The following is a 72,089-nucleotide window of genomic DNA, read 5'->3' as shown; positions in this document are numbered from 1 at the left end:
CATCACGAACCTCATAATGTTACTAGGGGTTAAAAGTGCATCCGAGAGGCACAATTTGGGGTGAGCTTGAGCCCAGGACTCCATTAGCCTAACATGGGCCTCCTCACGAGGGGAAAGAACCACTTTGTAGTCATCCCCATCGGGGATAGGAGACGAACATGCCTTTTTAGAAAATTCCCGATTAGGAACTTCATCGACGGGAAATTTCCAGCCAGAGCCAGCAATAAGGAAAATTTTGTTGGTCCATTCCTTCACATAAGAGTACTTATAATCTAAATCAACCAAGGCCCGATGTGCTCTAAAACTGCAGAGATTCCCTTCCAGATGCCTAAACCCATGAAGGGACAAAAACTCGCGGACTATTAGGTCTAGGTATTCATCACCCACGGGTTCCAGCACCAGTCGCCACAAGCCACAAAACGCAGCTGGCCATCAAGATTCTCCAAGCATTGGGCACCAACTGAGCCGAAGCAAGCCCTAAGACGTCTAACATGTCGCAAAACGAGGCGCACAAACGGCAATCAAAGCCCCATGGTAAACATAGCAAGATAAAGGGCAACAGAGACAACCATACATTTGGCGTCGATAGGTTTCTAGTTAGGAGCTAGAGCTTTCAACTCAATAGAATCAGGGATGTTGAAGTTATTCCGGGCATTCCCCAACTCACGCGAAGTGACAACGGAGGACCAGCGAAAACCCGCAAAAATGGAAGCCAGTGGAGCAACAACAATCCAGGGGGAATGGGAGTCGCGGGGTGGAGAAGAGTCTGGAGCAGCAACCACTGCCTTACCCTTGAAAGAAGAGGAACCCATGGAAGGTTGAAGGAAATAACAAGAAACCCAAGAGGCAAGAACCCAAAGAAGAGAAATGCAAGAACTCAAGAAAAGAAGAGGAATGCAAGAAACGTGACAGAAGACCAAAAGAAAAGGGAAAATGGGCAATATATAGGGGCTAAAATGAAGTGATGGTTGATGTGCCCGAGTAGAGGAAACAAAGCGGCGTACTGACACACCTCGAAGAAAGAAACGAAACCTAGTAATCAAGTCTCATCACGCCATGCGCAATAAGATCTCGCGGGGTAACTGGAGAGGACATCCCGACCTGTTAACCCCTAAGATGGACATGGGCCCTTATCAAATGACTAAAGCCCATATCATTACCGAGAGGTCCAGCCCAGCCCATGGCCAATAACGACTGGATAAATCAATACCGACGGGATAGCTATCCAGTCGACGGCAAAAGATAAAGCATGTTATTATTCAAATTTGCTAAGAAATGAATCCTCATCTCTAAATTTGAATTCAAATAAAGGATAACCACAATCCAATGAGGGAACAAAGATAACTCATGGAACTCTATATAAAGGAAAAACCCAGGTAAGTAAAGGGATCGAATTATTATTATTATTATTGTTATCCTCAAATTAATGACTTAGGCATCGGAGGCATTCCCTCGGACCCCTGTGCTCTCTACACTTTAGTTGCAGGTGATTGTGAGGTGGTGGCAATGAAACACATCCATAACAGTTCCCTTAAATTTGAAAGTTTCAAGTGAGAGAGATAGATATATATAGTGAGTCTTACACAATTTAATGATGCTCAAATAAATATTTTGGATAATGGTAAATGAGCAACTAATGTTGGAGGGTTCACTTTATATGTTTATTTCTCTCCTATTTGAAACCTTCAATCTAAACAAAAGCTTTGAGTGAATTTTTTCCAAATTGAAGAATATTTGGTTAGTTCAAAGGAATTATGTTTTAGTACTACTCAATAGTCATTTATAAAGAAGAAGCATGTCCTTGAAATTTGGCTTCGTAATCTCTATGAACTATACAACTTTTAAATGAGCACTTTCCACTTCTTTCTCTTTATTTTTTTTTTCTAGGAAAAGTTATATTCTCAAGCCAGTATGTAAAACACACTTAGTAAAATACTTATATGGTATAATTTAATTTGAAAGATAAATTTTAAATTTTATAAATCAAATCTTATCATTTAAGATGGTGTGCTTTACATATCGACTTAAGAATAAAACAACTATTTTTCCAAAAAATATTGTAAACTTGTTTCTACTTAAAAGAATAGATGGCATTTAATCTAGATAGCCAAAGTTATAAGCTTTCAAATTCAAGCAACGCCTTAATCACACAATATAGGGTAGGGGTGGCAATTCGTGTTTGCGGGTCACGTCAAGTCATGGGCATTCAACTATATAGATCAACCCGAACCCGACTTGTTAAGCTAAACATATCAAATATTCAAACGCTAATCCGACCTATTTAAATAATAGGTCGTATCATGTCACCCGTTTCATATAAATGGGTTGAACTAACACGCATAACTCATTTGACTTGATTAACATAATTTTATATAAAAGTTGAAATCTATAATTATTAGTAGCTACAATATCTAAAAAAACAATAAGACTACGTACTAACAAAAAATATAAATATTTTTCAAATATTAACCAATAATAAAGGCAATATTAAAAACCCTACAATAACAAATATGAGTATAAGTTCAGAATTACAATATAAACAATAAAAACATAAGCATATTGAGAAATACCAATATTATAACTCAACAATAAAAAGAAAAATTTTAATTTTGAAATGAAATTTAAATGGGTTGATTTTGGATTAAGTAGGTTGACCCGTTAAGACACCCGTTTATTAATTGTGTCTTAACGGTTCAATCCGTTTTGACTAAAACTCATTTATATCAAATTTAAACCCTCTAGTTTCATGTTGTGTTCATATTAAGTTTACGAGTCATGTCACATATTACCACCCCTAGTAAAGGAGATGACTCATTCTCTCTTGTAAAACTAGCAGCACTATAATTCTTAATTAGATTCATTCACCATTCTCACTATAAAAGGGACAATGGTTCTTGTGAGATTTAAAAAAGAAACCTATTAATTTTTATAAAACGGCTTTTTAATATTGTTGGTGCAATTTTTCATCATGGCCAAAAGCCAGCAATATGATTGAATGGCTGGCGATGATGTTTTGACGTTGATCTTGTGCTTGGATACTCATCTATGAATTAAATAATAAATAAAGTACATAAAATGTTAATTAAGCAAGAGACACAGAGATTTACGTTGTTTGGCATAAAAGCCTATCTACACGAGTCGTACGAAGGATAAATCCACTATGTTTTGGTGATTTTACATTTCTCACAGCCTTACATTGTTCTCAATACAATAGAGAAAATAGGATTAAAAAGATTTCATCCTAGAAATCTAGAGAGAGAAAGTCACACAAGAGTGTAGAACAGTCCCCAAAAGAGTTTTGAAATGATTTCCATGTTTGTAATGGTCCCCTCTTTTTATAGAGGTTTTCTTTCTTCTTTGGAATAATTTAGCCCTATTTGCTTTATGTCACTTTCACAATCTTGTATGTAGTCAACTACTTTTGACTTTATCTCTTACTTGTCTAAACTCTTCCTTCTATTCCTAGCAATGGGCTTCCAATAAGGTAGACCATAGTTCATTTTATATCTACTGGAACCCTTCAATTCTTAAAGTCGATTTGTCTAACAAAAGAGTTGAGAATTTTCAACAGAAAAGTCAACTATGATAAAAGAAAGTCTAAGACAAATGTAGAAAAATAAATTATGGGAACTTATCCTTAATTTTCCGTTTGTTTATCATGTATAAAAAATATGCAAGGGTGGGACTCGAGAAAACTTTGTAGATTCCTTGTAAGGGCCTCTGAGGATGGACCTTTAGAAAGTTTATTTGTGCAAGTGTATGACTGATAATTGCGTATGGTTGTTTATTGTTAGTGAAGAGCGTGAAAAGCACGTATCTCGTATTTGGTGATCATTTTTGGTTTCGTTGGCATTAGTGATTTTCTTGCACTTTGAGGTAATTTCAAGATAGCGTTGTTGGTTTGACGTTAACGTTAGAGTTTGCTTATTGTAAACTTGCGCTAGGTGGGTAGGGAGCATGTCGCCCTTGAAATCGAGTGTTAACCTCAATCGCATGTCCGAGCGCTAACCTCAATTGCTTGTTGTGCGTGCTTTAACCTCGATTGCTTGTTTTGTTTGGGGAGAGGGGGCTACTTTGTGTAAGTGGCGGGGGCACGAATATTTGGCACTAGGACAACTCGACATTTTTGCTCGACTGGTAGCCTCAATCACATGCATGAGTGCTAACCTCGGTTGTTTGTTGGGGGAGTGTTAACCTTGATCGCATGTTCGTGCATTAACTTTGATTGCTTGTTTTGCGAGAGGGCTCGAGTGTTTGACTCTAGGGCAGCCCCATGGGAGGCTCGAGTATTTGACTCTAGGACTGCCCGTCTTTTATGACAAGTTTTCACCAAAAATTAGACTAGTAAGTGTAAATAATCCAAACCGCTAGCATGAAACATGTAAACCTGAGTTAAGTGGCCTGATATTCAAGGTTGTGTTTGGTGAGTGTTCAATTTATGGAGTGCTTGAGTGTGGCTTAGACACGACCCCACTCTTGGATTTTTTCTTTTTTCTCTTTCTTTTTTTGCTGGAGTGTGGTGAGGGCTCAAGGTTCTAGGGTGGTGCTTGAAGGCGATCATACCTCGATGATAATCAAGATCTAGTGTGTCACACCTAGTACCCGGGGTGAACCCTTTAAACAGAAGCCCACAATAATAAGAACTTGAATACAAAAATCCTCCAAAATCAAATGTCTAAAAAATTCTTCCAAACATAATAAACTAAACACTGGTAAAAATTTCTCTTAAATCAGACAAATCCACTTATGTCACCTGGCACATATCTCACCTTTCTCATCTAATCTTGACACGTGCTATCTATTCCAATTGTGACAACAGTCAAAGCCATTTGAAAAAAGATGGTGGTGATAAACGGGTGAGTCTACTAACTCAGTACGCAACGAACCTATACTAGTGTGTAAATACAAACCAATTACAAAATACAAAATCTCAAAAATAAGAAAGCTATATTTAAGAAACATTAGGGTCGGATGATGTGGATGATGGTAGTGGTAGAGGAGCTAGAAGGTAACAATGCAGCAAGAGAGGGCAATGGGAGAGGAACTAGAGAGAGAGAGAGAGAGAGAGAGAGAGAAGGTGATAGGAACCAAGGCGGGCCTACTCTTAAAGATCATTTGCAAGTTCCAGATGGGCCAATTACAAGATCAAGGGCCAAGAAGATCAAGGAAGCAATGCAAGGATTGGTGCAATTCACTTGGGATGAAGCTAGCAAGAGCCCAACACTCAAGATGGGTTTGAAAGAAGAAGAACCAGTTTTGATTCACTTGATTCAAGCTGTGAAGGACATGATTTAGAGATACGGCCTATTGTTATTGGAGGCTTCCAATTTGGTTAAATGATTTATTTTATTAGTTTAGAATAAGTGGGCTTGAAGATGCTTGGCTCACATGTCTTATTTCTTATGAACTATGTTTTTGGGAAGGTCTTGTATTTTGGCCAAGGGCTTATTTGGAAAGTTACTTTTAGGAACTAGGGTTTCATCAATTTATTGGAGGGCTTACTGTAGCCGTGCGTACTGTAGCAGGTACTGTTCATCAAGGGTAATTTTGGGTAAAAGGGGCTTTATTTTGGTTAGGGTTTTGATTAGGTTTGGGTTTAAAAACTCTTTGTAGCCTCATTTGAGGGGTTAGACAATATTGAATTTTATTTGTGAGTTGAGTTTTCTCCTCTTGTTCTTGATTGAACTCTTGAACTTGACAAAGGTGTTCCTCCTTTATAATCTGGGTTCTTGAGACGGGTTCTTCAACGGGTCTAGATTTTAATATAATCTAGATTCTTGAAATGAGTTCTCATTGGGTCTAGATTCTCCATCCTTGACTTGATTTTAGGCTTTCTTGGAGAGTTTTCAAATTGATTGTGGGTTCAAGGGAATTCATTCCCACGGGTTCATATTATTTGGTATTCAGAGCAAGGTTTCCAATCAGGTCTGATTCTATCTTTTATTTCTTGCATATTTAATTATAGGGCTTCATTGTTCTAGGATTGATTACAAAAAAAAAAAAAAATAGTGGTGGTTAGCAGATTTCTTCACTATTGATAGGGTTGCTGAAATTCATTGTTCTAGGGTTTGTGTTGGCTAAAATCTCTTGTTCTAGGGGCTGCCGTATATCACTTGCCCAAGGGTTTTTGAGTTATTGTTAGGGTTTTCTCAACTGCTTATTCTTGATTGTGATCAAATCAGTTGGTGAAAGGAAAAGAAAAGAAAAGAAAGAAAGGAAAAGAAAAAAAAAATCGTGAAAAGAAAAAAAAATTCGAGATTTTTTTTTTCTTGAGCCTTATCATCAAAGGGGGAGATTCTAGTTGGTATCTTGTCTTATTGTTACTGTTTCATTCGTATAATTTTCTTGATTCACGTGCTATTTTTTTTTCATTCCTTCCGTGTTTCTCTTATTCTTGTTTCTTGGACCTAATTACTAGTTGGGATAAAACAAGGTTGCTTTGTCTTGATTGAGTCAATTAGTTCTTAAAGAACTTGAGTGGGAAAACTCTTGAGGTAAAAGGCAAGAGAGTGTGAGACTATTATCGGAAGAAGCCAATTAAGAGTGAAACATGAGTGGAGTGTCATTATTCGAGTGTAAACACGTAAGGGAGTGTGTGAGGTTTACTTTTTTTTGGCCACTAACATTCTTTTGTGTAGCGCCTGATAATGTTTCATCGGAGTAGCGCATCACCAAGGGGGAGAGCAGATAACTCATCCTTTGTGTTGCAAGCCATGCAACAAGAGTTTGAACGGTTGAACTTGGTGTTGGGTGAAGTGAGGGATAGGATGGATCATCAAGAAGCATCGATTAGAAATCTACAAGGTGGGAGGGACAGGAGGCGACATGAGCATAGAGTTGAAAATCAGTATGAGAATGAAGGAGATGGTGAGGATGAGGAAGACTTAGCATCTGACGTTGGGTCGGGTAGAAATAGAAGAGTTAGGCATGAAAGAGGATTTGATGGGAATCTAAGGGGTCGAGATGGTGTAGATAGAGACCTTGGTAGCATCAAAATGAAAATACCACATTTCCAAGGTAGAACTGACCCTGGGGTTTATCTAGAGTGGGAGAAAAAAATAGAGTTGGTGTTTGATTGCCATAATTACTCTGAGGAGAAGAAAGTGAAGTTGGCGGTAATTGAATTCACTGATTATGCTATTATTTGGTGGGATCAATTAGTGACCAATAGGAGGAGGAATTATGAGAGGCCTATAGAGACATGGGGAGAGTTGAAAGCTCTCATGAGGCGGAGATTTGTTCCTAGCCATTACTATAGAGACCTTTGCCAGAAATTACAAAATCTTACACAGGGGTCTAGGAGTGTGGAGGATTAACATAAGGAGATGGAGGTGGCGATGATTCGGGCTAATGTAGAGGAGGACCGAGAGGCCACCATGGCTAGATTTTTGAGTGGTTTGAATAGGTACATAGCCAATGTAATTGAATTGCAGCATTATGTGGAGATAGAGGACATGGTGCACATGGCTATGAAGGTGGAGAGGCAATTAAAGAGAAAAGGGACAGCAAGGTACACTTCGGTTTCTAACACTACTTGGAAATCAAAATGAGATAGGAATGATCCAGCTGAAGCAAAGAGAAAGACCGAACCACCTAAGGGAAAAGATGAGGGAACTAGCAACAAACCCAAGGTAGAATCTCAACCTTCACGGAATAGAGATATCAAATGTTTTAAGTGTTTGGGTTCAGGGCACATTGCTTCTCAATGTCCAAATAGGAGGGTGATGATTATGCGTGACAATGAGGAGGTGATGACTGAGGGTGAGGATGATAGTAATGAGATGCCCGAGTTGGATGATGCTAGTGATGATGATGGAGTGGTATACCCTATGACAGATGAGTCTCTTGTTGCCAGGCGTGCTCTTAATGCACACATTAAGGTCGGATGATGTGGATGATGGTAGTGGTAGAGGAGCTAGAAGGTAACAATGCAACAAGAGAGGGCAATGGGAGACGAACTAGAGAGAGAGAGAGAGAGAGAGAGAAGGGGTGTAGTGTGTAAAAAGAGTCGGGGCGGGGGAACAAAAAGCATTAGGGGCTTAGGGCTTAACCCACAAAATGCACTATTTAGTGTTCTTTTTTGTTCCTACCGATGGGTTGGGTTTGGATTTTTGGGCTCTCCACTAGGCCAATCATGACATGTTGCGCTTGAGTAAGCACTCTAGCGTGGTTTGTTTTGGCAAGTATAGAGAATTAAAGTGCCCGAGCAAATATCAAGGGCACCCCACATTTGGTCCTCTAGGCTAAGTGACCTGGTTTTCAAGCTTTTTTTCGGAGATGGTTGACTACCATTGAATGTGGATAGTTGGCATAATGCTCAGCATGTGCGTCCTCTTTTTTCCAGTTATTGGCCTTGAGGCTCTTGTTTGAGATCTAGTTGTCTGAACATATTTTTGGTTAAGACCAGCAAGTAAATGTATCGCTTATCTATCTTCGTGTTCCAGCTTATTTATCTCTTGGGAGTCTCGTAGAAATCTAAGCCATTTAGCTACTACTTCAAATTTTTGATTGGCGGGTATTTTTGCATGATAGGGATTGTTCGTCGTTGAGAGATTTTTCTTGATGGAGAGTGATGGAGATTGTTTTGCCTTTAAGTGACCTTTGTTTTGAATTCTCCCGCTCTCATATCCTCTTTGTTTCATTTGCATTTCTTGGAATTATAGTTGAGCCCAAGATACCTGAGTATTCCAGATTAAGATCTAAATAATGTAGATAGTAGTGACGTATCAACTATTCTATCTCCACATTCCAGTATACCCATTCTCTTGGAGGTTTGTAAAGATGTGAGGAGCTCTTCGTAGATGATTAGGTGTGGTTTTGCTAGATTGCTCAACTTTTCTTTTTTAATCTAAAACTCTATTCCTTCTCTCTCTCTCTCTCTCTCTCACACTATAATCCTCCGTTGAGGACAATGCCTCCTTTGTGTAGAACTAGTTTTTGTTGGGTTATGCGACCTCTTGTTTGGAGAGTGGTAAATCAATTCCACAAATGACACTAACTGTTTATGCAATTTCCCTATGAGGCTAGAGGCCAACGGTATAATCGATTGGCCCATGATAATGCTTTGACGTTGAGGAGAAATTAAGAAGGTTGAGGAGAAATTAAGAGGACAAAAGAAGAATGGGGGTACTTGGAAGAGGAGCAAGGGGAACTGGTAAATACTAAGGAAATAGCTTACAGTGGTAACTTAAAACGAAGTTTAATTGATGAAGACAAGGATGAATTACAGAAGAGCAAGATGAAAAAAGCTAAAATAGACAGCAGGACAAATGTGGACAATCTGGCAAAGGATTTGGCGGTTGCTATAAATCAGCCCCGCCAATAACAATAAAAATACTAAGCTAAAACTAGTGAGGGCTTGAGAACTTTCGGAAAGTTCAAGACCTTTGCTCCTTAGCAAAGGAAAAGAGAAATAATTTAGCTTTTGTCATGGAGACTAAACTTAAATCTAGGAAGTATAAGGCTTTAAAGAGGGGTTTGAAAATTATTTTGTGGTGGATCCAATTGGGAGGGGGATGGTTTAGCACTCTTTTGGAAAGTGGAGATGCAGGTGGAACTTATCAACTATTCACAGAGACATATTAATGTATGAATTTTTTATGAAGTGTTAAAAAGCATATGGTTGTTAACATACTTCTATGGACAACCAGATGTCAACAAAAGGAGAGAAGTCTAGGATTTTTTATACTCTTTCAAACCTGTCATTCCTCAGTGTTCTGGGTGATTTTAATGAAATAGTTACAAATGAAGAAAAGGAAGGGGCAGGCCTAGAAAGGAATATTTAATGTCGAATTTCAGAGAAGTGGTGGAGAAGAGTGATCTGAATGAAATTGGATGGAGGGAAGATAGATTCACCTGGAGCAATAAACATGGTGATGAAACTTTCACAAAGGAAAGTTTAGACATTTCAATGGCTAACACATTATAGTCTGACATTTACAGAGAAAGAAGTTTGGAGGTCCTGATAGCCAGAAGTTCAGACCACAGGCCCAATGTTTTATCCATGTGGAAGTCCAAAAAATGAATTTGGTATGGGAAGAAAGGTTTTAAATATGAAGCAGGGTGGAGGTTGGGTTTGAGAATATGATAGAGGAAGAATGGAATAAATGTTCAATGTTGTTGGATCCAATCTCAAAAGTGCAAGACCTACTCAGTCGATGCAATGGGGCTTTAACCAAGTGGAGCAGGGAGTTTGAGAAGGATAAGGAGAAGGAAATGAAAGACAAAATAGCAAGCCTTCAAAGGTTACAAATAGAGGAAGGGAGCCACAACATTGAGGAGGTTAGAAGAATCCAAAGGGAGTTGGGAATACTGTTGGAGAAGGAAGATTTAAAGTGGAGACAAAGGACAAAGAAGAATTGGTATAAGCATGGAGATAGAAATACCAAGTATTTCCATGCCTGTGCCAATCAGAGAAGAAGGAAAAACAACATACAATAAATTAGTGATTTCAACATCAGAGTTTTTAATAAGCCAGAGGAGATAAATGAAGCTTTTAAGGCTTATTTTAAAGATCTTTTTGCCACAATAGAGCCATCAACAATTGAAATTGAAAGGTGCTTGAGGAATATGGAGTGTAAAGTCACCGTAGAAATGAATGAAAGCATCTCAAAGCCCTTCATAAGATCAAAAGTCGAAGTAGCTTTAAAATAGATGGCTCCACTGAAATCACCAGGTCAAGATGGCTATGGGGTGTGCTTTTACCAAAATCACTGGAGCACTATTAGAGAGGAAGTATGCCAAGCATCCCTGAGTATTTTAAATGGTGATATTAAAAGTGTGCTAGATGTCATAATATCCTTAAATCAGAATGCTTTCATCCCTGATAGGCTCATTTCTGACAACATAATGGTAGCTTATGAAGTACTCCTCACAATGAAGACTAGATAGAGGGGAAGAACTAGCAGCATGACTCTAAAGGTAGACATATCCAAAGCCTATAATCGTATAGAATGAGATTTTCTTAGAGTTGTCATGAAGAAGATGGGTTTCAATGATAAGTGGATTGCTTTGATAATGAGGTGTGTCACCTCAGTATCCTACTCAGTGTTGATTAATGGTAAACCAAGTGAAAGCTTTGCAACCTCAAGGGGTCTGAGACAAGGAGACCCACTATCTCCTTATCTATTTCTGTTGTGTGTAGAGGGCCTCAATACACTACTAAATAATGCTGATAGAAGAGGAGTGACTAGAGGAGTGTCAATGGCAAGGGGTGGAATTAGAATAAACCACTTGTTGTTTGCCGATGATGGTGTGCTATTTGGGAGAGCAACAAGGGATGAATGTGATAGATTGCACTATATTCTAAACATTTATGAAAGAGCTTATGGCCAAGTCCTCAATAAAGATAAAACCTCCATCTTTTTTAGCTCAAACATTGCAGAAGCTGAAAAGAGATGCATTTTAAGTGTAAACGAGACAAAAGTTTGTGATAGTTATGAGAAGTACTTGGGGCTGCCAGCTATGGTAGGAAAATGAAAGTATAATACTTTTAGGTGTATTTAAGGAGAGAGTATGGCAAAATATAAGTAACTAGAATAACAAGTTCCTATCTCAAGCTGGGAAAGAGATCCTCATAAAGGTAACACTACAAGAAATTTTCACTTATACTATGAGTGTTTTTAAACTTCCAACGATGATTTGTAAGGAACTAAACTCAATGCTTTCCAGATTCTAGTGGGTAAACAAAGAAGGAGAGAAGAAAATACAATGGAGAAGTTGGAAAAGGATAGGAGTACAGAAAACAAAAGGAGGGTTGGGATTTAATGAGTTGGAGAGTTTCTAAACTTAGCATTCCTTGCAAAACAAGGGTGGAGGATCCTGAAAAACCCAAGCTCAATTGCTGCACAAGTTTACAAAGATAAATATTTTAAGCAATCTCACATACTTGAGGCCAAGTTAGGGAGGAATCTTTGATATGGAGGAGTGTATGAGAAGGGATAGGACTGTTTAAAGAGGGAATATGGTGGAGGGTGGGGAATGGAGATAAAATCAGAATATGGGGAGACAGGTGGATTCCATCGCCTACATTCGTCTATGTGCAGTCGCCTAGTAAAGATGCAATGGGTTATTAAAGGTCTGTGATCTCATCAACAATCAGTCTAGAGAATGGAAAGAAGACAGTAAAAGAACTGTTTGTGCATGAATAAGCTAACTTAATATGCAATATACCAATCAGCAGGTTAGGGTTCGGGGATAAATTAATTTAGAGCTTTACAAAGGATGAGTTATTCACTGTAATGAGTCCTTACCATCTGGATATGAATAAAAGAAGGAGAGCTAAGGGAGAAACATCAAGGGAGAAAGAGAAGATGGAAGATGGAAGTTCATTTGGGGGATGAATGTTCCTAGGGTGGTTAAAATGTTCTTATGGAAAGCAGGAAACAATATCTTGTCTACAAGGAAAATCTTTTTCAAAAGAAAATTGTGGATAATTCTTGCTCACCTATATGTTTAAACAAGGAGAAAATAGTGATTCATGTATTGTGGAATTGTTCAGCTGCAAGTGATGTGTGGGCAGAGGAGCACAGTCCAATACAAAAATGGGCCAATGTTGAGGAAAACATCATGGAGCTATGGGAGAATTTGATGAGCAGGTTAAGCAAGTCTGAGTTGGAGTGGATTGCCACAACTATGCGTAGGATATGGTTAAGAAGGAATGGATTTATTTTTGAAGAAGTATTCCAGAGTCCAAGTAAGGTGGTAGAATTGGCAAGGATAAGCATCGAAGAGTTCCCGTCAACAAATGTAATGAAGAAAGGGCCTCAAAATACACCAATGATTGGGAGATTGGTAAAGAATTTGAATAAACCACCTAGTGAATTTGTGAAGGCAAACTGGGATACGACCTTAGATCTAAGAACCAAAAGGATGGAGATTGGCATCATGGTCAGAGATGAAGGTGGGGAGATATTAGTCATTGTATGTGTCCAAAAGAAGTATGTTTCTCAACCTACACTAGCATAAAGTTATACTCTATGGAAGGCGATAGAGGTATGCAATGATATAGACATAAGGAATGTAATTTTAAAAGGAGATGCCTTAACAATTGTTAATGTTGTAAATAGAGATGATGAAGATTTGTCCTGGTTTGGGCACATTATAAAAGATATCAAGTTTTATCTAGATAGGAGAAAAGATTGGAAGGTGGTTTATACTCCTAGAGAGCGTAATATAGCGGCATATATGTTAGTAAAGTAGCTCTAAATTAAAATAGTGAGGATCTAGATAGAAGAATGACCTAATGTGATCTCAAGTACCATCTTGAGAGAGAAATGATGTACAATTTGACAAACTTTTATCAATAATATGAGTTTGCTTTTTTTTTTTTAAAAAAAAAAAAAGAAGAAAAAAACTATTTTTAACTTTGTCTCTTCCCTTTATTCTTGACAATGAGTTTCTAATGGACTGAATTCTAATTCATTTTATATCTAAAAATAAAAAATTATAAGAAAATATTTGGAAAGTAAATCCTTCGTTTTTTTTTTTTCAAGATTCAAAAGTCCTAACTAAATATTTATACCCCAATTAATCAAGTTTTGTTGGGAGATCATTTCAATAGATCATATCGGTAATCTATCCCATCATTAAATAGTTTAATGACTTGAGTATTTAAGAAAATTTTCTAATGAAATATCTTTTCATAATAGAATATAAATACTACGTTTATTTTAATTGCATTAATTTCTTTAGCGATAAAAATCTACTTTTCCTAAAAGTAAATTTAAGCCCTCGGATGGTGGCGTGTAGCCATTCCTCTGTATGACAGATTTGTAGGCAAGTCTGTCTCGTTTTTTTTCAAAGATAAAATAGATGAGATGATATTAAAATTAAAAATTAAATAAAATATTATTAAAATGTATATTTTTAATATTATTTTTATTTAAAAATTTAAAAAAATTAAATTATTTATTTTATTTTATGTGATAATTTAAAAAAATTATAATAATTAGATATGATAAAATTAAATGAATTGAAAAAAATCTTAAAAACAAACTCCGACGTAGACTTTGTAATAAACTCCTATGTGAAAACAAGCTAATACGTCATCTAGACTTTGTAACTAATTTTTTTTAGAAAAAATTATAGAGAAAGAGATATGAATGCTAGGCCACCGCTAGCTGCCACCATAGGCCGGCCATGAACTGTAAGCTACTTTGTTGTGATGCTTGTCTGGACTTTGGGGAAATCTTATTTATTTATTTTTATTTTATTTTAAAATGGCATCATTATTAACATATCATTATTATTTTATTTTTTTTGTTTGATATTATTTACAAATATTTTGTTATTATTTATTATTTTATTATTATTATTATTTTTTTGAATCATTATTATTATTATTATTTTTAAATCATATAAAATCACCTCAACATTTAAATATAGCCTAATTGAAACAGCCCACGACCACTCAAACAACCTGTTGACAACAGTAAACAGTGGGGGAATAACAAAGAAAATCCAGCTTAACTGCCTAAGCATGCCTGTATTTTAAGGGCACAGAGTTAATTTTCTTCTAAATGTAAGTTGTCTCTGGCACGATTTGATTTAAAATATAAATTTTAATTTTTTGAATCTTATAAATCAAATGTTATAAATAGAAAAATTATTTTTCAATTCATCTATAAATATGATAAGTATCTATTAAGCATTTGATAAGTATATGTTTTTTTAAAAGTATAACTTACAAAATTATCAGGTGTTCATTTATTAAAAAAATTATAAACTTCTCATAAATTAATTTAGTTTATTAAATTGTAAAAAATTTTTTAGAATTAATATATCACAATTTATTTTTTATTTTTATTTTTAGAAAACGAAGAAATAGTAAAAATAGCTCACAGAAAAGTCTTCTAATAATTAAGAGGGAGTTGATCATCAAAACCGAAAGCTTTTAATCTAGAGGGGTAATGAATGAGAAAACCCCTCTAAAAAAAGGTACACCTTACCACTAAAAAAATTAAAAATAATTAGAAAACCATAGAAAAAGGACCCATTAATTCATTTTGTGAGACCCATTAGGTTATAGGTACACAAATCGTGCGCACCAAAAAAACTTAGGTCAATGAGCTTTATAATAATCATTATTTATTAAGCTAATTATTAATTGAGCCTATGCAATGAATTACTTGCTTGTTGTAAATAAACAAGAAGGGGTTCAAACAAAAGTTATTATGTTCATTGTAAAAAAGTAGAATTTAAGGTAAAAAAGTATAAAAAAAAAAATCAATTTTTTCTTAGTGGATTATTATTATTATTTTTTTTTTTACGAAATCTTGTGCGAGACTTGTACATCTAAGTCTTGTACTTAGTATTATTAAAAGTAATCTTTATTGTTTGTCGATCTAATAAAAGGAGGAAACATATATATTACCACTAAAATATTTTGTTTTCTTTTTAGAATAAGTCAAAATCTTAATATTTTTAATCAAACTAATTGATGTGATATATTTTAAATTATTTTATATATCAACCTCTTAAAATTAGATACTTAAATCTAAAATAAAAAAAAATAACATTTCATTTGATGTTTGTTATACAAGAGTGAAAAAAAGAAGTAAACTAAATGAGATTGTTGCTATTTTTATTTTCTTAAAACCAAAGTTTTTATATGTTTGCTTCTTGGAAGATTCAATTGGAAAATTTATATGCCCTTTTGCTACAAATTCTTTTTCGGCGGCTTTATTTACATTTGCAAATAGTCATATACGTTGTGTACTAATATTTAATGCATCTGGCTATTTTGTGAGAAAGAAAAAAAAATGAATTATCTAAGTTTTGAAAATGAAAATTAAATAAATAACTGAATATTGTTAATAGACAAGCTCGGGTTTGTTTATGGAGTTATTCTATTTTCAAGTTAGTGTGTAAAACACGCAATCTATATCACTTAAATAGTAATATTTAATTATTTATAATATTTAAATTTTAAAATTTATCTTTTAAATCAAATTATGTTATGTAAGTATTTTATTATATGTATTATACACACCAGGCTTGACAATATATTTTTTCTTGTCCACGTACGATAAAAATAAAGAGAAATTATTTGTACAAGTCTTAAATAGACAAGTCTCATATTAGTCTTTGTAAAAAAATTGATCCCACTTTAAAAAAGTATAAAAAAAACTATTTTTTATTAGTAAGATCTATTTTTTTTATAAAAAATTTATATGAGACTTGTCTATTTGAGATTTGTATTTAATATTACTAAAAAACAAAACATATACACAAGTTGGTCGGTGTTTATCATGCTGCCATAGATGTGTTGCCGTGAAAAGCAAAGCAAAAAAAAAATATTTTCTTTAAAAATATTTTCTATTAGATAATCATACATTTAATAAAAAAATATTAATTTACAAATAATAATAGATGAGATATCTTCGGAGTAATGAAAGAGATATAATTATTTTCTCATCCCTTTTTAATTTCTTTTTATTTTATTTTGGAGAGGTAAAATGTAGAATTATTAATAATTAAATGGTTTTTTATCGAGAAAAAGTACGGACTATTAGAAATAATATTATTTATTTATTTAATATATAAATAATATTCTTGATTTCATTATTATTCTAATAAAAAGATTTAATAAATACTTTTTTTCCTCAAACTTGCATTGAATTAAAAAAGAGAATACAAGAGGAGGTCGGGGGATCCTAACAAAAACCCCTTCACAAAAATTAGAGTGCATACAGTAAGAAATAAAATAAAAACAGGCGATGAGACCAATAAATTGGACCCAAACCTAGAGGATCGTTGCAATAGCGGTTTTAAAATCCAATTGGTGGATTTGTCGAATGTAGCTGTGATCCGTATCCATGAAAGCAATATTGCAACCATCTTATCCGGAGTCGTTGATGAAGGTCTTCACGCCCTTTTCTCCTAGATTCTTAGTTAGAGAAGCAGTAACATAGTCGGATAGTTAGAATCTGACAGTCTAGGTCGTTGTCGGTCTTTCAGAGATATAGAGTTGGCATTTGTGCTACACGCTTTGGTGCGGACAGAGCCTGGGGACTAGTGTTCGAAGGATCCCAAAGTGGGGAGTCTAATTGTGCCATGTGTGTGATAGTAGGAGGCTAGAAAACGCGCCAATGCGTAAGAAAGCCGCAAGGCTTTGGTGGCGTGTATGGATCATGTGATGGCTATTTAGCTACTCCTCTACTGAGGTTTTGAAGATTGGCAGTTGGCGAACGCAGTGGGGGGATGCGTTTGGCATAAGGTCAGCTGTAAAGCAACAAATTGGACATGTCTGATCTAGTTGAAAAAAGAGAGGAAAAAACTAAAAGAAAACCAACAACATGCCAAAGAAACAAAGCGGAAAACAAACTAAGTAGTGGCTCAAGAGAAGGAGAGGGAGGAGTGAGTCTCCAGGCCGGGCCGGGGCGGGGCGAGGGGGGGGGGGTGGGGAGGGGCTTTTTTTATTTAATAAATACCTAGTTAAATAGCTAGGTATCTTAAAAGTTTAAGATGAAAAAAAAATGTAAACTTAGTTATTTAAATTATATCTTAACACCCTCTTACACGGGTGTGATAGACCCTCATTCAATAGGAAGATCTAACACGTAAAATGTTTAATTATCAAATATCCCATGACAGAATTTTAATTGAAAAAAGAGAAAAGAATAAGGCGAATGACAGAGAAACTTTCAAGACTATATATTTATTATTCTTAATGAATTGAATAGAAAATATAGGTTCTATTTATAAGGAAATTATATAGAATAAGATAAGGTAATTAAATATATTAAAACTAAATCTCTTAACAATACAAATTTTATCTCATCATTAGGCCTTGTTTGGATTCACAGATGATTTTATTTCATTTTATTTCATCATTACAATTTTCTTAAATTTTCACACAAAATATAATAAAAAATTTAATTTTTTCAAATTTTAAAATAATAATAATATTAAAAAATAATATTCTAACAATATTTTATTCAATTCATATAAAACTATCTCATCCCACTATCTAAACCAATCCAAATCTGATTTGGATAATAATCGAATAAAAAATTTGATTCAATATTATCTGTAATACATAAAATAAAAAATATATTTTTTTCCTTAAAATGTTCTGATAACAAAAGCAAGATAAAAATAAAAAATAAAAAATAAAAAATAAAAAGAGAAATATAAGAAGATTAGAGAAGTCAAGTGAATGTGCACATTTATCAAATTTTCTGACAGCCGCTCGAGTATTAAGGTACTGTGACTCAGTCGCCATTCTTAAACTCTTCACTACTCATTTATTATTTGTATTTTATTAAATTTTTTTTTATCATTTTTTTAAAATATTTTAAAAATATATTTAATCATTAAAAAAAATTAAAAATTATATAATTTTATTAATAGTTACTTCTTTAATTATAAAATAAAAAATTAAAAAAAAATCAGATATAAAAAAATAGTAAAAGGGTAGAAAGCCTATAATTTTCTTTTTTGAACCTAAAAGTGAAGTCAACGCCTCACACATTTGCCTCTCAAAAAAAAAAAACTAAAAATATATTATCCCTTTATCCAAATATACGAACTTTTCATTGGGGTTGGCTTTGTTTTTTTTTTTTTTGTTTTTAAATATATAATTAGTTAATCGTTATTGGGTTTGTGCTGAGTTGCCTTTAATCGTTATTGGTGGAGAGAGGAAGTCGACGTAAGGAAGGAAGGAAGAGAAGCGTGGAACGGAGACCAAAAACAAAACCGCTAAAAGAAAAGACTGCAAACCAGAGAGAGAGAGAGAGGCGTGGAGACGGAAAGTAGAGGACACAGCTCAAGGAAAGGGGGAAAGAAAGAGAGAGAAACGTGAAGAAAAGAACCCTATACTACAGAAAAAAAAAAAAACCTGTAGCTGCAAAATTGCAAAGAGAGAACCCAACGAAAGCAAGAAGACAAACAGAAGAAAAACTAAAAAACCAGACGTTGTTTCCTATTTTCTCTCGCACGCAAATAGTTTATTATTCTCCCTCTCTTTAAGAAGACGTGTCGTTTGACGTTGAATTCGCTCTCTCTCTCTCTCTCTCTCTAAGAGTTTTTCCTCTCTCGTTTATTTTCTCTTTTTAATTCGTTCTCTCTGTCCCCCTCACCGACCTCTTTTCTTTCCGGGAAGGCGCGGAATTCCAATCGTCCAAATTACTTTCAAACTTGGGCTTTGACAGTGTTGTAGGTTGGTGAGGATGGATCTCAGCCTCAGGCCGCTGGCTTATTTGGTGCTGCTGTTTCTGGCATCTTCTTCATCTTTCATTGCCGTTTATGTTGTTACAGCCAACGTGGTGTTCCCAGTGCAGCACAAGTTTAAAGGCCAGGAAAGGAACTTGAGTGCATTCAAAGCCCATGATATACGTCGTCACGGTAGATTGCTCTATGATGTGGATCTGAAATTGGGTGGCAATGGAAAACCTTCTGAAACTGGGTTGGTTCCTTGGCTTCTTTTGAGTTTTAATTCTGGGTTTCTTTAAAATTCTTTCTTCATGAATTTTGGGTTTTTTACTTTCTTTTCATTTCTTTATGTTCCTTCCATCAGGGATGATAGCTCTGTTTTCTTTGTTGAAAATTCATTTGCTTATAGATTTTGGGCTTTCTTTTTTCCCTTAATGATCATTAGTCATCACAATTCTCATTAATACTTATTTAAGCTTTTAATTTTTTTCTTTGGAGATGGTGTAGGTTGTATTCAAATTTCATTTGAATATGTGATTTGAGCTTTCTTTCTTTCTATTTTCGTTTTTGCTGATCTTGTTTGTAATTGATTTCTTGGAAATTTCTCATTTTTTTCTTCTTGTTATTTACTTTAGATAGTTAATGATTGATATTACTACTGATTTGAATTTTATGTCTAATTTCATTTTATATGTGCTTATGTGACTTAATATGCTCAGATTCAATCTCTATCTATCTCTTCTATCAATTATGGCTACTGGGTTTTCTGGTTAATTTAAGATACAGCTATTGGATTGTTGGAGGGCTATTTTTGTCATTGATTTTTTTATGTTCTTTGTTTTTTATTTTTATCTTTTTCAGTTATGGTCTTCAGGTGTACAGTTTTTTTGTGATGTTATATGTACTCGCTACATTTCATCTGCTAATAATTTCTATTAGTTTTTGGTCTCTAGGATTATTGACTTTGGATTTAAAATAGCTCGTCATCTGGTATTGGTTTTCTGTGACTGGATGAATTGTAATTTTAATGTTAACTTTATAATTCTGATGAAACTTGGGTACCATTTGCTCCTTTGTATATGCATCGGTTCTTTAATTGTCAGAATGCAATAGCTCTTTTAATTTTTTGGTCTTAGTATGTAACTTTTTCCCTCATCTCCATTTAAAACGACTCGTTATACTTATCAAAAAAGGTATGGAACTTTTTAAGGTTGACAATTTCTTTTTCAGTCCATCTCAAACTCATTATTTTTTCTTTTGAATAAACTCTTATGTTGCTGTTGTTTTGATGCAGTGAGAAATAGAAATTCAGCCTAGTTGAGCTTTGTAGTTGCTCAAGGCTGAACTAACCTAGTCCCTGTAGAATTAGACGAAAAAATTCATAGAATTTTTTTCATCATTCTACATGTGCCATTGTATATGACTCGCAAAATGGACACATACACATCACCTAGCAGAACAAGCTAAAAAAGGAGCATGTTTTCATATTTCCTTTTGCATGCTTACATGGTTTACTTGGTTGCTATAGGCTGTACTTTGCTAAAATTGGGATTGGGTCTCCTCCAAAGGACTATTATGTGCAAGTGGATACAGGAAGTGACATTCTTTGGGTGAACTGTATCGGCTGCATCAGGTGCCCTAAGAAGAGCAGTCTCGGTGTATGTTCCTCCAACTTTATATCTTGAATTGAGTCCCTCAAATTGTTTTTGGATCACAACTACTAAGATTTTTCTCTATATTCCCTCACATGTGAACTTTATATGGAGTTTCTTAAATTATGTTGACCATTTTTTGGAACCCCATTATTATTATGATGCTTGTACTACAGATAGAACTGACCCTATACGATCCAAAGAGCTCCTCTACTTCAAGTTTGGTTACTTGTGAACAAGATTTTTGCAAATCCACATACGATGGTCCACTTCCTGGTTGCAGGCCTGATTTGCTTTGCCAATATAATGTTGCTTATGGAGATGGAAGCTCAACTTCTGGGTACTTTGTGGAGGATAATGTACAACTTGATCGAGTGACTGGAGATCATGAGGTAGCATCAGAAAATGGGAGTGTAATATTCGGGTGGGTTGTGTTTCTAATAGTATGCGTTAGTGCCAAATCATGGAGAACTTCAGTTACCATATGTCATTTGTGAACTAACAGATCTGCCGCATGAATGCATATATAAAAAGCTGAACCTTAGCTATATATGGCCATGCACCTAGATATCCCACCACTGTTTGACATATCAGCCTATATTTTTCACCACAAATGACATTTATCTTTTGTTATTCCAATAATATCGGATGTACTATTCACTCAAACTAAAAACATAATGACTCAGTGCAATTTGGGTCCTTCGAAGTTTTAGTGTCAATTTATCCTTTCTGTTGAAAAACTGTCATTAACTCGGACAGAAAAAGCGCATAAAATGACATGTATGCTCCTGACATGCATGCTTTTTTATCAGGGGCATTTGCCCCATTTATATGGTTTTTTGTCCTAGTTAAAAGTCGTTGTGGCTGAAAGGAACAGACAAACACTGGAACTCTGAATTAAGGTCCCAAGTGGTATCAAGTTAAAGTTTGTGGTGTAAGTGAGAAATGAGTGGTGGTTTCTAGAGAGAATGGGCTATTTATACTTTTTTTAGCCTTTTCATATTCTTAGGTGATGATTAGATTTTCCCATATTTTTCCCAATATTTTTCATGATGTATTTGAGAGATATTTAAGATATCAATATTGTTTTATGCTACAGTATCAAGATATTATGATGTACTGTAAGATATCAGTGATTGAAACCATGTTCTCATCCATTTGATTTTAAATTGTTCTTAGTTCAGTGCTAGATTATTTTTACGAGATTTATCACAAGTTTCAATTTAAGAATTCTGCTGTGGATTTTTATTTTTTATTTTTAATATGATTACCTCTATTAGCATCATCAACAATTGCAGTGACTTTTCTAGATGTTATATAAACTTGCCTCTTATGTGATAGGTGTGGAGCTAAACAATCAGGGGAGCTTGGTTCATCTTCCGAAGCGCTGGATGGCATACTTGGTTTTGGACAAGCAAATTCGTCCATGATTTCACAGCTAGCGTTGGCAGGAAAGGTGAAAAAAATGTTTGCACACTGCTTGGATAATACAGAAGGCGGTGGAATCTTTGCCATTGGGCAAGTGGTGCAGCCAAATGTGAAAACGACTGCATTGGTACCAAATCAGTACGTGGACATTTTTTTTTTTCATTTGTTGTGATATTTTTTTGATTAGTGATTTGTTGTGATATCTACATAGCTACCATGATTGATTGGCTTTTAGTAGTTTACAATTATGATTTAATTACAATTTATCTTTATTTGTGTGGATGATGATACCACTAAGTATGTAGTTCAGGTTTGCTTTCTTTTTCATGTTGTTTTTTTTATCTATTTAATATTTTGGTTTCTTCTACCTTTCCTTTTGCTGTTTTTTAGGACTCACTGCATTTCTTTCCTTTGTTTGCTTGGATGTAATTCTTTAATGTGAACTGAGTTTTATGCAAATGGCTGTAAGCGGTAGAGATTATATGTCATTCATCCAGCAATTGCTAATTGCATGCTAGAGATTGCAATAAAAAGCTTTTGAAAGTACGAGTTCTTCATTTATATTATCATCTTGAGTAAAAAGCTTTGCGGTCCTTGGTGACAATGCAAGCAAAATGTTGGTTACATGCTAGAGGCCTGACCTATGTCAACTTTCAATCAATTGAAAGATAAAGGAACAGTAGTTGAAAAAAGTGAGAAGATTGCACTCCTAATCCGACCGAAAGTTTGGACTGAGAAATGGTTTTTTCATTTATGCTGGCAGAGAATGTAGTTTGGAGAAAATTTATTAATAGTAGAAGTCATTAGAATGAAAAGGTTCAACCCTTGGTTAATGCTTCTACTTTTGGAAAAACAAAAATTTTCCCATATTTATTTTTTCAATTAAGCATGCAAGCTATATAGGATGAAATAAGTAAATTTTTCCATTGGCACGCCTTTATAGCAGGAAGGTTTCATAAGATATTATGAATGGACTTACATTTGAAAAATATACACGTTGCTTGAAGTTTGGCCAAATGATTGAGAGTTTACAGTTAGGATCAAATTTATCTTGAGATCACAAAAGATGGAAGAATAAATATTCTAGGATTTATTTTTTTCAACAATAATATCCTATTGGATTTGTCAATATTTTGCTGATCTTATAGAACCATATCTCTTGCTGGATTAAAACAACTAGGGTAACATGAGTTTTCTTTTTTGTTGATATGAAATTATCTGGGATATTTCAACTATTTTCTCTACGTTTTGTTGTCTGGAAGGGACAAGAAGAACATGTTCTTTTTCTTTGATGATATCAGATATCTAGTTTACCTCTAGTCAGATTTGGGTCCAAAAGAAGTTCTAAGGTCTTACAGGATTCTTCCCCATTTGGCATCTTTCTGTCTCTTTATGGCTTTTTGTATTGATCAATTGGTCTGATACTTCGTAGGTAGTTTCCTATTACATATGTTTCATTCTTGCTCCCACTTCCTTCTTTTGGAGGGTGCTCAAGGAATATTTCAGAAAAAATGTTTCTGCATCTGTGCATCATATTGAAGTACTTGAGAGAACAAAAACAACCAAGGGAAAAATCTTGGACATACTCATTAGGCATTTAGTTTGACAGATAAGGAGGCATTTATCTATCTTTAATACTGCGAGACTGGAAGGATAACCGTCCCTAAAGGAAGTCCTCTTAATGGCATTTATGTCCTTCTGTGTGGCAAATATGGTAAATATGAAGCTTATTTTGAATGTTACCATATAAGCTAATAGTTATGTCTGAATAATGAGAGGTCTTAGAGTTTTAATTTCGTTGAAAGAACATTTGTTTTTATGAACAATGCTGACGCCCTTAGTAGCTGTGGAGTGTGATTTGTTTTTTTTTTGAGGTTTCCATGACATATCCAAAGGAGAAGTTGAACTTAGATGTTGTTTTTCGAAAAACCAGGCAAGTAGGGATGGATGTTACCTTTGAGAATCACAAAGGGGGATTGCCAAGATAAAGAAAAGGAACCACCAATGGGGATTTGAGTTATCTTGCGTCTACTTATATTTCAGATATAGATGGCAAGGATTGATTTTCAGGCTGAGATGTTTGTCATTCTTCAAGGCCTTAAGAATTGTCAAGTGTGGGAAGATTGAAGATGGCTTTTTAGCAATTATGAGATTGCTAGCTTGAGCAATTCAGGGTTTGAGAGGTGATTCACTTGGTGTGGGAAATATCCCAAGCCTTTTCCATGATAAGCGTTGTGAATGTGGAAACACATAAAGTAAGATTCAGAACAATGTTTCCTACTGCAAGTAATGACTTGTTATTTTTTATATAGGAGGGGCAACCCTTGTGCTTGACTCATGAAAAAAGAAAGATTATCATTGCATATAAGTTTCTTTCCTAATTGTAGTGTACGTCTAGGAACAAGTCCATTTTATAGCTATCTTAGTATGATTTTTTAATTTTTATGGACGTGTTGATTATTTTGCATTTCTTTCTGAAAGGTTTTCTTAATTTCTGTATATTCTTATTTAAGGCATTAGTTTTTTATATCAAGTCAGGTGTCAGCTTATGAATTTTGTAGTAATTGTTTTCTTGTCTACAATCTTAGGGCACATTACAATGTTGTATTGAAGGATATTGAGGTGGGAGGTGAGGCTCTATCACTTCCGTCAGATATATTTGAGAACGGATTTCGGAAAGGAACTATAATTGATAGTGGCACAACATTGGCTTACCTTCCAGAGGTGGTTTACGAGACCCTAGTTCCGAAGGTATGGGTTATTTCTTAACTCACACTCATTTGAGGCCTTCCTTACATGCATGCGACACATGCACATGCACATGCATATATATTCTTTTATTTTCATTTCCCTTTTCTTTTTGTATTCAGATTATGGCTCAGCAGCCTGGATTGAAATTACATACTGTTGAAGACCAGTTTACTTGTTTCCAGTACATTGGAAAGTAAGGCATCAACTGAAGCTACTCCCTTGAAATTTTTATTTTAGGAGTAACAAGTTAAGCTTTATGATCTCTCCGTAGCTAAGGGTTGAATTAAGTATGACTTTCTGTATTAATGGCTTAAGACTAAATAGAATATTAACACTATATAGATGAGATTAATCAGAAGTGTGCTGAAAGTGACAGATTTTACATAGTACATCCCGGGCGAAAATAAAAAGGGCTCAGAACTACAATCTATATTAAAAATAGAAGGATGTATGACTCAACTGTGGACTATCATTGACTGCTCTTTAGTACATTAATTACTGCTATGGTGGTACACTATAGCGAGGGTGCAATATTTTGGAGATAATTCTGTATGTAGACTTGGGGGGTCATAATTATGGAAATCACCATCCTTTATCACATTCCTGAACAATAGTAATAAAAGAGATAATATTGCCATTGAAGAGTTCTGTAGTTTTACTAGAAGAGAGGAGGTTTAAAGACTGTTACACCAAAGATTTCTTTGATAGAAATTAGAATAATTTTACTTCCAGAAAGGAGATGATTTTTTCAGCAATCAGAACTGGAGGATGAGTATGATTTATTAATGATGGAACATAAAAACTTTGCCAAAGTTGTGCCATCATTGTGGGTAGTGGTAGAGACATCTATACTGCTTGATGTGAGGTCTTGGCTCTGACGAAGTTGTACAGACAAGGATAAATTCTCCCTTGGGTTTTCTTAGTGACATCTTTAAAACGTGTTCCTCTTTCCTTTAGTATGGTCCAGTCTTTTCAATGCCTCCTGTGAAGTTATTAATTTTCTGTCTTTTCTTTCTGTCCTTAATAACATAGTAATTGTTGTAATCATTCTTTCTTTTTTCTTTCACTTTTTTTTGTTGTTGCTACTGTAGGAGATGTATAATGAGGAAAGGCCTACAGAAATGATTTTCTAGTTAAATGATATGTTTTTCACGTGATAAGCACCGGTTTAAGAATAACAGCTCTCGTAGTTCTAAAATAGATCTAGACATTTATTGCAAACTACAATTGAAATGTATGCATTGAGGAACATGTGTTTTTATGACAATTTCATATGTTTGGTTTCACAAACCTTTGAAACCATCTCATCCCATCTTATCTCAACATCCAAATACCATTCAAACACAAACATTTTTCAATTTCAAATTTTCAACTGTTTCATCTAATCATTACCTAATCATTACAACTTTTCCAAACTTCCAAACAAAACACAAAAAATAATTCAACTTTTTCAAATCCCAAAACGAAAATAATATTAAAAAGTTATATTCTAACCCTCTTTTAACTTTATAATTTTTTTATTCAACTTTTTCTCTCTCCTTTCCCAAAACCCCATAAAAATCTTAACTCAAACCATTTCACTATTATTCACAAATTATCTTACTACTATTCACAAATTTCTTATCTTATCTCATCTGTGTAACCAAACGAGGCTACTTCTTGTACTCTGAGGCTTTTGTGGGGCAAACCTATGATGTTCTCTTTTCCTTTACTCCTGCAGTATTGATGATGGATTTCCAACCGTCGCGTTTCATTTTGAAGGTTCCCTTTCTTTGACAGTTTACCCTCATGAGTATTTATTCCAGATTCGGGTAAGTATAGTGAATGTTAAATTTTAATTAGAATCTTCACTTGTTAGGTCTCATTTGGTGATTTTCTTACAGAAGTTTTACGTGAAATGCTTCAGTTCTTGTGATTTTACTCACCATATATTGAACTAATGCTGTTATTAAATGCTCTGCCTGAATTGATTGCTAAATTGACCCTTTTCATTAGATAGATAAATCTAGTAGATTTTATATATTTTTATGACCCTCTGAAGTTGTGGATATCAATAAAATATAGATGACACGTTTTTTTTTTTTCAATTCATTCATTGTGTTACAGCGGAGATGGCTTGTTGCTTGAAATGTAAAAATTTCTAGGTTAAAACTACTTATATGATTCTGAAATGCATAATAATATGGTGGATGAAATATTTTATAATTCAATCCATTATTTTGTTAATTAATCTAATGATTGAGGCCTATAAAATCTCATCAGATTGGTGGTCATTTTTCTTGTTTGCAGAAGGAAAGCATAATATTAATAATACTCTAAAAAGGAAGAAAAGCCCATTTATTTGTTGATCATTACTAGAATTACTATAACTTGCCAAAAAATGAGTTACTATGGTGTTCTTGCACTCAATACTAGAAATTATATAGAACTCATTGGAATCTTTCGGGTTGTGATAATTTGGAACATTTCATGTGTAGTCTACCTTGCAAGTGAGAGTTCCTTGTCAAATAAACTGAGCGGGTTTTCCCCATTGTCAAGCACACCTACCAGTTGTGCTATGGTTTAAATGATCAGTTCTGTTATATTTCTCTAAACATTATTTTCGCGCGCTATTGGTATAATCATTTCACAGGGTTCACATGCATATATATATATATATATACATACATATATACACACAGGTATGTATCATGTTTTCATGACATTTTGCAGAATGATGTGTGGTGTATCGGTTGGCAGAATAGTGGGATGTCTAAGGATGGAAGCCAAATGACTCTTTTGGGAGGTGCAGTATAGAATTACATTTGCATATGAATTAAACTATTGATTTTGTTACTGAACATAAAATGTGGAATGTGTCGAGTCATCTTAACTAATGTTTTAGGAATTTGTAGTTCTTTCTGGCCAAGCTCTTCTGGTTTTCTGTCTATACCAGAAGTTGATAAAATGTGTATTATGCTACCTTGCTACCATAGATGCAGAACTTCTGTATCTGCATAAGTGATTGCATACAGAATCTCTATTGCAGAAAATAACCAAAGATCCAAAAAATTTTCAATCCCGGACAAACTTCTTTCTGCGTAATAGTCATGAGATGATTCCTGAACAATTGAAATTCTATGGAATTCCACTGTATTATCAACAAAGCATTCCCTTAGTTTGTAATCAGCTATAATTCTGCACAAAAGTTAATATGTACTCTCTCATTCGCACCTAGATTTTATTTAGTGGAGCTTCATTAACATATTGTATAATGAATTTATGATTGATGGTTTCTCATTTAATAGACATAGATGGAACTGAAAATTGACATGTGTTGGGCTGTAGCATTATATTTATATTAAATTACTTATCCAAATGTTTCAAATTGCAGATTTGGTGCTTTCAAATAAGCTAGTAGTGTATGATCTTGTAAAACAGGCAATTGGATGGACTGAATACAACTGTGAGTACCATGTATTGATTTAATTTTATGTTTGCTGGTCTTGTTTATGACCTCTTACCATATAATTTTCTGTCGGATGCCTGGATCTTAAATTAATTTTGTTTTAAGTATTTATTTTAACTTTATACTTCTAATCAATTCTCACCATCTTGATTGCTCTCTCTAGCCAGAGATATATGGGTAGAAAATATCATTTATCCCCTCTCCCCACAGAGAGTTTATGATCTGTCATAAGCATTTCTTTGTATCCTCTTTTTCCTTGTTTTTTCATCCCTTTTGTTGATTGATTTGTGCATTAGATTAAAGCTAGTTTAGTCGAGTGAAATGAGTTTATATGCTAGAGAGAGATATATGACCCATTCCAATTAGTTGTTGATGAAAATCTCCATATCAATGTACTTGGACTCAAGAATGATAGTCGTCCACCAATTTTGACGGAATTTTTCAGCTTCCCTCTTAGTATTCTAGAGATCAAGTTACTTTTTTCATCATAGAAATGAATTTGATCACAGTATTCAAACACATCATGGTATGCGTCTAATGTCATGCAAACTTGGTGATTTGTTTCTGTAGTAGCAATGGCAATATATGGTTTGTTTTTGCTTATTATAGGTTCTTCAAGCATTAAGGTGAAGGATGAGTCTGGAGCGGTGTATTCTGTTTACGCCCACAATCTTTCTTCGGCTTCCACTGCGATTATTAGGAGAACGTTGACCTTTATGTTATTACTGATTGGTATGCTGCACAGCTTTTCCTATTAATTTGTTTCTGCATGGCAGAGTGTTCATTAATTTTGCTTTACTATAATATATTGAATAAAAATGTGTATCTTCTTTTATCCACTCTTTCTTTCATTTGTAGTATTTGGGGTGGGGCTACATTCTTGCAAATGATATAATAATTGAAACAGTATAGTATTACTTTCATTCATGGGAAATTGGAAGTTTCTTTTAAATGTGAGTTCAGTGCATAAACAGGTTGCAAATCATCCTTTCCTACTCTGGATTATGCAGGTCCACAAGATTTTGTGTACACTTGATGTATATCTTTTAAGAAAAATGTTTGGTTTAGGTAAACTCACAAAGTGATGTGGCTTGTTGTGGTACATGTAAAGTTTTTTTTTCCCTGTAAAGTAGATCTAGTGTACCATATTTAGCCACATCAGTCTGTGAGCCTTGCGTTTGTGAAATCTCGTAGTAAACTTAGCACTCATTTTTTAATGACTGGTGTCAGTTTTACTCACTCCATCTCTGTTTGCGATTAACTTCCTAATGTAACTGCTGTAGAAAAGCTAAATGAAGTACAAGAAGAGTGTGGTAGGAAAACTGCCACACTACCGGTAATTATAATTATTGAGAAATGATTTTGCAGTTTTAAGTAGTGAAGTCCCGTGCATTTCCTTTGAAAAAAATTGATAAATTTGGAATCTACATGAAAAATTATTTTTTTTTAATGATAACCTCTACTTTTTTTTTAAAGGAAGTATACATGACTTGTAATCCCTAAAATTGCATCTATTATTATTCGTACCACAATCAGAAAAGTGAATGCACCCATATTATGATGTTATTTTCAAATATGAACAAACAACAAAATAGTGGACTGCCAGAAATTGTACAATTTGGTATGCATCTCCTTGAAATAACTGATGAAGCAAAGGAAAATAATGGAATGTCAGTTGATCATGCAAACAACCATAATTGTAGGGGTGAAAAAAAAAAAATCGATGAATTGATAAACTGGACCTTTGGTCCGGTACTGGATTTGGTTCGGTTTGGTATCAGTTTCATTTTTCTTAAAATCAGTCAAAATCGGTCTAGTTTCAATTTTTCTTTTTCTAACACCGGACTGGTTTATATATATATTTTAATTTTTTATATTGTATAAAATATTTTTTATATGATTTTAATTATAATATTTTATAATATAATTATACAATCTAATCTAATTATAATCTATATAATTATATATTATAATATATTATATATAATATATAAAATTTAATATTATATATTATATATAATTATATATAAAATAACTTTGTATTATGTGATAAATTACTAATTAATATAATATTAAATTTTAAAATCCTATATCACTATAGTCTATAATACAATTATAATATATATTATAATATATTACAATATATTATCGCTATATTATTATATACTATAATATACTATATTATATTATACTATATAATATACCGGACCGAAACCGGTAAAACCGGAAGTATCGGTTTATGGGTGTAACCGATGCGGTATTGGTTCTTCAAATATCAAAACCGGTGTATACGGGTTCGGTTCTAAAATGTGTCCAAAATTAGACCGAATTGAACTGATTACACCCCTACTTAATTGGCATCATCTTTCAATCAATCGAGGAAGATAACCCTTTTATTTCTCATTTAATTATCCTTTTATTTCTCATTTAATTATTTGTTGCAGCTCGACTTTAAAGAAAATTTTTTATTTTTATACTCGTTTATTGTCATACCAAACGCATGACTGATGTAGAGATCTGTCACTATATAGTAAGTTGTGTGAATTAACACCTACTTAGCAGAACCGTGTCTTCACAACCTAGAAATTTCTAAAAAGTACAAACAATGTTATCTAGTTGTTTTAATGTTCTCCAAAAGGGCTTGAGTTCAATGAGCAGCCCGCAATGTTTCTGAACTCTCTCCCTAAAATAAATGTATATTTCTAACGTATCAAGTAGAGTTATATACATTCATAAGTCCATTAAAATTATCATATATGTTTAAGATAAAAATTGCCCAATAGACCAGAACAAGAGAAAAAGTCATTCCTGATCCGCGGATGTAGCCCAAGTCTCGATAAAGCAGTCTAAAAGCCCACAATGGTTGTTTGGAACGTTGGTACAGTGCCCGAACGTATATCCATAATAGTAAATAGAGAAGGAGACACAGATTTATGTGGTTCAGCACATGATCTGTGTCCACGAGTTGTTTGGAGGGCAAATCAACTATGATGGGAATATTTTATAGTCCATCATGATCTCTTATACCTCATTGTACAATGGGGTCGGGACCCCTTTATCCTAGAGAAGATAAAAAGAATGGCGTCTCGGGTTGTGTGGTTGAAGAAGATCTCTCTCCCTTTTCGTAGTAGCCGCCCATAAGTCCCCTTAATCTTTCCATCAGATCCCCTTTTATTTTTGGCCCTTGGGAGTGGTGAGGAAAGACAGCTCTATGCGTGTCTGACTTGCTTTCCTCCATTAGCTTTTTCTTTTTCTTTTCCTCCCTCTCTTTCTTCTTACTTTTACTGAGGGATACCCTATGAACTAGGCCTGGAATGCTATAATGGGACTGATATATTTACCCCAACAGATGCCCCTGATTCTTAAGGTTGATTTGCTCAGCAAGAAGGCCTTAAGAATTTTCAAGTCAACCGTGATAGAGATAGTCTGTGAAAAATTGTAAAAAAATTAATTCTGGGAACTGGTCCCTGATTTTCTGTTTGTTTGTGCCAAGCAATGAAGAACTCCGAGCACGAAACTCGGCTTGGAGAGCTAGGTGGGAGATGTGCTTGACCACATTAGGTGTGAGCGTTGAGCTCGGCTTGGAGAGATAGGCAGGAGATGTGCTCAACCACACTAGGTTCGAGCGCGAAGTTCAACTTGGAGATCTAGGTGAGAGATGTGCTCGACAGCACTAGGTGCAAGCGCAGAGCTCTAGAACACTTGTAAAATTTGTAGTAATGGCTTTTGAGGATGGGCCCCTGGGAAGTTCATTCGTACGAACGTGATGGGAACCAAGGTGGGCCTAGTCTTAAAGATATTTTCTAAGTTCCAGATGAGCCAATTACAAGAATTGATGCAATCCACTTGGGACGAGTTTAGCAATGGCCCAACATTCAAGATGGGCTTAAAGGATGAAGATTCAGTTTTGATTCATTTGATAAGCTATGGAATGGACAACAACATGACTTAAAGGTTTTGGGCACTTGAAGGCTTTCAACTTGTTTAATTCAAGGACTTATTTTATTAGTTTAGAATAATTGAGTTTATTTTGAGAATGACTTGAAAAGGGCCTATTCAAGGGCATGTTAGAAAATTTATTATTTTCTTATGAATTAGGGTTTTTGGGAAGGCCTTGTATTTTGGCCAGGGCTTATTTGGAAAGTTACTTTTTAGGAATTAGGGTTTCAAAAGGTTACTGTAGCCGAGTTACTGTAGCGCGTACTGTAACTGCGGCACTGTTTACTCAAGGGTATTTTTGAAAGATGGGGCATTATTTTGGCTAGGGTTTTAATTAGGTTTTAGTATAAATACTCTTTATTGTCTCATGTTAAGAAATTTATGAAATTTGATGAATTTATTCATTGTGAGTTAAATTTTACTCATCTTGTTCTTAATTGAACTTTGAACTTATCAAAGGTAAATCACAACCTTTGTGGCGTTCCTCCTTTGTAATCTGGGTTCTTGAGACAAGTTCTTCAACGGGTATAGATTTTAATTTAATCTAGGTTCTTGAAACGAGTTCTCATCGGGTCTAGGTTCTCCATCTATTGACTTAATTTTTGGCTTTCTTTGAAAGTTTTCAATTTGATTGTGGGTTCAAAGGATTTCTTTCCTGCGGGTTCATATCAGAACGCTTGCTTAATAGTAATAGACAAACGTTCATATGGTTGCATGTGACCGTTTAGCAAAGAGTGTGTACTTCCATGATTGTATTTTCTATCGTTGGTGGTAGTGGAGTTTTTGCCCTTTGATGTGAATTGCTATTGGTGTTTCTATTTTGGTATCGATGTTAAAGTTTGTTTGTAGTAACTCGCACTAAGTGGTCAGAGTGCCCATCGACTTGTTACCGAAGGCAATCCTCAAGAGGCGGTTGTGGAGCTCAGAGGCTCGTTCCCGAAGAAAACCTATTGGAGGTAATTGTGGCACAAGTATCAACACTCGGCATTTCATAGAGAATATGCTAAGAAGGAGATGTGCTCGACTACGTTAGGTGGCAAGGAGATATGGGAAACTTAGTGGAGGTGTTCCCTCCTTTGTTTGCTGGTGCGAGCGCGGAGCTTCGACTTAGATAATCAGACGGGAGATGTGCTCAAATGCGTTGGTTGGTGAGGAGAGATGTGACACTTAGGAGAGGTGTTCCCTCCTTTGTTCGCCCATGCAAGCACGGAGTTTTGACTTAGATAACTAGGAGGGAGATGTACTCGACCGCGTTGGGTGGCGAGGAGAGATGTGACACTTAGGAGAGGTGTTCCCTTCTTTATTCGCTGGTGTGAGAGCGAAGCTTAGGGTTAGATAACTAGGCGGGAGATGTGCTCGACTGTGCTGGGTGGTGAGGAGAGATGTGACACTTAGGAGAAGCATTCCCTCCTTTGTTCATCTGTGTGAGCGTGAAGCATTGACTTTGCTGAAGGAGATGCTTGACTGCTTTGAGGGGCAACCCCTGTGCTTGAGTGGGGTTAGACCCGGTGCGAGACGTGCTTGATAGCGTTGAGGGAGGCTAACCCGATTGTTTGAGTGTGGTTGAACTTGGCGGGAGATGTACTTGGTTGTGTTGCTTTGGCGGGAAACAAAACTCGACCGCATTGTTGTTATGGGAGGTGGACTCGATTGGGCTATTATGGCAGGAGGCCGAGCTCGACCTCACTACAGTGGCGGGAGATGACTCGGCCATACAACGGTGGTGGGTGACGGATCTGGACCGCATAGCTGGGACGGTAGACAGATCTTGAATGCACGACTGTGATGGATGATGGCTCTCAACTGCATGACTACGATGAGAGACAGATCTCAACCGCACCAAAACATCAAACAGGTTAGTGTAGATAATCCAAATCACAAGTTTAAGATTTGCAAACTTGAGCCATTAGCCAATGCTTTCAATTTTTTCCAATTGAGATCGTCTGCTGTTGAATGTTTTTTGTATAGGGTAGGGTTGTCCCTCTATGAACATTTTTGTAGCAATGGAGATTGTCAGTTTCTAAATAATTCTTGTTTGTTCTCTTTCTTGGAGGCTTGCACCCTTTCAAGTCAAGTGGCTCGATTTTTGAATTTTTGTCTCCAATGTACTCTAAATTGATGCCGAGGGAAGCTTGTTGCCTGTTTATCATCGTGTCTCGTTTATTTTGCTTTGACTCAGGAGGCAACAATTTTTCAAGTGGCGATCTACTCTTCATGGAACAAAATTGGTTTATTCGTCAATTGTTTCCGGTGCATTTGGTGGCCGTGGTGCTTGTGCAACCGTGAAGAGGAAGAGCTGTGCATGGGAAGGTTGCTCATAGATGGTCTGAACTCTCATGGCGAGAAAGGATCTGTAGTGGTGGAGGAGTGCTCACAAAGGGACGTTGGTCCGGCTGCTTGTGATGGATTTGTTGTTGCATTAAAGAATAGACGAAGAAGATATATACATGCCCACTAGTAGCCGGAGTTGTTACTCACCACAGAGTAACGAGTTTGGATAGGCTTGTTTGTAGCCGTTGGTGTTCAATGAACACATTTTGGTTGGTAAGAGATTGCCCGTTGTGAGGGGTGGCGGGTATTATGCCCACCATGCATGGTTGCTGGGTGCACAGTGACGTGCCTGCCTTGGGCCTTTGCATGTGCTACCTAGTGGTGTAGTCGGTGGGATGTTGCTCATCATGAGAGGGAGGGTGTTTATTGCACGTCATTTGCCATAACTTGGTGAGATGGCGCATGGGGTATGGCTAGTAAGTCATTGTACGATGGAAACATTGGTCCCATTGCACAATGGAGGCCTCGTAGACCTCTGGTGTTGGTCCGGTATGGACGTCGAACACATTTGGGCAAGCAAGGAAACTTGCCTGCCCTGGTGGTGAAATACTTTGTGCTGGCAGCTTGCCCGCTTTGGTGATGAAATACTCTAGAGGGCAAGGAAGCTTGCCCGCCGTGGTGATGAAAATACTTTGGGCGGGCAAGGAAGCTAGCCCGTCGTGGGTTGCCAGGTGAGGTGATGCTCTTTGTGGGTGGCAATGACATTGCTCGGTCATGGATGTTGCAAGAAGAGTTGAGTCGTGGAGGTCGCCCGCTAGTCGTGCAAGTTCACTCATGTGCATGATGCAAGGTGCAAGCTGTATGTGAACTATGCATGATGAATGTGCACATTGCACCCAACACATGGTCCACCATGTGCCGAGGATCTGCGGTCGAGCAACTATGGTCGGGCAAGACCTTCACGAGTAAGGAAATGGTGACAAGCAAAACTTCCATGGCCGGTGACCACCCCGCTGGCGATAGAAGATGTCGGCGGGTTAGGTAGTGGTCGTTGTTGGCTTCATCTGTTCACGATCATCGTGGGTAGCATGGAATCCATGCTAGATGGCAGGATCAAAGTCCTTGGTCGAGGAACCCCTTGCCGGCAGTAGAACATGCCAGCTGGTCAGATGGCCCTGGTGATGGCCGCAGACGCCTGGTTTGTGGATCTTTGATCGCGTGCATCTCCTTTGCATGCAGTGTGCATGGCATGCAAGGTATCTATGGATGGAGACCAGCTGGGTGGGAACAGAAGTCACCGACGGTCCACATGGTGGTCGCAGACACCTTCACTAGGCTCGCAGCTGGCCCACACAAGCCTCTTAGGTGCACGGCTACCTGCACCCATTATGCACTGTGCATGCATGCCATGCACAGTTGATATGTGCTTTACGTGCACAGTGCACACCCATGTGGATATCTGTTTGCTTTGTGTGTATTGTGCATTTTAAGTGCACAATGCACACCCGTGTACTTGGTTCTTGGCTCTTTTGTTTTTCCAGCACCAATATATATAATAAAAATAAGGGATGGAAAGTTGGGAACACTTATCTGAGTAGAGATTTATCTGCTCATTTGGAGATGATTCTGTAAGTCGGAAAATCATCATTCTCCTACTCCCAGTGTAGAGGATAAGACAATCCCATAAACGATGTCAATTGTTAAATACAAAAATCGCCCAATAAATCGGAATGAGAAAGAGTCATTTTCAGCGCATGGAGGTGGCCTTATTATCGATAAATTTTCTGTCTTTTCCTCCCTCTTTTCCTTCCTACTTTTGCTGAGGGCTATCCAATGGATTGAGCCAGGAATGCTATAATGGGCTGATATATTTACCCCCAACAATTGTCACAAAAATAACAAACGATCCCTCAGCTTTGTTTGGATCACCTAGGGGTTTCGATGAATCTCCAAATTTTCTTTCTCAGTTGAGAAACAACTTTTTAAGTTCTTAAAAACATTGGCCATGCCTTTTCTAGCATCAACTGTAGCAAAAGGACATCGAGATATCCAAATTCTATAGCGTGTGCTCAAGCATAAGCACTTCCTGTGTCTTGTAGTAACCCCACTTCATCTCTATGTATGCCCTGCCAATTGGGAATGAGTTGGCAGCTTTCCTTCCCTGATTCAAGTCCCATCCTCCTTCAGATTTAGTCCTAAGTGAAGTATGGACATCGCCCATTACTTTAATAAGTAATTGGGATTTTTATGCAATGTTTATTGATGATTTTTTAAGATATTCCTAATTGTTTCCTCTCAAACACAAGCCTACTCTCTTTTCACGCTATGTGAAGTTCAAATACTTGGTAGAAAACGGTCTCCCACAAAATTAAAAAACGTCGAACAGATGGTGGTGGAGAATACACTTCATATGTTTTTGAAATATACTTGGCTGACCATTGGATATTCAATTATATCCTTGCTCATCCCAACAAAATGGGACTAGATTAACATTACTAGTATAGGCTAAACTTCGTTCTAAGTATTGGGTTGAGGCATTCCATATTGCAGTAAATCGCCTTTTAGTACCATTTAATTTTCCAAACCTTCACCAAACTTTTTAAAGATTACTCTCTCATGAAAGTTTTTTGGTGTGCTTGCTAGCTCCTCCCTACAAAAAACATAGGAAAATACTAATACGTCGCTTGAATTTACCTCATCATTTTGATCGCTCATATATTTAATTTTTTTAATTATTTTTTATTTAATGATTAAGAAATTGATTTTTAGTTTAGTATATTTTTTTATTTTTTTAAAATATTAAAAAATATTAAAAAAATATTAAAATAAAGATGAAAATAAAAAAAGTGATTTTGTGCTAACGATCAAGCTGGGCAGCGCTAGCAAGACTCAGAAACATAAGCTCGAATTTCATATCATCTTCCTCGGGTATAGCTCCAATAAAAAAGGCTACAGATGTCAAACCAGGGCCTGGTACATCATCTTTGCCAAACATTGCATAATCCAGTTGGATCTAAGAGCATTGGCATTGGATTAGCCAAATACTTTTTCATCTTCAAATTTAACAAACATCTTCCATATTTGCTCCACATTGAATTAGTTAAATTGTTTTCATCCAAACTATAAGCTACAGTAAATACATTCTTCTTTTCAAATATGAAAATAACTATAGCAAGTCTAAAGTATTTTTTAAGATTATTATATTATAGATATTAGATTTTTATTCATATGAGATTTTACCATCTACATACATATGAAATTATTATATTATAGATTGTTAGATTGTGAAAATAAAAATGAATATGATTTGTTGGAGGTTATTAAAGATTATGAAAATAAAATAAAAATTAATAAAAAAATATAAATAATAAAAAATAATAATATTTTGTTATTATAGAGAGTGTGATGACTAATCCAATGTAGAATTTAAGTTTTGAATGATTAGCTAAAGGTGAAAAAGTTACATATTAATCAAAATTTGAAGAATAAAATAGCCAATCCAATACTAATGCTCTAAGTGGCTTGAACCTAGGGTCTCTTTGCAGATGCTTACAACGATGTGAAAATAATCTCACCTTTTTCACGATTCTAACAAAATGTTGTTCTTATTTGGTTTGTACAAAAAGGAATACCATTTACTCTAATTTTTTAATCATATTATTGATTTAAACTATTTTATTAATAGGGTGGTTTGATATGATATGTCAAATTGTAATATTATTATTTAACTTATTTGGTATAGAGTAATAAGATTCAGTCATAGCAAGTTTCGCGTTTTTTTTTTTTTTTAAATAATAAGATCTATTATTAAAAAATAGACTTTTTCTTATAAATGATCTGAAATTTGTTCACTTTTAAAAAAAAAGAATACGCAAGATTTGTACACATTAGATAGAGTTCTATAATCGTTGATTGGAAGGTAAACCAATATGATTGCAATAGAAATATCTTTCATTACTTTCTGAAATAACAAAAATCCATTTGTTTTCTTGTATAAAACCAAAAAAAGGGAGGGTAGAAAATCACCATCCGGGTTCTTCTGGTCAAGTTGAGATGAAGAGCCAGGTGGGAAAGTCCAATAATAGTACAAAAAAGGAAGAGATTCATTCAATGGAGGGAAGGGAGGGGTTGGGAAGTCTGGTTTTAGGCCACAAAAGATGATGGGGGAAACTTGTGGGGGGCTGGGAAGCTTCGAAAAGTCAAAAAGAATTGGCCAACCCTATGGCCGCCCTTTCACCCACGATTTGCCGTTTTAGGCATAGTTCACTTTTATAAAAAAAATTTATCTCATGTTATTTAAATATTATAATTTTTTTAAATTTTTACATAAAATAAAATATACAGTTCAATTTTTTTAATTCTTAAAATAAAAATAATATTAAAAAAATATATTCTAATAATATTTTATTTAACTTTTAACTTTTATCTCAACTCATCTCATCTTCACAAACTCATGAGTCTTAATTAGTCCTTTTCAATATCTTGTGATTAGCACTTTCTCTCTCTTTCCTTTCTCAAAATTGGCAACTTGAACAGTGGCTATTTTGACCAGTAATTCAAGCCACAAACAAGGAAGATCAAAACATTCTTTCTTGCAAATGCATGAGCTATGCTTTGCTTGGAAAAATAGAAAAGAAAAGAAAAATAAAATAAAATGCATGAGAGACATGCTGCAAAGTTATCAGACAGAGAAGACATCAAACACTAGACCCAATCAAGTTGCACTAAAAAGAGGATGGCTTCATTACCACAAAATTATTATCAACGATAAAAATTACCAACAAATCACACATGAATTTTTTCCAAGAAAAAAAAAATTACAATTAAAAGAGAAAAAAATGACGGAGAGTTGGATTTTACCAAAATTCCATGTCCACCCACTAGAGAGAGAAAAAATATTACCCAGACGCGCTAATATAGCCGGGCCCACCTCTCCGGTTCCAAGTTCTTTTTTTAACATCGATGGCCCTACAAATCTTTTCCCCTTTCTGTAGAAAATTAAAAGCTAAACAGAAACAAGGAAAAACAAAAACAAAATTAATGAGGGATTTCAAAGACTTCTTCCCTTCCATCATTTCCGGGCTTTCTTCTCTTCCTTTCCAGGCACAAATCTCGGCAGATTCAATAGCGTGTTCACACGAGACACTCCTTCTAGTGCAGACCAATCTATTCCAGCATCTGTATGTATTTCCTCATCCTCCTCCTCCTCCTCCTCCTTTAAGGCATCTCCATTACTTCCTTCTTGCAGATTTTCATTGCCAGTTCGGACCGTTCCTGAACGATTCAAATTGGTTGGGCTGGAGAGCTCTCCTTTCTCATTGCAGGTCTCGGCCTGGTCCACTGAGTTGAGCTGTTCTTTTAACTTAGCATTAGATGCAGTAGACGATCTGTTTGTGTCAAGGAAGAGGCAAACTACAGCACAGTCATCGATTTTGGAAGTTGGATACTTAAATCTCCAAGCCCGAACTGCTGACTCAACCAGGAACCGAGCCGCAGATGATTGTGTTGGGGCTGATGCGACAATGTCTACCACTTCTTTGTTTGATAGCACATCCCAAATCTACAGAAAAACCATTGCATACGTTAGTTTTGTCTAAAGCTACAAAAGAATGCAGAAAAGAAAATGGAACACTTAATAAGGCAGATGATAAAAGATCATAGTTTTCCTTAGTTGGCTCTCCTACCCCATCTGTAGCCAATACAATAAATTCATCCTTCTCGGTGACGCGCCGGTACGATATATCAGGCACAGAGATCAGACCAAAATCCTTTAGGCAGAAATCTCCAAAAGCACGTGCCATGGCAAGGCCAGGGGAGTCATTATTTGGCAGCCAGACTCGAGCAACCTCAGGTTCATCCTGAAGAGCAAAAACACGCCCTCTACATTTCCGGATTCTCTCCGCTTCCGCTGTAAAGGAAAATAAGAATAGAAAAGACTTTAGCAAGAAGTTGACGAGAATGAAAATGTCGATAACCAACATGATGGTAAAAGGAAGCCAACCAAAGGAAAACTAAAACCAATCCCTACATTCTTTCACGTGTGTTTCCTGTTGAAACATTAAGGTAAATGGAGACGGCCTATATGTCAAGAAAGTCCAATCCCTAAAAGAAACAGTGGACTGACAAACTATATTAAATCCACTTACCGTGTTATAAAAAACCAGTATGTCTATTAACAAGGAGTTAGTTCAATTTTACATTGACACTATAAAACAAACCACACAATACCACCACACCAATCAACATTGGTAAATGCATCTCACTACTTGAAGGGCTTTTAGATTTTCTCCCACCTGTTCCAAACATGACCATTAATGCCATTCTATTTCTAATTCATTCATTTAATAGTCTACACCATTAGGTCCATTACAGACATCACTAGTGCAGTCAGTCATAAATGTTAAGTCCACACCAGGGATAACTGAAATTTTCTCTAGGCTTTTCATAGATTTGACCTTCACAATTTTACAAAATGTGCCTCAACAACCTTGAATAATATTAATACCTTCTACTTTGCCAAGTACTTGGCGTCATGTATTATGACATCTAATATTCAATTTCTTTAAAGTAAAAGATCGTATTCAATAGTTTGCTTTCTTACCAACTGCACCAAAAATATAATAGTTAACATGGCAACACAGCAATCTAGACTAATCACATATGTGAACAATGTCATTTTTTTAGAGGTAAAGACAATATTAAAATGGAAATGTGAACAATGTCATTTAATAATTAATTATTAACATAGCAACAATGTTTAGGCATACTTTAAGTGATCATGAGTTATGAACATTGTAATGCTTTGCTCTTCCGTAACATGCCCAAATACTTCTGCTACAACAACACTGCCATTTCATATAGTGAAAAATAAACTGAGACGGAAGAACAAAAGGAGCAATTTGATGACACGATGAGAACAAAACATAGCAGGTGCCTGCACCTCAAAATATCTATAACTCCCAAACTGATGACTCAATTTCTCAAGTGGCACTCAATACATAAGCTTCAAAACCATACAGGTACTCTTCAATCAAACATTGCATTTGACCCCACAAGTGAAAGCCTCTAATGATGACAAAACTAAAAGTTACTCTAAAGACAAGCAGCCTATTATACTACCCCATATAGTTTAATTGTGTACATCAGAAAAGTGATTGATGGGATCCCACATTGCTTGGGAGGAAAAAGTTGAAGCTTCGTTTTTATTTTTTTTATTGGTAAAAGTCCTTTTAAGAATTAAAATGATTCTTATAATTGGAGGGGGGAGAAAGACCTGGAAGATTTGGTTTGAGATCCACAGTCAACTGAACTGCAATTAGAGAATCATCTTTGTCTCTCATACCCAATACTGCTCTGGAGTCCCCAACATTTCCAATGACAATATCCTGACCCTAAAAGGGCAGCCAATGCATCCATGAGCGTTAAGAATATATTGCAAAATGCCAATTTAATTTTAAATTTCTAGGGGTCACAAGAGAAAAACCTGCTTAATCACAGTTACAGCAGTTGTCCCGCTACAGAAGCTATCGATACTTGGGTGCATTCTCAGTTCCCTGTCCATCACTCTAAAAGCTTTCAGAAATGACTCTTTCAGAACCTGAAAGATCTCAGGATGTTTATCTGCTTCATCAAGATCAATAGATGGCCTGGACTCCTCATCAGCAGATATGAAAGGAGTATCTTCTGAGTTCATGCTTCCAGCAGTTTTAAGGCTGATCTCTTTGAGGACATCATCACTCTTTATGTTCACTTCCCAGTGGGCACTCAGTTTCAGAGGTAGTGAATCTCTCACTCTCTTTGCAACCATGTGACCATAGGGACCATGGCCATCAAAAACACCACAGAAAACTGTGTCTGTTCTGGAACCAAAATTCTGAAAATCGCAGTTTAAAAAAGTTGGTTAATGACAATTTAGCAAGCAAACAAATATATATATATATATTTTTTATCAGTAGCAAGCAAACAAAGATATTAATACTATTAATTGAGGATACGAAGTAAGAAGCATTATTATGATATAACATAGACAATTCTACCGGATATTCTTAATCTATAGAGTAGTGTAACAAACCAGGGAAAGCTCAAGCCACATTTGAGCCCATACCCCAAAAGAACTAGTTAAGGTTACAATTGGGGCCCCTTCGAATTCATTAAAAAGGGCAAGAACTTATCCTTCCAAGCAAAGTTGGATCCCATTCACCACCCACCATTCTTTACAGTTTACATAATACAGGGTATTGCAAGTAAGAAGATCAAGAGGAACAGAGGACAATAAACAAGAAACTGATTGTGGAGAAATACAATCTGATTTCTGACATAAAAAAATCCTTTTTTTTTTTTTCAATGAAATGAAACATCACCAAGGTTTGGCACTTTAAACTACCCCTCGGGACTAAATCCAAATACATGACCCCACCTGTCAAAAACGTGAGTCAAGTAATTCAAAAGACCTCCCAAGGCGGAATCAAACTCGGGATGCTTGCCTCTACAGGTCATCCCAAGCCCGTCCTTGACCACTATGCTGCACCCCATGGGTGTCTAACTAACTTCTACATACATATTCAACTGCCCCAGCTAGAAAAAAAAAAGCAACAAAATACTCATTATGGCAAACTTTAAATATACGAAATACGAAATGAAGGTTAACCAAGCGTGAAGGCAAACTATGCGGATAAAATAAGAACTGGAAAACTGAAGAAGAAAATTATACATCTTGAATATGAAATTAATAAATCAGTTGCAATACCCATCAAAGCTACAGACAATTATATTAGAATTCCAATGACTAGAGAAGCAACCGCCAAAAGAACATTTTCTTTTATCCAAGAAGAAATAGAATTTTATTAATAGTTTGCGTGCTATGCCACTGAAGAAACGAAATAAACAAATCTAAATAGACTAAACTACAAAAAATTTGACCAAAAAGAATTTATAGCATGACAGGATGAGGAAGAGATCACCTCCCAAACAATCATGGCATCCTGATTTGTGCCTTTCTTGCCTTGCTGGGTAAACAAAGATGCCACTTCGCTAAACCCATTCAAGAACATCCTCCCAGGAATCCTATGAAGCGGTTCATCCCTGCGATACTCAAAGGAGGAATTCCGCGAGCCCAGCCTTTTCTTCGAGTTCTTTCGCTTCCTGAACCCCACCGCAGGGGATAACGGCGAACCGGGGAGGGGGCTCCTGCTTTCAGCAGACAAGCAGGACCCCATTCTGAGGGCCCTGACTATATTTAATATGCACTCCAGAGGAGCGAAGCAACCACACCCCCTATTCTCAATTGACGGATCCGTCAGAAACTGTTTAGTGAATCCTAAAAAGCTTTCTGATTTCACAGCCTGAATCGAGGATAAATCCACTGAGTCACCGATTGACCTCTTCAATTCAGCTAATTGAATAGAACCCTTTCGAATTCACAGCCTAATCATCAGACTTAAGCGCTGATTCACCCTTCTCTCTTAAAATTTTAAATCGCTGTCTACAAGCAATTAGCACAGACCATTCTGAACTCATAACAATCCGCAAATTCACCCCTTGAAAGCTCCTGAAGTGTGCAACGAATCAAACCAAATATAAAGCAGAAAAAAAAAAAAAAAGAACAGAATTCAGCAAGAAGCAAATTGGAATTCAATTATCAAAGACCAACAAAAGGTACTTTTTGTAACCGACTCGGAGACGAACCAATGACAATAATCTCCACTACCTTTAACCTATTATTTAATCACAAAAACACTGAAAAGCTAAAAAAGGCATGTTAAAAGAGAGGCGAAGTAGTAAGATCTATTGCAGATACCACTTTTTGCCATATCCGAAGATGCGATAAAAACGCTTCCAAAACAAAATCCTTTCCATATTAAAAAATCTAGACCCGAAATCAATCAGAAAGCCATTTAGTATTACCAATACGAAACCAACTCGCTTCAGCCAGTGATTTTTTTTATCAGATCAAGCTTAACACAACAGAAATTAAAGCCAAAACTAATCAGAATCGACACAAACCAAGGCAGTCTTGCAACACAGAATGCCAACAAAAGGAGAGAGCCACCGAGTTGAAAGCTTCGCACAGAAGGGCCACGTTCATGAACCTTAGCCAAAATAAAAGAAAAAATGGGTAGAGGGGGAATTCACAGAGAGCAGGTGTAGAGCGAGAAAATCTGTGGAGAAAGAGAGAGAGAGTGGGCACGAAGAAATAGAGTAAGAAGAAAGTTTCAATTGTTGAAAAAAATCGCATCCACCAACACGAAGAAAGATCCCCCAAAACCCGCTCTTAAGACGAGAGCTTCAGAGAGAGAGAGAGGAGAGAGAAGGGTGTAGACCTCGTCGCCCACTTTGGGAAATAACAGATTAGATAAGCCAGTAAAGAGTGTTTTTATCTCCATTTTTTTCGATTTATCCTTATCCCCTTTGTCCTGATTTCTAATTGAAAATAGAAAATAATATCCATTCATTCTTTTGTTTTTTAAAACCAATAATATTATTTTTTTAACTAATAACTATTATCTTTTCATATTTAATAAATATTATATGATTATTTTAAAAAATAGTATTTTTTAAAAAAACTTATAATGGGAGACTAGGATAAAGAAATTATTATTATTATTTTTTTAAAAAAAGACACTTAATGTAGGCTGGAAATAGCAGATTTTTATGAGAAGCATATGGAATCCGTAACATATGTAAAATCTTATACATAATATTATATATAAATATATATATATTAAGTCACAATTCAATTATAATTTATTGTCTCAAGACCCTTCATTATATACCAAATAAACGATTAATAAGTCAAAATTAAAATGAAAATTGGAATTGGGAGTATAAGATCCGATCTAGAAAAAAGGCCCATCACGTGTCTGGGAAAACATCAAAAATTTGAAAAAAAAATAATTATCTCAAATAAAAATCGATGGAAATTAATAGATAAATTAATTAATTATTGAGAGAATATAAGAATCCAAGGTGGTATATATATATATATATATATATATATATATATATATATATATATAAAAGATTCTATTCATTATCTTTTTAAGTAGTATTTTCTTGTGTGATCCTAAATAATTGAAACCAACACGGCACAAGGTAATGATAAATAATAGAATGATAAATAACATTATTTGTATTTAATGTTATAAAAATTTCATATTTTCATATAATTATTTTATTATATAGGATAAAAGAGTTAGGATGTGAAAGGGTCCAGCCGTTTTTTTTATAGCATGAGAATTATCCAAAATCAAGCAATTAATATTTTATTTTACAAATTCTGGTTTAAATTTTTTTCATACTAGAATGAATTAAAAATAATTATTCTTGATGTTATGTAATATAAATTAATAATGTGAGAGAAAGGAGCTGGAAAATGTACTTCTTTGTGCGCCAGCGAATCATTTGATTTGGTTGTCAATAATTACATATATATTTTCTTAAATTATTGTTTCCGTAGTTTGTGTGTTTTCATACGTATTTGAAAGATGATATAGACATTTCTCCATGAATAGTCAAAGGCGGGTTAGCAACTAAGGCCACTTGCCTTAGGCCCCCATTAGAAAATAGCCTCAATCAAATAAAAATTTAAATTCATCATGTCATTTTTATTCTGGGAGTAGGGCTGGTAATATGCACTCAAATATGTTAAGCAATACTTGCGAATACGGGTGATAATATGTGATACGATCTATAAATTTAACACGTATACGATACAAAATTAATAGATTTATATCACTTTTTTAATTATTGAATAATAAATAAATAAATAAAATATTCAAGAGTGCCATAATTTTGAGAAGGCAAATTCATAGAGCCAAATATCATTATATATATATATATATTTAACATCATCAATTTTTTTCTGGGAGACCTTGTCATACTTTGAATGATGACCCTTTTCATTTTCGACCACTATTAATCAATATTCGAACTCTAGTTCAAGCGTATCATAGAATTGAGTAGATATTTCATCAACAAGTTATATATAGAAATAAACATGAGACATAATTCAAAACTCCTAAATCTTCACAAATTAATGCCTTTGTTGTTGACTTGGTTCATTAATTAACTCATATTTATTTCCCACCTCATATGCATAACTAACTTCATATACTGATAACAATTGAGCATAGTGAAGATGCATTTTTCTGATTTGATGGTTAATAGCTAGTCAAATGTCTCACAAAGTCATTTCTGGTAAAAAGCTCTAGACAAACTCTATCTCTAGTAAAAAGCCTCCAAATTTGAGTTTTGTCGGAGGAGGAAGCAGCCTCAGCTTTCTTCTCTTTCTTTTTCTCATTGTCCCTTTTTTCTATCTACCCACTTTGTCTATCAAGATAGTTTTTTTTTTCTTTTTTTTTTTCTTCAAAGCTAAGAATAACAGATTTATAGTTTTTTGCCAACTCTCGAGAGACATACGCAACACAAGAAATAGTGACAGTTTTGTGAAAATCATTTGGAAGATAGTGGCGATTTTGTGAAAATCACCGCATTTAATTCTCACGAATCGCTCACAAACTACATGTGGTCCTCACGTGCCATCTCTTCCAGCAGCTTTTCTCGCCATAGATGCCGAATCACCAGAATTGCTATAAGATCTTTCAAATCTGACTTTTGTGGCTGAAAAGAGACAAGTGTGGTGGCTTCACGCGCCGTCATAAATTCTGAAGCATACCAGAATTGGTCCAAATTGTAATCTGTCATTTTTCGCATCTATCTTACTGCTTTTCTTATTGTTTAGTTAAAAAAAAAAGAGTTCGTCTTTTGAACGTTTGCCTGTAGAGGTTGAGTCATCTATTTTTATAAAGGGTGAGATTGAGTCTCTATTTAGATAAAATGATATCTCTTGGACGTTTGTATGTAGAGAGTATCAGCAGTAGTAAAAATTAGATCAATCACAAAAAAAAAATATATATATATATATATATATATATACTAGTGGAGCTTCAAATGTATTAATTTATTTATGAGGTAATATATTCCTGCATGTATCCGATCATAGATGATGTAAGTTTTTCTGATGACTAAATGATTACAGTTTCTCTTAAGAAAAAAAAACTTCAAATCCTGATCCGCATGTTATATTTTCTTTCATGGCCATGACAACATCTGCCTCTAGAAAAATCACATGGATAAGGATTTGCAATCTGCTTATCTTTTGATCCTATTTTTTAAAAAAAGTCATGCAATATATTGTTTTTAAGCAAAGAAAAAAAAAATCATAAGGTGTAGTGGGTTTAATCCTCCCTTTAAACTTCTCCTTGTACTATTTTATTTTCTCTTTCTTACCAGTAACTCTTTCTCCATTTTTTAGTTCCATAAAACATTTTCCCTTAATTTTAATTAATTTTTATACTATTCATATGAAAAAAAAACATACATTATGTAAAAAATACATTACTAATCAGGCCAGCCAGCCATCATTGATCTCACAAAAATATTTATTTCTTATAATTAACAATTCATGCAATTTTTCTTCAAAAAGCAATATAATACATAATCAAAGACTTGTATATATACAAAGAATATGACCAGCACAACAAATAATTATATATATAAAACCACCAACACAGATTTTCAATATCTATGATTCCACGTTCACTTTGTATCTTAGCTAGCTTTTTGAAAGACTTTTGGTTGTATGCATGTTTTTTTATCTCTCGATCAATCAGTCTTCACACCTGGCTGATGAATAGAGAAACAAAACTATATTTACAGATGGGTGGCGCTACTGCATCATCCAGAAATTCTCCTGATAAGTGTATTTTTTTTTGTTTTCATGTATTATCTTAAACATTTTAAAAAATTAATAACATCATTAAAAAATATTTTTTTAATCATTAAGAAAAAAAAATGTTGAGATCTATTATGAGGACTCACTATCGGGACATTTAGTATTTTCCTTTACAGATATATTATTCTCTCTATTATAAAATCTATCACTTATTTTAAAATTTTAAATTAATAAGTGTTAACATGCACAACATCCATGGATACATAAAGTAAAAAGAATCTCATTTTAAAATAAAGAAAAAGGATAATTTTTTATAGAGCTTACCAGAAAAATATTTTCTATACATGATTGCGATAGAAAACGATGTCACGTTTTTATTAGAACCGCCTGCAACATGTGATAATGTTCATTTGCTATGTTTTGATTTGATGGACCATAATTTGCTCCATTTTTCTTTTTATATTTATTTTGATTTGGTCTTAAATGGCGGTCAGCTTAAACTTATACTCACTTTTAAATTTAATCTTAATTTAGTTCAATTTAATTTTAAATTAAATCTAACATTTAAATACATAATTCTTAAATTATTAAACTTATCTTAACTTAAAACTTCTTTATATATAAAATCTATAATTTTTTTCATTTCAATACCTATTTATAAACCAGACTCATAATTTATTTTAATTTTTTATAAATATATCTAAATTTATCTTAATATCTAAATATATTTAAATTTATTTTAAATAAAATTTTATAAAACTCATTCTACTATCTCAATTCCTTATCATTCTTATAAAATTTAATTCTTTTCGACTCAATTCCATTTCAATATCAAAAGCTAAAGCGACCGACCTGAACATTGAACACGTGAAACATGCTGTGTTTTATTTATTTATTTTTGTTATTTTTTATTTTGTCCTTTTGACCTTCGGGCATGATTATTTTAGGTGGTATCAGAAAAGGAAAACACACGTCACATCAATTTTTTTGAATTTTTTTTAAAGATAATTCTATACATCAACCTATACTCTCCACACAATATGCATTCAAATTTTTTTTTTTTAACTCAATACACTAAGTGTATTGAATGTGTGATAAATAATAGACTGATGCAAATATTTTTCCTTTTATTAAAGCGTACTCTCAATTTATTTAATGCAATACTCTCAATTCTTATACGAAGCAGATAATTTCTTTAAATCAAACGTTATCTTCAAAACGAAAAATCAATAAGAATAACTTTTCTCCGGTGCTTCCTATAAGCTTGATTTGTCGGAGACCAATAGAACAGTGCTACGTAAGGGCTACATCTCCATCCCTGTTTGCTGCGTTGTAGGAGATTTGCCTTCTGTTGAGACACCTCCCACCCCTAGGGGTGTAAACTCAAACCAGAAAATTAGAAAATCGGATCGGACCGGACCGAACCGGTTTTACCGATTTTGAACCGGTCTGGTCCGAAACCGGTTTTTAAAATGTAAAAACCGGCCGGTTCCGGTTCCGGGATTTTTTGGACCGGACCGAACCGAACCGGACCGGTTGATTAAAAAAAATAAAAAATAATATTTTTATATATAAGTTTTATACAAAATATTATATTATATATATTATATATTAATATATATAAGTTTTATATATAATGTATAATTATAAATTTTTATGTGAAATTTTATATATAACATATATATTCATTTATGAAATAATTTCTTATTATAATTTATAAATTATTACATAAAATGTTAATATTAAATCACTAAAAGTTTATAACTAATACTAATATATAACTTATAACTATATCAATAGTCTAATATTAATACTATTATATAGTCTAATATATTAATAAAAGTATAAAACAGTTTTTTTTAAATCATTTTTTTTATAAACAAATTTTTAATGACAAATTGTGAAATTTATATTTTAAAAAAACCGGAAAATCCGACCGGATCGGACCGGAAACCGGTGCGTAATCGGTTTTAAAAAATACAAAACCGGCACATACTGGTTTGGTCTTAGATTTTATCCAAAACCGGACCGGTTACACCCCTACCCACCCCTCATCTCCCCCCCCCCCCCCCCCCCCAACCTTCTCTATCCTTCAAACTTCAGGCTACTGAAGCTCTACATCCTAATCGTCAAGAAAATTGCTAGTCAAACATGCAAGAACAGGATGAAAACTTCTAGAGTTTTATACTGATAATGGTGGCACATCCCCGATAAATAAATAAAAAAGTTTTCATGAAAATTTTATAAATATAAAACCAAGTCAAAATTGATTTAGAAAAAAAAAACTATTTGCACACGGGAGGGGTACCCCCAGCGTACACGGGCCTCCATGTGGAGGCCAGAAGAAATGTTGCGTTTCAACTTGTGAAATCCAAGCCTCCCCTTCGTGCGAACACTCCCCGTTTCAACTTGTGAAATCCCATCCTCCTCTTTGTGCGAACACTCCCCTTCGTCACAAGCAGACGACCTCTCTGCTTCTCACCCATGAAGAGCTTCACCACGGTGAGACATCTCTGGATTTCAATCTTCTTCACACCATGAAAACATGTTAGCATTTCGTCAACATCATCTTCTTCGTATTTCGTCTTCGTCGTCGTGCCATTGTCTTCCCCTTCCCACGAAGCTCAAAAGCCTACCCCACGAAGACGAAAGTGAAAATAGAAATTTCTTGTATAATTAATTAGCATAAAAATGTTTTAAATTTCAAATTCAAAGCATTACTTTTAAGGCAGGCACGAACATGAAATTACTGTACTAAAGCAAGATAAAAAGAGGTTAGAACTTAAGATAATATAACAATGGCTCCAAAGCTTCATATTATATTTAAAAGCTTCTTCAAAAAATTATGACCATATAGGCCATCATCCTCTCTTCTCCAATAGCATCTCAAAAGTAAATCTCTTTGCCTCGTCCCCCTACAAACGATGCCAACACGGAATTCGGCAACGACGCCAACGACCAACGGGATTTGGCCGGATTCGGTGGCTTTCGGTTATGTGCTCAAAAAGGGATTGAAGCTGGGACTGGGGAGGCATCTGGGTTTCTGGGTTTTGAGAACATAGCATCTGGGTTCCTTCTATAATTTTCAATACCAGCATTTTGTGTCTTTTTTTTTTAATATATCGGCTGACGATTCCCCCCCCCCCCCCCGCGCATGTACCCATCCTGTGTCCCTGTAGAAAAATCGTTTAGAAAATTAGAATATCATTTTGCAAGTTCTTCTATCATGGATTAAACTGCCCGTGCAACATGACAAAGATTTTAAACACAACACCAAAAAACAATGAACGTTGCGTCTCCAAGTTATCCTTGATAATATATTTGAAAAAAATGGAAGCCCCAAGTCAATCTCAACACAGAGGCATCGGGTTCTTCTTTTTTCACTATTCTTTCCCCTTTTGTATGTTTGAGAACTCTTTCGTCGAATACTTATTTTTCAACCTCTCTTCGTCTGTTTTTCTTTTTTGTTTTTTGTTCAATTTATTAGTTCAGTACCAGACTAATATATTCTCCTATTCCTCCTCCTCGTTTTCTTCTTTCTCTGAAAGTAACAAATAGTAATATGACTGAAAACTTGAACAAAAAAAAAAAAAAATCATGCATGTTGTCTTTGAAAGACATCTAAAAGATATTTTGAAAAAGTGGGATTGACCTTAAGATGGCGCTTCAAAGCAACGTACGTAGGCGTATTTTAACCACTGAGAAGAAAGTGCGCACTATGGAAAAGCCTACCCAGAACACCGCATGAGTACCAGTACTACTATGAGGATAAAGTTGCAGGATTTGAGGTCCACGACGGGTAAGTTGGAAGTCTTCAGGCCACAGAGGGAAGGAGAGAGACGGAAGGAAGGAGAGAGAGAGAGAGAGAGAGAGAGAGATTAGGGATTTCGATTTCTCGAGAGAGAATGAGAGCAGAGAGAGGGGGTGGGGTCGGGGGGTCTCGATTTAGGATCCTCTAATGCACGTCTCACGTTGGTTTTGCATGTATCCCTTATGTGGCAAATCCCTATTGGTCTCCGATAATTAGATTTTGTAGGAGACACCTGTTAGAAGCGTTTCTCAAAATCAAATTACTTGCACCAGTTATTTATGTATTTAGCAGAGACCAATATTAGTATTATGGAAATTATATATATATATATATAATAACTTGTTTTGGTGGGGGTGGGACATGGCAGGGAAAATTATTCTAATTTCAGGTTATTAATGTATTATCTTTTTATTCTACAACCTTTTGGATGTCTAGAAATTCTGTGGGTAAAAACATGGGTTCTCCAATCTTGAAAATGATTGTTTCCTAATTAGAAAATTTTTGTTATATTGATAGATGTTATGATTCTAAAGATTAAAAGTTTAACTAAATTAAAGAAACAAAGAACTAGCTTTTTAGAGAGAGAATTTCCAACTTCTTTCTAAAAACTTCATCACTTTGAAACTAGCTTTTTTTTTTTTTTTTTTTTTTGGGGGGGGGGGGGGAGAGAGAGAGAGAGAGAGAGCTTTGGCTCCTCCCCCTCACTCCCTTTTCCTGTTTTATTTTGTTAGTGTTTTGTGTGTTTTATTCAGATCTAATAAAGGAAGAACACTCTTCGGGTGATTTTCATCTCTATTCCTCTTTCTACACAAAACCCCTATTACACAACCCTTGTTTCGACCCCCTGTTTTGAACCAACCCACAAGGATGAAGTCGTAAGGAAGGCTTGGTGGTGCTTGTGCGATGGATGGCTGAGGGAAGGTGGAGGAAGGACGAGGGACAGTGAAGGGTGCTTGCGTTTCGCGATGGGGGTGATTTGTTGCTCGCGATTCATGCCTCTTTGGTGCGTCTGTTGGGGGGCAGGGTGAGGGATGGCAGTGGTGGTGCGAGGTGCTCATGCGGGTGGGCGGATGGCTAGGTGACAGTGGAGGAAGGCCGAGGGACGGTGCTGCTCGTGTGCTCATGGTGAAGGGGAACGTCATAAGGGTGCTCGAGTTTTCATGTTCGGTGCGCTTTGTGGTGGGTGCTTGCGAATGCAGTAGGGGCAATGAGGGATGGTGGCAGTGGTGGTGCTGGTGCTCAACTTGTGCTTGGGTGGCGCAGCGGTAGTAGGGGCAGATGCAATAGGGGCAAGAAAAAAGAAATGAAGAAGAAAAAAAATGGAGGGGGCGGTGGGATTAATTAGAGATGAAACCCTAGGAGAGTGTTTTTTCTGTAGTCCAAGTGTTTTTTTATTTTCTCTATGTAGTCCAAAAAACAAAACAAAAAAATTTGACCCGAGTGAGGTGTTTGAGCTGTCTGATCGGTTGCAATCTGGGACAAGAGCTGGTCGAGAGGGGTGGGCAATGCTACGGTCAGTGATCTTGTGGCCGATGCTAGTGCATAGGGGCCGCCTGTGTAGTAGAGGCTGGTGTCTGTGCGAGAGCTAGGTGCTCGTGTCGTCTGGGCTCGTGAAGCCTATGCTTGCAGTGGGCGAGCCGACCGGGCTCACGCCAGTGCTTGTGGTTCTGTAGTTTTTTATTGTGTTTTTATTGTAGTTTTTTATTTTAGTTACTAATAAAAAAGAAATAGGCTTTGGACAGGGGACTATTTAGTTTTATTTTTACAGAGCGCTTTCTCTGTTAGGAGAAAGTTTTTAAAAGTTAAGATAATATCTGTCACAAAGTAATTTGTGTGCTGGGATGCCTTAGAGCAGATGCGTAGTTTGGCTTATTGTCAAAGTTTTCCTGTATTGATAATTTACAGTTGTAACTTCGATTAATTAAATGAAATGAAGTCTGTTTCCATAAAAAAAAAGTTTAACTAAATTAATATTTAGTAGACTTAAAAGCTTAAAGACCAAATTATTGATCAAAATATTCTTGGACTGCTAGATACTAATTTAATTGGCCCCGTTTGGATACATAAACAGTTTTATATCATCTCATTATTACAACTTTTTTAAATTTTCAAACAAAATATAATAAATAATTTAACTTTTTCAAATCCCAAAACAATAATAATGCTAAAAAATAATAATCTAACAATATTTTATTCATCTTTCAATTTTCATCTAAAATCATTTCATTTCATCTCACTATCCAAATGGGCCAGGGCCTAAGTATTTAACTTTAACGATCATAACAACAGACTTGGTGTAATCTACCTATATGGTTAAACTTTTAACTTTCAAGATCATAAAAACAGACTCGGTGTAATCTACCTATAATCAACTTGATGGTACACTAATTATTGCATCATTTGAGAAAATGTCTTAAAGGATGCTAACACTATTATAAAGTGATAAAATGTTCCCTAATTAACAAACCATAATAATGATTACAAACCTGTGTACTTCATCACAGTAAAGATGGATAAATAAGAAAATTCCTTTCAAAATGTGATTTTCTGCATGTGAGTTAGAATCATGGAATTGGGTTGAAGTTTGTGAGACGTGGATGATGGGTCGTGTGGGAGATTTATGCAGAAAAGTGTTTAGCAATGGGGGATTTGTTTTCTAGAAAAATTCTACATTCAATCAACCCGGGTAAATGTCGCGTAAGTAGCTGGTGATGTGGCAAAATGCCATCGAAACGAACAGTTTCACTCCACAAAGCTTCCCTCAAATTTCTATTTTCATTTCATTCCCTCCCTCTCTGTGTTTCCTCTCTTCCTCAGTCCCTCCCTCTCTGCGTTTCCTTTCTACCTCAAGAAGTCCCTCTCTCGATCCTTCCACGAAGCGCATCCCTTCGAAGACGGCAAGTTCATCCCCTAGAAGCATCGAAGAAACCTCGACAATGCATCCCTTCCCTCGAACCCTCCGCCCTCCCTCCCTCAGCCGACTGATGGAAGTCTGAGACCACAAATAGCCGCCTTTGTCTTCAGCCACAACATTACGTCATCTTCCTCGTTAACACAACTACAAAGAAAGCAGAGGGGAGACAGAAGTCGAGAAACAAGTGCCACTATTATCCCCACAAGCATAATCCAAAGCCACAACCTACTCACTGTGGTTCCTCTATAAGCCACCTCTCCCTCTCTCTCTCTCTCTCTCTCTCTCTCTCTCTCTCTATGTAATAATTAACAATATATACGTTTACTATATGGGATGTTCTTTTCTTCCTTACTTGTTCTAATGGCGGTTTAGTACTTTGGTGGTGTTTTGTTGTTGATTTCGCCGGTGCAGAGGGGGGAAAAAAGATGGGTTTGCTTGATAGTTTTATGCAGTGTTGAGACTCTAGGAGGATGAATAGTAAAGAAGGAAAAGAAGAAAGTGAAGTTAGAGTTTTTCTTTTCTTTTGTTGTGGCTCTGTTGTTATCGATGAAAGAATGAGGAGCAACTGAAAAAAAGAAGAAGAAGAAGAAGAAGAAAAGGGAAATGGAAGTGTCAGTGCGTATGGAAATGAAAGAAAAGTTCCAAAATGAAAGAGGAGTTCCAAAATGCACTTAACTCATCATCAGTTTCTAGGAAGAAGAAAACTAGAGAAAGAAGATGAGAAGCACAAATCGTCAAAGAAAGTTTATGGTCGAAGATGAGAAGCACAAATCGTCGAAGAAAACTAGAGCAAGAAGATGAGAAGCACAAATCATCGAAGAAAGTTTCTACCCAAAGATGAGAAGCACAAATTGTTGAAGTAAACCAGAAAAAGAAGAAGATGAGAAGCGGATAAGTGAAATGGGAATCCGAAATGCACTGCACTTTGTTTTTCACTTTTTTTTAATAGCAGCTGCCGTGGCAGCTGACTACGTGATGATTGTAGCTGGCGACTGTACATAGTCGAACTGTGTTTTCTAAAATAGAATTGGGAACTAAGAAATGGGAATTGTTGGGGGAATAAAGGCCACTACGTACGACCCATATTTGGGGCTTGGCCCGGCTAGTAAAGACCATATGGTGGACATGAGGTTGAATATGGTTGATTAGAAATAGGAGTAGAGTTATACACTAAAATTGTAGGCACAATGGTGACAATACTAGGAGAATCTAGGGTCGTACCATATGTGCCAAGAGCTTGATGGTCTGATGACATATAACCCGGTTCTCCAAACAGAAAATCTGGGTTCGAAATCTCCCACCCCTTTGTATCAAAAAAATAAAAAAGAGAAGCTATGAAGTTGGGAATCGTATATGGGGATACTACCTACAACACCAAATAAACAACGTCGCACAAAGACTGAGTCGGAGTAGACTATAATTTCGACTTACATGGAGTATGATCCAAGTCCATTCCGATTTTGACTTATTGGGATGGAGTTGGATTTGAGTTTGTTTTAGCTCATTTTACATATAATAAATTATTTTTTGTGGTTTATTCAAGTTTTAAATTTACTAAAACATTAAAAAAATAAATAAAGAAACGGACAATTAAAAATATAACTAAAAATATTTCAGATATTATGCAAACTTGAAAAATAAAAATAGAAATTAAAAAAAAATTAAAATTAAACAGTAGGCCACTTAGACTATTCTTGATATAGTATCGTCCATAATTTCATATTAGAGTCAGACTCTCAAATCAACTAAAAATAATAAAATGATTGTTCAGCCATCTAGCCAAGGCCCAAGCTGACACTGGATGTCCAAAATAATGACTAACAAGTAAAAGCAACCATGAGCCATCATGATTCAATGGAAATGTCTATTATCCAATCATTCAATGCTGAATAAATTACAAATAGGAAACATAACCGAAAATAACTTAATACGGACCTATATCCCAGTTATTAGATAATTTACAGTCTTTAACTTTCAGGAGAGAATTACCCACAATAGGCATCTCATTAGCTAAAGGACCTCTCTCCCGCCATTTATCATACCAGAATAAAATATTTCCTTCTTTTAGACGCCATTTAGTGTTATCCAAAACCAAAGGAAGAGATTTAGCAATCATTTTCCAAAATCTAGTACCCTTAGTAGGGTCAATAAGAGACCAAGGTTTGGTACCCACGTATTTACCCTTAAAAAAATTGGCCCATAAAGAATTACCTTGAATGAGATTCCAAGCAAAACAGGTGTGAAAGGGCTTGTTGCATATCATCAAGATTTCTTAATGCCAAGCCACCTTCATCCACGGGACGACAGATAGAATTCCAGGCCACTCATTTTTTTTTTTACTTTTACCATTAAACTCCCCCCAGAAAAAGGTACTCATCATATGATGAAGAGTTTTGATAGTGGCTTACGGAACCTGAAGGATTGCAAAAAGGTGGAGAGCCATACTGGAAAGAACATGTCTCAATAAGATAAGTCTACCACCAGCTGAAAGAATTTTTATTTTCCAGCCAGAGATTTTCTTTTGGACTTTAGCCACCATATCTTCCAAATACACCTGTTTGAGACGACCCAAAATAATAGGCACACCAAGATAGTTGAAATGGAAAGATCCTTCTGAAAATCCAGTCATTCTTAGTAATAGACTCTTACGAGTTGAGGGGACTTTTTTAGAACAATAAATGGCAGATTTAGAATGATTAATGCATTGGCCCGACCAACTTGCATATTTATGAAGCACATCCAAAATTTCCTTGATGGCTTTAGAACTACCATTAGAAAAAAGCATCACATCATCAGCATACATAAGATGAGAGATTATAGGCGTACCTCGGGCTTGTGAGAATTGACCAAATTTTCGAGCCTCCACACTTTGCTTGATGAGACGAGAGAGTATTTCTTGGAGAATAATAAATAGATAGGGAGAGAGGGGATCGTCTTGCCGTAAACCACGACCTCCTTGGAAAAAGCCTTTAGTAGTACCATTCATCATAATAGAATACCAAAGGGTCGAAATACAGGTTCTGATGAGATCACAAAAATTAGAAGAGAATCCAAAGTAGCGAAGAACCTCTATAAGAAAAGACCAGTCCACTCGATCATAAGCCTTAGCCATATCCAGCTTAATCATGATATTACCACCATGAGCCTTCTTATTAATAGAGTGAACCATTTCTTGTGTAATGCTAATATTTTCAAAAATACTTCTTCCCGGAATGAAGGCGCCTTATTCCTAAGATATTATTCGAGAGAGAAAACCTGTCAAGCGATTAACAATGATTTTGGAACATATTTTATAAAATACCGAACATATACTGATAGGCCTGAACTTATCAAACCTAGAAGGATTATCAACCTTTGGAATGAGGACAAGAAAAGAGGCCGTAAAAAATCTTAGGAGCTGTTTAGAAACAAAGAATTCAGATATGGCTTCCAAGACATCCTCTTTCACAACCTCCCATCAACTTTTGAAAAAGCCCGAACCAAAACCATCAGGTCCCAAAGCGCTATCAGATGGGATAGAAGAGAGAGCTGAGAAAACCTCATTCAATGTAGGAACAGAGCACATAATTGCGCTATCAGCATCTGAAATAACAGGAGAAATAAGAGTTGACAAATTCGGAAGAGATCTGTTCGGCATGCCCTGCAGAAAATTAGAAAAAAAATCCACTGCCCTTGATGAAGACTCTCCGGTGAATTGAAAACCATCCCATTCGAACATCTCATTTCCACCACTCTTTTGTGCTGTTTATTGGCAAGGCACGCATGGAAAAACTTCGTATTCCAATCCCTTTCCATTTGCCATTTAGACATCTGAACCAATCTTGTATCTTCACGGCAAAGCCAAATATCTAATTCCGCGGCCGAGATAAGGAGGTCCCTTTCCGTAGATTCATCCCAATTTATATGTAATTTATTTTCAAGCTCTTCAATGTGCCTCTCAAGCGTAGTAATATGCATAGTGGTATGGCCAAAAATTTGTTTGTTCCATTCCCGCAAAGCCACCTTAGTATTTTTCAATTTGATTGCCAATTTAGTAAGACCCTGGCCGACAACAGTCGCATACCACACCTGACGAATACACTGTAAAAACTGCGGATGGTCTACCCACATTTGTTGGAAACGAAAAGGCGAGGGGCCATAAGAGAAGGGATCCATATTAAATTCAATAACCATTGGAGAGTGATCAGAGGTTGTGCGAGGAAGATAAGAACAAATAGCATTCGGGAAAGAAGAGAGCAAAGGAACATCCATGAATACCCGATCTAATTTTGCTCAAGACCGAGCAAGGCCCGACTTCCCATTGCACCAGGAGTAATTTTTACCTTTTGATTTCATTTCAACCAAGCCAGCCTGATGGATCCAATTATTGAAATCCTCCATAGCGGCATTAGGACGGGGGACAAGCACCCTTTCTCTCAGAATTATTACAGATAATATTAAAATCACCAGCAAATAAATAAGGTTCCGAACCCAGAGACTGAGAACTGAGATCCTCCCACAAGACTTTCCTTTCATACATGCTGCACTTAGCATAAACAATATTACACAAGAACTGATAAGACCCCGTATTAACACGAAGAGAAATAAACTGCAAGCTTGTCCTCACCACTTGAACATCAAGGACATTATCCCAAAAAATCCAAATTTTACCCCTAGCATCAACATTAGAAATAAATGAATCAAAATGTAGAGAATTCATCAACTGAAGAGCTTTGTTTTGATTTTGGAACGGTTCCAAAACCGCGATAAGCTTAGGCTTGAACTTAAAAACCAAATTTTTTAGCCGACGACTAGAAGTGCCAATGCCTCGGACATTCCAAACAATTATGGATTCACTCATAATGGCAAGGTAGAGGAACGGGTAAGGACCCGTAGAGAACTTCGCACTTTCTCAAATTTATTTCTTTGATATTTTTTTTATTAGTTTTGCCTTCATTTTCTGAGTAATAATCTTTGTCCTGAGGTAGAATTTGCGGGGGCATCTCAGGATCAGGTTCAGACACAAAATCCTCTAACAAAATTTCTTGGTTTTCTTTCATAGCAATATCTTCCAAACAGGGGTCATTTTCCAGTATATCTTCCTTCAGTATCAGAGTGTTTGGTTCCTGGGAACTAAAAGAAAACTCAGAGGTTAGAGTATTACCTGCTTCTGCACTGGTCGCAATCTCTCCCCTGTCCGTAAGATCCTTGGGCACAATCTCTCCATCTGCTTTCTCAACAAGGCTTTCTGTTTCGGTAACCTTAAGCACCTGAGCAGGGGACATTAAATTCTTGGTAATCTCAGTAAAGGTATCCTGCTCTTCAGCAACCTCACCCTCTTCTTTCTCATGAATTGCCGGTTTTGATGTCTCACCATTCTGCACGTTCCCATTTGTATTTCCACCAGTAATTGTTTCTTCTTTCTTACGACCACGCTTTTTCTCACCATTCATGATTTTCCCCACATGACATGCCTTAACATTATGTCCCTGCACTCTGCACTTTCCACAATACGCCGGTAATGTTTCATAAAGAATTTCCTGCTTTCGGCTCATTAGTAATCCAGGAGTGCCTATCTAGAAATAAGGAATGGGCTCTTTGGCCACATCCATCTCCAAACAGATCCTAGCCCCGTCTGTCCGAGTCGCACAACGTGTGGGATTATCCCTACGTATGAAACATCCAATGGGTGCAGAGAATATGCGTAAGAAGGATTCTTGGTAGAAGTTGGGCGGTAACCCAGGGAGTAAGATCCACACAGGGACGTTGGATGGTTCATGTTCTTTGTTAAATTCTGGAGACCAGTGGAACGCACGGTATGCCACTCCATTCACTTCGCATGACTCATGGGACAGAGATTTCACGAAGTCAGCCTCCGTGTTCATCCTAACAAAAACATTACGGGGAAGCTTCATGGAAGAGACCACTGGAGTAGAGGACAGACCCCAAAGGTTGAGAATAAAAGCACAGATGGCATCCAGGGAGGGTCTTTGCCGAAGGAACTTGAGTACGATAGAGAAGCGGAATGGTTCAGCCGAGCGGTTTATTTCTTCTTTTGAAAACTGGAAAAAAATTTCACTATCTATGACTTTCGGTACACGATGAATAACATGAATATCAGGCAAGGGCTGTGGGGTCGCAGCAGCCATTTCGGCAAAGGAATGACGACCAGAACCATGGCGATCAACGGCTGCCATGCAGCCTCATCGCAGCAGCGTCACGAGCCCTGCAAATCACAACGAACCCTAGCAGTGCAGAATATGGGAATAGGGGTTGGACGGTATCTTAGAGGACATTTGTAAAGCTAAACCAGGGTTGGACGTGTTGATATGGACTAAAAATGATAATGGTTTGTTTTCTACCAAGTCGGCTTGGGATTGTGTTCGTATTAGAGGTGGCTCTCTGGAAGGGCATTCTTGGATGTGGCATAAAAGTCTTCCTTTGAAGATGTCCATCAATATGTGGAAAGCCTGGTATATGGCCCTGAGCGTTGATCATCACCTTCGCCGTATTGGCATTCCTATTACTTCTCGTTGTGACTGTTGTGCTAATGGTCATTATGACCAGAATCATGTTTTGTTTGCAGGTAATATTGCTAGCACTGTTTGGCATCATTTTGGGGCTAATCTTGGTATTGTTAACGGACGTAATTGGAAAGATACGGTTCAGACTTGGTTTCACCGTGCGAAATTAGCATCTCAAATTGGCATTATTGTGGGTTTTCTTCCGGTGGTTATTACTTGGTGACTCTGGTGAAGGCGTTGTCTGGCGCGTATGGAGGGTCAATTTGAAACGGCCTCTGACATCATTCATTCTGTCCGACGGTGGATTAGTATTATTTGCCGTGATATACACACTAGTTCTCACATCTCTAGTTTTGATTTGCAGGTACTTGAGAGTTTGCAGGTTCAGCCTAGTTTCCCTCTTGTTCGGAGTTGCAAAGTTATTAAATGGCAAAGGCCTCCGGCGGGTTGGGTTAAATTGAATACAGATGGCAGTAGTTTGGGCAATCCAGAAGCCTCTGGCATAGGTGGGATTATTAGAAATGATCATGGTAAGTTAATTCATGCTTTCTCTGCATTTACTGGCACAGGTTCAAATCATCAGGCTGAGCTTGTAGCCCTCCTTCATGGACTCCAGGTTTGTAGGTCTTTATCTCTCAATTATGTTGAAATTGAACTTGATTCTATGACTGTTATTTCTTGGTGGCGTAGTAAAAGATGTGGGGTTTGGTATTTGGAGGACTTCTGGGAAGAAGTTCTTGAAATCATGAATTCTATGACCTGTTCTATTCACCATGTTTTTCGAGAGGAAAATAAAGTTGCAGATTGGTTAGCCAAAAATGGGGCTTCTGGTAGTGATTCAGCCTTCTCCCATTTGATGGAGACTCCCCGAATTTTGCGTGGCCTTATTCGCATGGACTATTCCGGGATACCTTCGCTTCGCATTACTTAGCCTTGTTTTGTTTTTGCTTGTGGTTTTGTCGTTTCTTGTTGAACTATTTTTTTTGGTTTTTGGTTTTCTTTTGGTATGCTGGGATTTTTGGTTGTACCCCAGATGCTTGTTTTTTGTAACCACGATTTTCCTCCGCCACAAGTGAGGGTTATTAATAAAATTGGGGAAGGGTCACTCTTGGACAGGTGACCCTAACTCTTTAATTAAAAAAAAAAAAAAAGATTTAAGTCAATTGCAATGGCCTTGGCAATAATCTTATAAACTACATTGCATAAAATGATAGGTCCGTATTAAGTTATTTTCGGTTATGTTTCCTATTTGTAATTTATTCAGCATTGAATGATTGGATGATAGACATTTCCATTGAATCATGATGGCTCATGGTTGCTCTTACTTGTTAGTCATTATTTTGGACATCCAGTGTCAGCTTGGGCCTTGACTAGATGGCTGAACAATCATTTTATTATTTTTAGTTGATTTGAGAGTCTGACTCTAATATGAAATTATGGACGATACTATATCAAGAATAGTCTAAGTGGCCTACTGTATAATTTTATTTTTTTTTAATTTCTATTTTTATTTTTCAAGTTTGCATAATATCTGAAATATTTTTAGTTTTATTTTTAATTGTCCGTTTCTTTATTTATTTTTTTAATGTTTTAGTAAAATTAAAACTTGAATAAACCACAAAAAATAATTTATTATATGTAAAATGAGCTAAAACAAACTCAAATCCAACTCCATCCCAATAAGTCAAAATCGGAATGGACTTGGATCATACTCCATGTAAGTCGAAATTATAGTCTATTCCGACTCAGTCTTTGTGCGACGTTGTTTATTTGGTGTTGTAGGTAGTATCCCCATATACGATTCCCAACTTCATAGCTTCTCTTTTTTATTTTTTTGATACAAAGGGGTGGGAGATTTCGATCCTAGATTTTCTGTTTGGAGAACTGGGTTATATGTCATCAGACCATCAAGCTCTTGCCATTTGTGATTTCTAATAGTCAATGTGCTTTCATACCGAGGTGACTCATTACTGATAATGTCCTCAATGTTTTTGAGACTATTAATACTATTCGAAAAAAAATGACAATAAAAAAGGTGTTATGTCAGTGAAATTTGATATGAGTAAAGTATATGATAGAGTAGAATGGATTTTTCTTTAGCAAGTTTTCTTTAAATTGGGAATTCAAAATGGGCGGCGCTGGTTATGTTTTGGTTAACTTCTGTTACTTATAAAGTTATTCTAAATGGGATTTCTATTTCTTCTTTAGGTGCATCTAGAGGTCTGCGACAAAGTGATCCTTTATTTCCTTACCTATTTGTTTTATGTGCTAAAGGATTATCTACTCTTCTTTAGGGGTTGCAATATGTGATATGACCGGTTAACTCAACACAAACGGTCGTGGGTCAACCTGCTTAACCAATTAGTGACCCGTTAAACTTTTTATTCGAAATTACAATTATATCATTTTTAACCTAAAAACAAAATACCTTAATCTTATTTCGTATTTCCTAACTCTCTCTCTTTGCTCTCAGTTGAGTCAGTTCTACGAGTCACAACTGCCTCCCACACTTCTTATGGATTGTAATTTTGATATTTTTATTATTTGGATTGTAATGTTAGACTTGTGTACTTAGTTTTTTTTATTTTTATTTTTGGGAGATATTGTGATTTTAAATTTATATGAAATTATGTTAATCAGGTCAAATGGGTTATTTAGGTTAATTCAACCATTTACATAAACGGGTCAAAGCGGGTCGTTTTGTGTTAATATATTTTTAATTAATTCATAACGAGTCAAAATGGATTGTGTCGTGTGCATCCATTATTTTAATAGGTCGTGTTAGGATTTAGAAATCTAACCCATTAAACTTAACGGGTCATGTTCGGGTTGACTCATATTATATAATATACACGACTTAACACGATACGAACATGACTTGTTAACACGATTTGCCACCCTTACTCTTCTTCAGCTTGCTAAATGTTGTAGGTTGCTTAGGGGTGTCAAGGTGTGTTCAAGTGCTCCTTCTGTCACTCATTTATTCTTTGCAGATAATAGTTTAATTTTCTATCAAGCAACATATGTTGCAAATGAGTGTCTTAAATGTTTACTTCAGCTTTATGAGTCTGCATCAGGGAGAAAATTAATTTGGACAAAACTGAGTTGTTAATAAGCAGAAATGTTGTAGATAAGTTGGTTAATGATATTAAGGATCTTTGGAATGTTAATTCATTGCAACATCATCATTGCTATTTGGGCCTTCCATCTTTTATTGACAAATCTCGTAGTAGTACTTTTAAGGAGCTCAAAGAACGAGTTTGGGGAGGTTGCAAGGTTGGAAGGAAAAATTGTTATGCTAGGCTAGTAGAGAGATTTTCATCAAAGCAGTTGTTCATGCATTTCCAACATACACTATGAGTTGTTTTATATTACCTTCTTATGCATGGAGAAACATCTTTGTATCTAAACACCTTTTGCAACATGGGTGTCAGTGGCGGATTGGACAGGGGGATAAAATTTGGGTTTGGCAAGATAATTGGCTCCCAATTTCTTCGTTGCATCAGTTTCTGCCCTGCCATTAGCTCTTACCATTTGATGCTAATGTTAGTTGCTTGTTGAATCAACATTCCAGGACTTGGAACCAAATCTTAGTGCATGCAGTTTTTTCACCCTTTGAAGCTGATCAGATTTTAAATGTTTCTATACTCCCTAGATTTGTGAAGATCAGTTCCTTTGGAAAGATACCAATATGATGGTATTTATTCTGTGAGGTTTGGCTATCATTTGTTGTTAAACTTATCATCTGCAAGTCTTAATCCTGGTACTTCAGATTCCCTACGAAAGTATACTTTTTGGAGGAAATTTTAGAAGTTAACACTACCTAATAAGGTGAAGACTTTTGCATGGAGGGCTTGTCAAGATAACTTGCCTACAAACGTGAATTTATTGAAATGAGGTATCATTTCTTTTGATTTGTCTGCCCATTGTAAGTTGGCTTCTAAAACTAATAGTTATGCTCTCTTTCAATGTTTAGTTTCTAATGCAGTTTGGTTTACCTGATTCCCTAAGGTTATGGCTATGTTGGATACTGTTTCTAATTTTCAGAATTTGGTATGGGAATTGATGTTAGCCGATTTGGGTAGTGTTCCAATTTCTCTTTCCATCGCTTGGGGTCTTTGGAAATATAGGAACCATTGTTTATTTAAGCAACATGATTTTGGGGTTTTGGACATGGTGGATAACTGTGTTGGCTCTGTTGAGAGTTATGTTACCCTTAAGTCTCATCATTTGCTAGCAAGTAAAGAACATGTACTCTCATGGATTCCACCACCACAAGGTAAGATTGAACTTAACTTTGATGGAGCGTTATTTCAATCTTCTGGTAATGTGGGACTCAGGGTGATTGTCTGTGATGATAAATGTGAGGTTTTATTGGCTGTGGTAAGAAAGTTGGTGTGCTTAAAGTGGATAATATAGAAAGCTATGGCTGCCTTCCAAGGTTTATAGATGATTTTGAATATGAGTTTTTTCGATTTAAGTTTAGAAGGAGATTCATTGGTGGTTATTGATGTAATTCAAGCAAGGGGTTCTACTTTATCAAGTTAGAATTCTTTGATTGTGCAAATTCAACTTCTCCTTCATAGGTTCACGACCTATGAAGGGACTCATGTTGGACCACAAGGAAATGAGGCAACTCATTCGTTGGCTTGACATGCTAGATTCATAGATGACACTGTACAATGACATCAATGTCCAGATTTTCTCCTTTCTAGAGTCTTGTTAGAAGTTTCCATGTAAATTAAATGGGTTATATGTATGTATGTATACTTTTTCATTGTGAATGAAGCAATTTATGCTATCAAAAAAATAAATTATAAAAATAATAAAATAAAATTGAACAAACAACAGTTACATAATTTCACTAATGTACCTCAAATCTCAAACATCTTCATGTAGTACTAGTATTCTCACCATAGTGGTGGTTAATTTTATATTAAGATGTTAAAATTAATATAAGAAATTAATATCACATGCACAACCCCAAGTTTGTTTTTTTCTCGGCAAGTAAAACATTTATAGATAAACTATCAGATATAAGACACAAGTTCGATGAGGTGGGAGTCCCCTACAATCTTCCCAAAGCCAACATACATTACAACACAAAAGCACAACCCCAAGTTATAAAAGCATGCTAAACCCTAAAACAACCCCAAATTATTCGTGTATGTAAAAGCATGCTAAAACAGCCCCAATTGTGGGTTCCCATAGACAATTATAATGGAACCGTTGGAGAATATGTATACACTTGGGTTCATGCATGTTACTTGAACTGTCATTTAATGAGTTCCAACGGCAATTAATTAAACGATCTTGCTGAGACCTTTTGCTATTGCTCTCAATTAATTGAGTTCGAACTTATAAACGACAGATTTTTTTTTTTAACTTTATGTAGGATTAGACGTCGACTGACCTCATCGATAGTAAATATGTCAATCTGTTCAAATTCCCTCAAACTAAGGCTTCACATGCTTGTGAAGAGGACGAGCAAGACATACAAGGGTTGACAAATACAAGGTGTCGGTTGGGACAGGGGACATGAGTAGTACTCCTCTTATATAGTAAAAACAATGCTACAAAACCGGTGATACATACATTGATCAATTTGAAAAGGACAACAAACCAGCAATTATGATATCTGCCTCAACACATAACAAACATACAAAATCAGAAATCAAAGTCACAAAAAATAGTGCTACCAAACCCAAACACTAACGCTTGGTAAGTGTGATTTTGTGTCGACTGTTGAGGAACCCACACTTAATTGGTTAAACAGTGAGTTGTTGGAGGAGAAAATAATGAGTCACAAAAAAATAAAACACACACACAAACATATGAAACAAACAAGCATATGGGTAGGTCTCGAGCGTGCCTTAGAATTTGCAAGTACAGTGTGAGGTCTTCGAGTTGATAATGTTCAACTCAATGAGTGTCTCTCATGCCACCGAAAACAAACTAAGCATTCAACAACCATATTCTATTAAAAAAAAAACATGCATTTCAATATTTTGTAAGGAATAAAAGCCGCATTTTAGTGTATAAAACACAATAGATCTAAGATTTTGGAAAACTGCATAGAGGGGAGATGTTGGGGGCGCCTAGAGGAGAAGGAACCAACGGCGAGGGGTAGTGATAGCTGATGACGAGGGGTAGGAGCAGTTCTAGGAGCTGCGACTGTGTAGAGGCTAGAGGGATAGCAACACAACGTGTGTGTGTGTGTGTGTGAGAGAGAGAGAGAGAGAGAGAGAGAGAAGTGACGGGTCTGACTTCTGAGAGTGAGTGAGGTCGCCTGGGGTGCTTAGAAACTTAAAAACCCTAACTACTCTAAATGGTGCCTCTTTTCCCTCTTAAAATGACGCCGTTTTACTTAATTTGGGTTGGGTTGGGTGGTTTTATTGATTAAACAATGCCACTTTGATCTTGAACCCTATTTTGGGCTTCTAAACCCCTTTTTCCCCCCCTAAACCCTAAACCAAACCTCTTCTTTTTTTTTTTTTAAAAAAAAAAAAAACCCTATATTTAATCTTAATATTTGTTTTAGCCATAATTATTTATAATTTCTCCAGCACTAAATCTAAGTATTAGTATTGATTATTAAAAATTACTAATTCACTATTGTCTAATTATACACTATTATACTATATTATTATGTTGTTATTAACTTATTATACCAGACTTATTTCCATACTAGACTTATATTATAGTGGCTAATTACATATTATTATATTAGTGTCTTACTTATTTTTAACTTATTTTTATACTAGATTATTTCTAGTGTCTAACTACATATTATTATATAGTATTTATTACGTATTATTAATTTATTATATTAGACTTATTTCTATACTAGACTTATACTATAATATCTAATTAATTACATGTTATTATACTAGACTTATTTATAATGTCTAATTACATATTATTATACTATAGTATTATGCGTTATTAACTATTATACTAAACTTATTTCTATACTACTATATAAGTTATTTATATACTTGATTATGTGTGGTAGTAATATGATAATGTGCACATATATTAAACTATTAGTATAATAGTATAGGTATCTTATTTTATAATAATTAACACATACTAGTATAATACTGAATTTAATTATATAAGTTATAAACTTTTTATATGAGTATATATGATCAATATATAAATAATAAATATTTTTATAGCATATATAAAATATTGGAGTCAAAACTGAAGGATAAAGTCGGAGCAAGAGCGGAGCGAAGTTGGTAAGAAAATAGCTCCAACTCCGACTAGAAAAAAAAAATCGACTTCGAATCTGTTTTATTAGGGCTCCAATTTCAACGATGCAGAGTCAAATTCGAAGTTTATTTTTTGAATTTTTGTAGAGCATGAATGTATCTTAAAGTCATTAATGGACATGATAGAAAGTATTAGGCATTAAATGTGAAGAGGAGACAATCTCTGCAATTAATGAGGAAGCCGTACGTGGGAATCTAACTTAGCATATAAAGAGGTAAATTTTTTTTTTTTTTTTTTTTTTTTTTTGTATAATGGAATTTCATTGATTAGGAAGTGATTACATCATACATGAGTAAATCTCCCTTTATTGAGTTTACAACCTCCTCAGGACCATCCTCTAACCAGATAGTTTAACTAACACACCTACTAGCAAGTTTTGCTGCCGTATGGGCAGCTTTGTTTGCTGACCTGTAAACAAACTTGAGGCGCCATGCTTGGTTGTGCTTCATCAATTGCTGCATATCCTCTGTCATTTGGCCCAACCATGAGTTATCTTCCCTTTTGGAGTTCACTGCATCAACAACAATCTTAGCATCCCTTCAAAACAGATTTGGTTAAAACCAAGTTCAATGTAAAATTCCATAGCTCTTAGGAGAGTAGAACTCTCGGCTTGGAGAGCTGATGAGATATGATCTTTACGAGTTGTCAAAACTGCTTGTAATCTACCATCTAAGTCTCTAATCATTACTCCCACTCCCATACTCCCTTTATCTTTGTCGAAAGCTGCATCAAAATTAAATTTGAAATATGGCCACTCAGAAGGTTTCCATCTTGGAATTGGAGAACTCCCTTGGGACCGTGCAACATCCTTGGGACTAGCCTTGTTATATTCTTTATACTGTGATAAGTCATCTCGAGCATAATTTTTACAAAAACAAATTTGAGGTAATGGTTGCAAGCATAACGTGTGGAATAAAAAATTTGATCACTTCAAGCTCAATAGTCACAAAAAATTTTCCCTTAACAGTGGGCTCGATATACAATTCAGAAATAGCTCAGTTCATAATGTAAAAAGGCTGGAATAACTAGCTCTCATGTGTTTACTATTTAACATTTTTTGTATTCAATAACTGACTTCGTCTTTTAGAGTTTATTCAGTTAGGCATGGTGTTGCGTTCAAGGTCATAGGAGAGAAAACACTAAAGAATATTTAAAAGGCATTGAAACAAATGTATATAAGTTGCATGGAGTAATATTACTGGAGATGTGAAGAATTAGTCAAAACTAAGAGGGAAACACAACCAAAAGAATAAGATCAACGATTTGGGATGAATCTTGGGCACTCAAAATTGAGAATTTGAAAGCCTCTCTGAAAGTCACAACCATTGTGAAGCTTGGCGTTGGGAAGCTCTTCTTCACTATCGTAGTGGCTTTCAACAAGGTGTGGAGGTTCCTTGTAGCTAAATGGCACTACTATGGTCTTTAGGGATCCCTAGGTCCATGGCTAGAGTTCAAACCCCCCAATACTAGGGTTGATTCCCATCAAAACAATTACCCATAAAAAAAGTGTAATGTGGAGGCTTCGATTGCTAAATTGGTGAGACTGTTCATCTGGGCTAGGTTTTTTCCCTCTCGATCCGAAATTTGGGTAACTTTATTTTGTATGCGATTTTTGGCCCGAATTTCACCCGATCCAATAATCAGATATTTATACTCGGGTATACCTGGTTACTGGTACAATACCCCAATTAAGGGTTTATATACGAAATCAGTTTAGTTTCTTTTCCTTGGGTCAAAGTAGAGGATAGTTTTCTCTGTCTTTTGAGTTATTTGGTATATTAAGTTCTTCACCATTTATCATCATTGGTGCATGGAGACTTGATTCTTTTTTCTTCCCTTTTCTAATCCTTGGGATTGGATTCTCATTTAGGTTGCTACCTGCACCCTTCAGACGGTTAAGGCGGAGGGGGTGCCCCTGCCTCGCCCCCGCATGGGCGGGGGAGCAATTTGGGCCGCTGAGCCTAGGCCTTGGCATTAGGATGGTTGGTGGGCGGGGCCCTTAGTTCGGATGCCAGGGGTGGATTGGCCCCACAATCATTTGCCCACCCCACTCACAGCCCACCCATGGCGAATGGCGACTGTCGAACAACTTTGCATCTCAAAAACAAGTTCACAACCAGCTTACACACACCCATAGAGAGAGAGAGAGAGAGAGAGAGAGAGAGAGAGAGAGAGAGAGAGAGAGAGAGAGAGAGAGAGAGAGAGAGAGGCGAGGGGGGAGACTTGTTTTAAAACAAACCCTATCATAAAAAACATCATTTTATTAAAGAAAACCATATATATATATATATATGTATAATTGTTGGGCTGGGTGGATGGGGGTAAGCCCCAGGCGGGCTTGGACCCAGTCCCTTGGCCCCCCATCTATGTGCACGCATCTGCCCGCACATCCTCTGTTTGTGGACGGAGTCCCCCTCCTAGGCCAGGCAGGGTTCAGACAGGGTGGGCGGAGTGGCGAAGCACTATCATCCACCCCTAGTTCTCAGCCTTAAATAGGTGCTACCAGTTCATCTTGATTACTAGAGGCTTCGCCTCATGGAGGTTGGAGCTGCCCACTGCAAAAGCAACAACTCTTCAAATGAAGAAGAAGAGTTAGCTAGGTTGTTTAATTAGGTTGTGGGTCAAAATTTGGTAGGGTTTTTAAATTAATGGTTTTTATTTTGGCCTCAAGCTTTGTACCCAAATAATAATGACACAATCCAATTGCACATTTAACAAAAACAAATAAAAGATTTTTTTAATTGGACTTGTTTTTTGTCTAGTCCTATTTCTTCAACCTGTTTAGTTGCAGGCTTGTAGCAAATCCAATGGGAAATGTTAGCCTAATAAGTAATGTCACATCCCAAAACCATAAAATAGTTAATAATGACTCATATTTTTTTTGAGTAATTCTATATACAACTGTAAACTGCATAAACGTCGCGTAATCGCTTTGAAAAAAAATGGGATTTACTATTAAAAAATTAATTTTTTTTATGTGGGTCTCATGTTTTATTCATTTTTTTCAAAACGATTACGTGGCGGTGGTTGCACAATTCACGGTTGCAATTATCTTTCTCTCTCTCTCTCTCTCTCTCTTAATATTGCTCGCCTAGTGGCAAAATCCATGATCTTCACATTGCTCGCCTGGTGGCGTGTACCTAGCTCGTGGTGTCACTCGCCTACCACTCGAACTCAATTCCCCTTACTTTTCTCGACGAGGTGTTC

General features: G+C 35.8%; 2 protein-coding genes across 2 annotated transcripts; one reads left to right on the top strand and one right to left on the bottom strand.

The window, feature by feature from the left end:
• The first annotated feature begins 18,636 nt into the window (after nucleotides 1-18,636).
• Nucleotides 18,637-29,401, top strand: LOC108983263 (aspartic proteinase-like protein 2). Its single transcript, XM_018954879.2, has 10 exons — nucleotides 18,637-19,408; nucleotides 20,684-20,813; nucleotides 20,984-21,231; nucleotides 22,149-22,373; nucleotides 24,824-24,986; nucleotides 25,106-25,179; nucleotides 26,707-26,797; nucleotides 27,699-27,771; nucleotides 28,360-28,431; nucleotides 29,044-29,401. The coding sequence occupies exons 1-10, from the start codon at nucleotides 19,173-19,175 to the stop codon at nucleotides 29,190-29,192; spliced, it is 1,461 nt and encodes a 486-aa protein (XP_018810424.1). The 5' UTR covers nucleotides 18,637-19,172; the 3' UTR covers nucleotides 29,193-29,401.
• Nucleotides 29,402-39,363: 9,962 nt separating this feature from the next.
• LOC108983394 (probable protein phosphatase 2C 33) lies at nucleotides 39,364-44,979 on the bottom strand. Its single transcript, XM_018955043.2, has 6 exons — nucleotides 44,647-44,979; nucleotides 43,605-44,191; nucleotides 42,128-42,517; nucleotides 41,918-42,035; nucleotides 40,329-40,552; nucleotides 39,364-40,204 (listed from the first exon to the last, which is right to left on the bottom strand). The coding sequence occupies exons 2-6, from the start codon at nucleotides 43,857-43,859 to the stop codon at nucleotides 39,716-39,718; spliced, it is 1,476 nt and encodes a 491-aa protein (XP_018810588.1). The 5' UTR covers nucleotides 43,860-44,191; nucleotides 44,647-44,979; the 3' UTR covers nucleotides 39,364-39,715.
• Nucleotides 44,980-72,089: the final 27,110 nt, after the last annotated feature.

Source organism: Juglans regia, chromosome 11 (genome assembly GCF_001411555.2).
Source record: "Juglans regia cultivar Chandler chromosome 11, Walnut 2.0, whole genome shotgun sequence".
Classification (NCBI taxonomy): domain Eukaryota; kingdom Viridiplantae; phylum Streptophyta; class Magnoliopsida; order Fagales; family Juglandaceae; genus Juglans; species Juglans regia.
The sequence above is the reverse complement of the archived record's forward strand: the minus strand, read 5'-3'. Positions and strand labels throughout refer to the sequence as shown.

Coding starts and splice junctions, on each gene's coding strand:
- LOC108983263 (XM_018954879.2), top strand. CDS start 19,173: ATGGATCTCAGCCTCAGGCCGCTGGCTTATTTGGTGCTGCTGTTTCTG. Junction 19,409..20,683: donor GGAAAACCTTCTGAAACTGG/GTTGGTTCCTTG, acceptor TGGTTGCTATAG/GCTGTACTTTGCTAAAATTG. Junction 27,772..28,359: donor CCAAATGACTCTTTTGGGAG/GTGCAGTATAGA, acceptor TTCAAATTGCAG/ATTTGGTGCTTTCAAATAAG.
- LOC108983394 (XM_018955043.2), bottom strand. CDS start 43,859: ATGGGGTCCTGCTTGTCTGCTGAAAGCAGGAGCCCCCTCCCCGGTTCG. Junction 42,036..42,127: donor CTGTAACTGTGATTAAGCAG/GTTTTTCTCTTG, acceptor CTGCCCTTTTAG/GGTCAGGATATTGTCATTGG. Junction 40,205..40,328: donor TTGTATTGGCTACAGATGGG/GTAGGAGAGCCA, acceptor GTTTTTCTGTAG/ATTTGGGATGTGCTATCAAA.